The following is a 65,887-nucleotide window of genomic DNA, read 5'->3' as shown; positions in this document are numbered from 1 at the left end:
GTGTTTGCAGGTCCAAATACTGGTTGATGGGCATTGACTGAGCACCTACTGTGTGCTGGGACCTTTGGTCCCTCAAGGTATGGGATGGTGTCTGCCCCCCAAAGCTTCTTGTGGCCACCACGCCTCCCCCTTCTGCCTCTGGATGTTGGGCAGGAGGGAACCTCCTCTGGGACCTATCTTGGTGCCACCCCAACAGCCAGCGGGGCATTCTTTATATGTTGCCTGCTTGGTGGCCCTGACTTGGACCAAAGAACAGGTAGCACCAACACCCACCCACGTGCTGAGACCCACATCTGCACATGTGTAACCATGTTGCTGCCATCTTTGGAGCTCTCCTCTTGGGTCCGGTACTTACAGCATATGCACCCTACATACCTGTAGGGTCCTTTCATCCTGCCAGTGGCCACCGCCGCTGTCACTTCACGGGTGAGGACGCCTCCACTCAGGTGGTGAGAACGGGAGCTGCACTCAGGGCCTGCTCCTGCTGTCCCTGGAGCCAGGTGCTCACCTGCCAGCCTCCAGGGCCCAGACCTGTCCTCCTGCAAGTCTGTCCTCCAGCCCCTTGGGAAGTGACAGTGAGATGAGACCCTGTAGTGTGTCCCATGCCAGTGGGCAAGGGCCTTCAGAGGCACCGCCCCTGACCACTGGGGGGTGAAGCCATGGTGGTGCCAGTGTAATGGCACTGCTTTGTAAAGAAGGTAAGAAGCTGATGTCTGCGATGTGACCCAGAGCCAAAGCTTTCAGAGCAGAACCCACCACGGTCACAAGTGTGTGGTGAGGGTGCGCATCGCGGGAGGACAGAGAAAGACGGCTGTGGGTCAAATTCAGCTGGGCTGGTGCAGGTCCTGGCCTGTGGCTACAGTGGCCGTGGCCCCTGGCTTCATGGGGACCCTGGTGGCACCTCCTGGGGGCCTTCTCTGAGCAGGGCAGGGTGGCCTGTGAGGGGCTTCATCTGCATTCAGTCCCAGGGGACAGACCCCTGATCCTCCCCCTTCTGCTCACATTGGTCCCCACTGGATACACCCTCTGGGGAGGACACAGTTCACAGGAGCTGGGCCTCGCCGACATTCTAGAACAGAACTAAAGAGACTTGTCAGAACCCACAGCCTCCCTGTGCTGACCTTGAAGAGCAAAAGGTTCGCACTGCCAGCCGTGGGCCGAGCGAGTAGCCTTTGGGGCCACACAAGGGCCTGTTGTTCTGGGACCACGCAGGCCAGTTTGGGGTCACAATAGGGCCTTTCAGGGGACAAAGTGCCTCTGGCCCAGCTGAGTGTCCCTGCACATGGGCACCCACCCAGGGCATTTAAAATAACACAATTTGGAAAAACAGATTACAGCGATTTTCCTCACCCTCTGTGTGACTCAAAGGCCTTTGTGTGTCTCCACCATCCCCAGGGCGGCCACCGCTAAGAGCTGGGGTGCTGGAGGCAGAGTCTGGTGCTTCTCCGGTGGCTTTCTTCCCTCACTGTTAACCTGGGGAGTCACAGTGCCAGGCTCTACAGACAGAATGAGCCTGGTAAACGCAGGTGCTCAGCTTCCACCACTTGCTTCGGCCAACAGAGTCACCGGGCCGGAAGGGGAGACCTGTCAACGACACGGGTTCCTGGGCCGCTGGGGGTGCTTCACTCCTTCACGTAATCCTTGGGACATCATATTGCTCGGTACCATTTAGACGGGGCATCTGAGAGAGAGGCTACATGATTTACCCAAGGTCACACAGCAAGTCGGTGTGGTTCCAGTTCAAAGGGTCTGGCTCCAGAGCCCCCAAGTTCCCCGTCATTGCCACATCTCACCATGACAGAGCTCCTGTGCCTCCGGGAGCAGGGGACACAGACATGCCAAGCAAGTCCCTCGATGTCACTAGTTCCCTAACTACTAACCTACATCGAAGGTTCCAAACAGCACGAGGAGAAGCCAGCCATAGTGTCATGTGTACAACATGACTGATACGTATATACTGTGAAATGGTCAGCATAGTAAATCTAGTTAAATTTTTTCCCTTATAATGATAATTTTTAAGATATGCTCTTTTAACAACTTTCAAATACATAATCCATTATTATCAACTATAGTCCCCATGCTGTACATTAGATCCCCAAGACTTATTTATCTTAAAACTGGAAGTCTGTACCTTTTGTCCACCTTCACCCAATTCTTCCACCACCACCCCCAAACTCCCACTTCTGGCAGCTACAAATCTGATCTGTTTCTATGAGATTTTTAATGTCCACATATGAGATCACAAGTATTTATCTTTCTTTAGCTGACTCATTTCACTCAGCATAAGGAAATCATTATCCCAGAAATATCTGTACCCCATGTTCATAGCAGCATTATTCACAACTAGATGCCCAGTGCATGAAATTCATGCACTTCGGGGGGGGGGGGGTGTCCCTCAGCCTGGCCTGTGCCCTCTCACAGTCCAGGAGCCCTCAGGCCTAAGCCAGCAGTCAGACATCCCCTGGACAGTCAGACATCCTTAGTGCTGCTGCAGAGGCAGGAGAGGCTCCCACCACCACTGCCGCTGTGCTTGCCAGCCGTGAGCCTGGCTTCTGGCTGAGTGGCACTTCCCCTGTGGGAGTGCACTGACTACCAACGGGCAGCTCCTACATTGAGTGTCTGCCCCTTGGTGGTCAGTGTGCATCATAGCGACCAGTCATTCCACCATTTGGTCAATTTGTATATTGGCCTTTTATTATATAGGATGGCCATGACATGGATGTGACTTAAGTGTCCATCAGTAAACGAATGGATGAATTAGTGTACATCTACAATGGAACACTACTCTTACAAAGAGAAGGTATAGACTGCCATTTGTGAGAACACAGAGGGACCTTTGGGCAGTATGCACTCCTCTTTTAAGATACCCGGCTGCTTTCTGTGGTTGTCACTGAGGCAGAACAGAGGGGCTGAATTAGCAACCTGCACTGATGACATGGCAGGCAAGCTGAGAGCTGTCCCCAGGTGTGGGGACAGTGTTCAGGCTCATGGCCCCCCAGAGGCCTCCAGTTTCTGGGGTTAAAACTGATGATGGCCTGTGGATCACACAGGACACTCACCCGCTGGGGTGAGGCATGGCTGTTGTGGGCATCATGCGACAATCAGCCAGCACACTCTTCATACACTGTGCTACGAATGTTGGTGACGACAATGATGATGATGGTGGTGATGACCACATTGTCATCCGCTGGCCTAAACCCTGCCCAGCTGGCAGGCCACGTCCTCCATGGAGGTGCCCCCACCCCCAGCATGCGCCTGCTCCTGGGTCTCCTGGCTCTCCACCTCCCACCACCACCACCACCCACCACATCCCAGGCAGATGCCCTGACAGCTCTTTGTACAAGGTCTCCCATACCCACCTCGAAGACCAAGGCTAGGACGGTGACTTCCGCAGCTGTCGGGATGGAAAGTGGCGGTGGGAAGAGGAAGTGCATCGGCCCAGAGGGTCCCTTCTGACTCATGCTGTCACCCAGGCCAGGAAGAATGGCCAGCAGGAGAAGCGCAGGTGGACAGACAGCATATTTCCACGGACCTCTCACTTCTAAAAGCGGGCTGGGCCTCCAGTTCTGACCTGTGCCTTGCCTTGGGCAAACAATGACAGGAATGCACGCTGAGACAGCATGCCAGGGAGCTGGCCTGGGTAGCCAGATGCTCTGATAGGGCTGTCCTGCCCTTCACCCCACTTAACTAGAGTCAAACAGTTCGCTGGCCCCTGGTGCCAACATCAAAGGTATCTGACCCCTTTGGGGGCAGTCTGTCCCCAGGGTGCCCTCCTTGCCCTGGCATAGCAAGGCCTCCACAGTAATGGAAAGGGCAAGGGCTTGCAGCCTCACTAGGTATGAAGGTAGGGAATGGGGGTGATGGAGGGGAAGAAAGCTACCATGTGGTCAGCATTAGACTCTATCCTGGCCAGCACCCTCTGCTGAGCTTTGTTCCCTCAAGGGTTAAACATGAGGTCCCCAGGCACTGGTGTCATTCTTGGTATGATTACAGCTAAGAGCTCCCCACATGTTCTTTACTGCCACCTCATGACAATTCTATTAGGTAGGAGCTATTGTCATTTCTACTGTGCAGACAAGGAAGCAGGTTCCGTGACACTGAATCATGCCCAAGGGGCCCTGGAGCCAGGGCAGGCCAACCTAGAGCCCAGGCAGGCCGGAGCCATCCTGCAGAGAGGTCACATAGACAAACGCCTCCCCCCTGTTCCCTGTCCCCTCCCCCTCCCCCAAGCCTGGCTGAATGCAGGCTCTCAGCTGCCCTTCTAAGCTCTTTGGGTTTAGAAGGGCTACTTGTTTTGGAAGACCTTTGAAAATCTGCAAGGAAGGCTCTAATGGAGGTGTTTCAGACACAGGATCCCACTCTTTCCTGTCCCAAAACTCTTGTCTCAATGAGAACTCCTCCTGACGAGGGAGAACAACCTAGCTCGCAATCTTGGGGAGCAGTAAGCAAGCCCAGCTTGCTTAAGCAAGCTCTGTTCTCTTTGGGCCCAGATAAGCTGTTTCCCAGACAGTGCACTGAGGAAGAACAGAGGTGGCTGCAGTAGCCATCAGGGCCTCCGAGTGGCCAGGTGGTTGGGAGATGTGTATGGGGCAGGGATGGATAAAAAGAACCCTTCCTTTCTTGGGCACGACCACATGAGCAGATGTGGGTTTGGTGTCCTGACTTGTCTGACCTGGTTCTCTTGGGGTTTCCACAGCAACACTAGGACCAAGACATCATGCAAAGCCTTTGTGCCATCACCCGGAGGATAGACACAGAGAGCCCTTCTTCCTCAGTCTTTTTCCTGTTTAACTTTGGGTATTTCTTTTATTGCTATGTCTTCAGATTCACTTGTCTCTTTTGCAGTCTAATCTGCTGACCACATCCAGTATAATTTTCACCTCTAGAAATTTGATTTGCATAGTTTTCGTGTTCCATGCCTCTTAACATGCTGTTTCCTCTAGTCTTTGCCTCTAATCTGTTTCAATGTCCTTGTGTACTAATTCAATAATTGTGTTATTTCTGGTCAGTTTCAACTGGCTGGTGTGCCCCTCAGTATGGCTTTTATTTTCATGCTTCTTTGCACCTCTGTGATTTCTTATTAGAGGCCAGATACTGTGAATTGTACTTCGCTGGGTGTTATATTTTGTCTTCTTACAAATGTTCTTAAGCTTTTTTCTGCCAGTTACTTGCAAACAGTTGTGTTCTAATTGAGCCTTGCTTTTAAGGTTTTAAGTTGGGACAAGAGGTAGGTTTACTGTGGGGCTAATTTCTCCACTCTTAAGTCCAGAGTCCTCCCACTGCTCTTCCAATGCCACGTGAGTTACAAGGTTTTCCACTATGGCTGTTGAAGGCAGGCATTATTTTCAGCTCTAAACACCATTTCCTCTAATCCTTTTGGGTAGGTCTTCCCTGGCCAGGAGTAAGTTCCTCACAAGCACTCTTTCGCCCACAAGTATTTGATGGGTTGATGGGTCCTTCTGCAGACCTCCTCAGTGCTCTTGCTGTGCAGCTCTGTCTCCTAAAGAATTCACCTGTGTGAACTCTAGCCACCTTGACTGCCTCTGACTCTCAACTCAGGGAGACCACCTGGTGCTGACCAGAGGATCCTTCCTGGAGCCTTGCACTTTTTCCAGATAGTAAGTGGGGATAATTTTGTTTCCCATCTCCAAGGGGTCATTGTCCTTTGTTGCCTGAAGTCCATGTCTTAATATTTCTTAGATATGTAAGGAGGGTAACCTAGCAAGACAAAAAACTTGCCTACTCAAGCCAAATATCATACACAGAATGTGGCCCCATCCTCATCCGATGTCACAGGTTGGGCACTTTCACCACCATCCTGCCCACCAAGGCCTCCTCCCTGTCCCACAGTGTCACTGGGCTACCCGCCCTCAGCCCAGCAGAGAGGAGGCCTGGAGGAGCCTGAGTGGGGAACCTGGATTCCCCCACTTGATAGCAACGAGGCAGTGCTCCCCTCCCAGCCCTGTGCAGCCAAGAGGACACCTGCTACAGGAGATTTCAATAACACCCTGAATTTCATAATTTTCTGAACATGTCCAGGATATAGCCAAAACCACTTGCCCTATCAAGAAAAAGCAATTTTCAACTGGAGTGAGAAAAGACAATCAAAGGATGCCAACACTGAGATGACACAGATTCTGAAATTATACAATAAAGATTTTAAAGCAGCCATCATAAAAATATTTCAGAAATCGCCCTAGCTGGTTTTGCTCAGTGGATAGAGCATCAGCCTTTGGACTGAAGGGTCCCAGGTTTGATTCCAGTCAAGGGCACGTGCCTGGGTTGCGGGCTCGATCCCCAGTGTGGGGTGTGTAGGAGGCAGCCGATCAATGATTCTCTCTCATCATTGATGTTTCTATCTCTTTCTCCCTCCTTCTCCCTTCCTCTCTGAAATCAACAAAAATATATTTTAAAATATATATTTCAGAAATTATAAGCACGCTTGAAACAATTTAAAAAAATACCTCATCAAAGAAATAAAAGGTTTTAAAAAAAGAAGCAAATGGAAATTTTAGAACTGGAATACCTAACAGCCAAAATAAAAATTTTAAATGGATGAGCACAAAAGCAGAATGAAGAGGAAAGAAATCAATGATTCTGAAGATATAACAATAGAAATTACCCAATTTGAACAACAGAGAGTAAGCAGACTATAAAAAAAAAAAAAAAAAGTGAACAGAGCCTCAGGAATGTGTGGGACACCAAAAACGATCTAACGTTTGTGCCAAGTATGTCCTTGACAAAGTATGTGAGTGCAACTGAAAAAACATCCGAAGACGCCCTAGCTGGTTTTGCTCAGTGGATAGAGCATCAGCTTGCGAACTAAAGGGTCCTGGGGTTCAATTCCGGTCAAGGGCACATGCCTGGATTGCGGGCTCGATCCCCAGTAGGGAGTGTGCAGGAGGCAGCTGAATTGATGTTTCTCTCTCATCGATGTGTCTAACTCTCTATCCCTCTCCCTCTCCCTTCCTCTCTGTAAAAAATCAATTAAAATAAATAAAGAAAATGGACAAAGGACCTGATTACACATTTCTTCAAGGAACATAAAAATGGCCAATAAGCACATGAAAAGATGCTCAACATCATTAGCCATGAGGGATGCAAGTCAAAACCACAAGATCACTTCACAACCACTAGAACAGCTATCACCAAAAGACAAAAAATATGTTGATAAGGATGTGGAGAGAACCTCACACATGGCTGGTGGGAATGTAAAGTGGTGCAGTGTAAAGTGGTGCAGTGTTTAGTCTGGCAGTTGACTTTGGTTCCTGACAGAGTTCCTAAATCATTTGTAATTTCCTGGGTGACAGGAGTGTCTTTTGTTGAGGTAACTCTGAGAGCTTGTTTGGAGGTTCTAGCAGGGGAGCGCAGCTACTCGTATACCCTTGACCGAAGACCGGTCCTCTCCTCTGGGGGGAAGGTCGTCCTCTTCGACCGAGCGCGCAGCTTCGGGAGGGACGCACATGGATCGGTGAGGGAGGAGGGGGACACCCGCCTAGCCAGCCAGATCAGCCGAATCAACCCTGGCAATCAATGGGGTGACAGATGTCGCAGCCAGATCGCCCTCACATCCTGTTGAGGTAACTCTGGGTGGGCTCCTGGATGAAAGCTGATTACCAGAAAGACCAAGTCATGATGAGAAGCTCTGAGCTCTGGCTGGGTAGCTCAGTTGGTTAGAGCATCATCCTGATATGCCAATGTTGTGGGTTTGATCCTGGTCAGGGCACATACAAGAAACAACCAATGAATGCATAAATAAGTAAAACAACAAATTGTTGTTTCTCTCTTAAAAAAAATAAAAGGCAGCTTTGAATTTTCTAGAACCCCAAGCTCCCATCTTCTAGAGGGGAGAGGGGCTAGAAATAGGGTTAATGATTGACCAATCGTGCCTATGTGAGAAAGCCTCCAAATGTATGGGGTCTGGAGAGCTTCCTTCCGGGTTGGTGAACATGGGGAGGTGTGGGAAGAGTGATGCCTTGAGTGGGCATGGAAGTTCCACACCCTTCCCACATGCTTCTCCCTAAGCACATCTTCCCTCTGGATGCTCATCTGTGTCTCATCGCATCCTTTTATAATAAAGTGGTAAATGTAAATAAGCTATTCCCCAAGTTCTGTGATCGTTCTAGTAAATCAATGGATCCCAATGAGGATGATCCTGGGATCTTTTGATTTACAGCCGGTCACAGTTGGAAGCATAGGTGACAACCCACCATAGGTTTGGCATCTGAAATGGGGGAGGGCAGTCTGTGCGACTGAGCCCTTAGCTTGTGGGATCTGACGCTCTCTCCAGGCAAAGAGTGTCAGAATTAATTGTAGGACACCCTTCTGGTACTGCAGAGAATTGCTTGGTGGGGGAGAAATCTGCCCCCATCTGGAGTCAAAAGTGTGTATATGGTAGTAGTGATGGTAAAGGAGAAACACAGAACTGTTTTTTTCCTACTCAAAATGATTAAAGGACTCTTGGAATATCAGGAGAAAAGAAAGAGCAATTGAAAGAGTAAAACTATGGGTAAATGAGATAGGGTTTGTTTTTTTCTTCCCCTTGAGCTTTCTCTATTATGTTTGCTGCTGGAAGCAGAAAGAATAGCACTAATGTGGTTTTCAATATCCATAGAGGAAATTTTAAAACAGTTAGAAATGGGGAGAGTGAAGAGATTTAAAGGGAGGTAAGGTCTACGTGTCACTTGGCTGGTAAAAGGCAACATCAGTAGACTGGTGATAAGCGATGTATGCATAACGCAATACCTAGGGCAGTGGTCGGCAAACTCATTAGTCAACAGAGCCAAATATCAACAGTACAACGATTGAAATTTCTTTTGAGAGCCAAATTTTTTAAACTTAAACTTCTTCTAATGCCACTTCTTCAAAATAGACTCGCCCAGGCCATGGTATTTTGTGGAAGAGCCACACTCAAGGGGCCAAAGGGCCTCATGTGGCTCACGAGCTGCAGTTTGCCGACCACGGACCTAGGGCAACCACTGAAATATCTATTCAAAGAGGCTTAATAAAAATAAAATTTCTAGAGTAAAAAAGAACAAGGCTTGCCCACTTTCCTCTACCTCCCAGTTGTGTGACTACAGTCAAGTAACTACCACTTGATTGCACATTATTTCTGATTGGGTCAGACCATCTGCCTAATTCATTTATGGTTATAGTTTACATAAATATTTAAAATAGTCTTGAACAAGGATATTATGCAAAGTTCCTAACACAGTGACTAATATATACCACATGCTCAATAAGTTAAAAGTGTAAGTATTTATTATTTGTAAATAAAGAACTTGAGGTTGGTCTTTCTTCTTAAAACAAAACAAACAAAAAAAGCCATGATGTTCCAAGGTGTGAGAGCTGAGTCTCCTCCAGGTGCTGACCTGACCAACAGGTGGATGAGGCCAAGGGGAACTCAGGTGGCAGCTCTCTTTAAACCCGACCACACAGAGCGCTTCATTCCCTGGGCTATCTTCACATCCTCCCAGTCCAGTTTGGTGTCTGGAACCTCATCTTCCGGCTCTGGATCCTTTCTCACGGCTCCCTGGGGTGAGGCGACCACAATGGGCAGAGGGCCGCATTCCTCCCGGAACTCCACAACGTGGAGACTCTTTTTATCAGCCAGCTGTTGGTGGGTTTCCTGGGCAAGACCAAATGGAGAAGAGCAGTTAGGTCTGTGAGGCACATCTGTAATTCAAAGAGCAGGAACTGCCTTCAGCCAGAGGGAAGTCGGCAGTGACAACACTGTACCACTTAGGACTTAAATACCCTTTCAGTTGATTCTGGGGTGAAATGTTGTAGGTGGAATAATCTCAGCCACACCTTCCTGCCCACAATGCGGACAGAGGGAAGGCGTTGTCCTTCCAAGCCCTGCCAACCATGTGCCAGGCTGTGCCCAAAATCAATCTGAATCTCATCAAGCCCCAGTCCAGCTCCCAATTCACAGGACACAAAGGGAAAGAAAATGTGGAGGATCCACATGCAGACATGTAGTCAGCACCAGACTGGGAAACCACAGTACGAACAAGCCTGGTTTCTTCTACTAACCAAATGCAAGAAAAAAGAAGGGAACCTACACATTAAAAATGACTTAAAAGACACAGCAAAAACTTAGAATGTATTGACCCATCAGCAACCTGATTCAAACAAATTGCATAAAAAATTACTTTTAAATGGATTATTTTTAATATATATTTTTATTGATTTCAGAAAGGGAGAGGGAGAGGGAGAGAGAGATGGAAACATCAATGATGAGAATCACTGATTGGCTGCCTCCTGCATGCCCCCTACTGGTGATTGAGTTCACAACCCAGGCCATGTGCCCTTGACCAAAATCGAACCCGGATCACTCTGCCGCTCTATCCACTGAGCCAAACTGGCTAGGGCTAAATGGACATTTCTATGAGCTCCAATGAGATGTGTGATAATACTAAATTCCCGTTAATTCTTTAGGTAATAAAGTAAGTAGTATTGTGGGGTACTTTCAAATTCTTATCTTTCAGATACATATTTATGGATAAAATAAAATGATGTGGAGGTGGTCCTGCTGGCACGGCTGAGAGTGCCAGGGGATTCATAACAGAAGGTAGCCATCCAAGTCCGGAAACAGGCAAATAAAATCAGTGGATGGTTTACAGATGGTTTCTTAAAATATCCGATATGTTCAATCTCATGTTTCCAGGTTCTGTCTACCTTGTGGTATTCTCTCTAATACTACATTATGTTTGAAATTAGAAAAGAGATGAGCTGTTTCATAAAAACAAACTAATTTAAATCAGTGTCTTACAATAAGTAGCACATTACTTAAATTGGTGGCACTTTTTCTCTTGAGTAGCACATTAAATAATGCAACTTTTTTATAGCCAGTGGTATCTGGGATAGTTACATTAGAAGATTCAAAGTACTAACATAAAGCAAAAATATCATATAGGTGAATAAATGTACTTGATCATAAATATGAGCTATCTAAAACCAATCTTGCCCTAGCTGGTTTGCCTCAGTGGACAGAGCCTCTGCCTGCGGACTAAAGGGTCCTGGGATCAATTCCAGTCAAGGGCACATGCCTGGGTTGTGGGCTCGATCCCCAGTAAGTAGGGGGTGTGCAGGAGGCAGCCAATCAATGATTCTCTCTCATTGATGTTTCTATCTCATTCTTCCTCTCCCTTCCTCTCTGAAATAAAAATATTTAAAAAGTTAACAATCTTAGTCACATCAAATAATTAAACCTCTAACAATAAGTTTAAATTTAGAAGTACTTTTGAAGGATATTTTGGATAGTACACACACACACACACACACACACACACACACACACAGAGCTATTCAAAAAAGGTATTTTATTTTTTTAATTTAAATTCTTAATTGTTTAAAGTATTACGAGTCTCCTTTTTCCCCCAGCACATGCCCTCACTCCCCTACTGTCTGTGTCCATTGATTATGCTCATATGCATGCATATAAGTCCTTTGATCTCTTACCACCTCAGGGTTGGACAGTCTGTTTGATGCTTCTATGTCTCTGGTTCTATTTCTGTTCATCAGTTTATGCTGTTTGTTATATTCCACAAATGAGTGAGATCATGTGATATTTATCTTTCTCTGACTGGCTTATTTCGCTTAGCATAATGCTCTTCAGTTCCATCCATGCTGTTGCAAATGGTAAAAATTCTTTCTTTTTTATAGCAGCATAGTATTCCATTGTGTAGATGTACCAGTGTTTTAACCCACTCATCTACTGATGGGCACTTAGGCTGTTTCCAAATATTAGCTATTGTAAATTGTGCTATGAACATAGGGGTGCATATATCCTTTCTGACTGGTGTTTCTGATTTTTTGGGATATATTCCTAGAAGTGGGATTACTGGGTCAAATGGAAGTTCCATTTTTAATTTATTAAGGAAACTCCAAACTGTTTTCCACAGTGGCTACACCAGTCTCCATTCCCACCAGCAGTGCACGAGGGTTCCTTTTTCTCCACATCCTCGCCAGCATTGTCATTTGTTGATGATAGCCATTCTGACAGGTGAGAAATGGTACCTCATTGTTGTTTGGATTTGCATCTCTCAGATGATTAATGACTTTGAGCATGTTTTCATATGTCTCTTGGCCTCCTGTATGTCCTCTTTTGAAAAGTGTCTATTTAGCTCCTTTGCCCATTTTTTGAGTAGATCGTTTATCTTCCTTTTGTTAAGCTGTATGAGTTCCCTGTAAATTTCTGAGGTTAAACCCTTATTGGAGATAACATTGGCAAATATGTCAAATACAGTGGGCTTTCTTGTTGTTTTATCGATGGTTTCTTTTGCTGTGCAGAACCTTTTTATTTTGATGTAGTCCCATTTGTTTATTTTTTTCCTTAGTTTCCATTGCCGTAGGAACTGTATCAGTAAAGATATTGCTACGACATATGTCTGCTATTTTGCTGCCTATGGATTCTTCTAAGATTTTTACGGTTTCCCGTCTGTTTAAGTCCTTTATCCATTTTGAGTTTATTTTTGTATATGGTGTAAGTTGGTAGTCTAGTTTCATTTTCTTGCATGTATCTGTCCAATTTTCCCAACACCATTTATTAAAGAGACTGTCTTGACTCCATTGTATATTCTTGCCTCCTTTTTCAAATATTAATTGAGCACAATGGCTTGGGTCAATTTCTGGGTTCTCTGTTCTGTTCCGTTGGTCTATATGTCTGTTCTTGTGCCAGTACCAGGCAGTTTTGAGAACAGTGGCTTTGTAATATAGCTTGATATCTGGTATTGTGATTCCTCTAACTTTGTTCTTCTTTCTCAAGATTGCTGCAGCTATTTGGGGTCTTTTTTTATTCCAGATAAATTTTTGGAGAGTTTGTTCTAGGTCTTTGAAATATGCCATTAGTGTTTTAATGGGGATTGCACTGAATCTATAGATTGTTTTGGGTAGTATGGACATTTTAATGATGTTGATTCTACCAATCCATGAACATGGTATATTCTTCCATTTGTTTATGTCTTCCTCTATCTCTTTTTTTAGTGTCCTGTAATTTTCTGAGTACAAGTCCTGTACCTCCTTGGTTAAGTTTATTCCTAGGTATATTCCTTTTAAACAAAGCCCTTTCTTTTCATTAATTTTCCTATTTTGAACAGAGAGAGCTACAATGATTCCACAGATAACTTTGTTCAAAAACAGCCATCAAACTCTCTGTAAGGAAGCCTGTCAAAATCCTCAACAAACGGAGGCCACAGAAAGGAGTCTCTTAAACCCAGCTGTTTTATCTGCTCATGCAGCTCTGCTAAGATCTACCCCTCCTTTCAAGGGGTAGTCAGGTCTTCCTGCCCACTGGAAGCAGTGACCGTGACTGTGACCCCCCTGGACTGAGGGGGCAGGTGGCAGTAGCCCAAAGCTCCCAACTGTGTGTGACAGCCTGGTGTATTGGGGTTCATGGCTCCTCAGAGGTCAGACAGCTGCCAGAACGACCTGTGCCGGGACCATGGACACTGCTTCCCCTAAGACAGCTCTCATGAGTGGAGCAGGGGCTGAGAGGCTCACACCAGTCCCATCGGAAAGGTCTAAATTAGGAAATGGACTTTCTCTTTTTATTTTAATTCTATATTGTTGGAGATTTAGAACAAGCAAGTATTCTTTTCATAATAAAACAGAGTCTAATTAGTAACTTTTAAAAATAATTAATTTTGAAAGTTCAAAACACCCATGAAGTATTTTTTAAAGGTTAATCTTCATGAACTAACTCTTCAGTTGGATGAACTACCTGATTAGTCAGCATAAAACCCATGTCTTCAGGTGGCCCCAGGACATGGTAGTCTCAATGTACACAATTGAAATGCAAACCAGAACTTCCGTTTCAGACCCAAGGCACTGTTACCTGGCAAGAGAGCCCATGGAAGAGGCCCCGGGTGAGGTTGAGCATGTTCACGGACCCCGAGACCTTGGCATACATATCTTTGATGCCAATGAGACGGCAGATGGTGATGATGGCCCGGTGGCAGTGGAGACCGTAGCCTAGAAAAGGGAAGAATCAGTCAGTCCCTGCTGCTTTCACACAGCTCCAGGCTCTGGGTTTAGGAGACTCTGGTTCACAGTCTAGCTCATCACTTCCCAGCTGGGTGACCCTTGACAAGTTACTTAACTTCCCCGGTGATCCTTATTTAAATGTTATTTGAACCAAAGAAATAGCATAAATGTCTTGAGCACGTGGGCAAAAATACAGGGTTGTTATGAAGATGAACTGAGCTGCGTGACAGTTCCTCGCATCCTGCTAAGAACTAACCATCGAGGGACACATCTGTTGTCACCCCTTGATTGCTTGTCTGCACTGAGCAGAGGTCTACTATCTTCTCCTGGAAAGACTCCTGGGTTTGTAACACTCTCCTCTGGTGGTCTCCTGACCCATCCTTCTCACTTCCTCATAGGCCTGACCTCCAGCCACGTGCCCTATTAATGTCTACTTACAATACCTGCGCCAGGAATAGCTTTAAAAACAAACCAAATATATCTCTTCCCCTTTAAAGCCCTTACTTCCCATTATTCTCTGAATTAAAATAAAATAAAATAAAAAACCCCACCCCACCCCCAAAGCCCTCTATTACCTGACATCTCGCTGACCTCATGCAGACTCCACCCTCCTGGTGCTGGCGTTCCCACCTGGGGGACTTTGCACTTGGCATTTCCCTGCCTGTTCTCCATACGGCTACTTCTCACCTTAAATGTTTCACTTAAATCCCTCATCCTCGGGGGTCAATCTTTAACCACAAGATTGAAGGTGTCACCCTTCCTTCCCAAGGCCAGGATCTCCCTAAACCGGCATCCTGACTGCTGCTTCAGGCCCTCAGCAGAACCTGTCTATCCGATGTTCCCCTCAGGTAGAATGTGGCAAAGTCCCCCAGCACCAGGAGGGTGGAGTCTGCATGAGGTTAGTGAGATGTCAGGTCATAGAGGGCTTTGGGGGTGGGGTGGAATTCTTTATTTTATTTTATTTTAATTCTGAGAATAATGGGAAGTAAGGGCTTTAAAGGGGAAGAGATATGTTTGGTATGCAGTGAACCTGTCTATCCGATGTTCCCCTCAGGTAGAATGTGGGCTCCATGAGAGTTGGATATGGTTCACTGCTGTGTTCCCAGAGCCTAGACCAGTACCTGGCAAATGCAGGTGGGAGTGAGTGAGAGAAAAGAGCTTCAAGTTTAGATGCTAACATTCTGATTAGCCAGATGTAAAACTCAGAAACCTCCCCACTCACTTTAAGGCACAGCATTTTTCTTGCTGATTCAATATATGTGTGTAAAAACTATATTCTTACCTAGAACTGTCCTATTTGAAAGAGAAAATTAATTGTGGGCTAGCTATGCCAGATCATTTGAGAACTGAGGGCTTTAGAAGGTGGCTAAAGATAGGCTAACAATGCAGTGGTCTGTTCTTTTATGTGGAGTTATATACACACAGAATATATGCCCATGTGTGAAGGTGTATAGATACACACACACCTAGAGAGGTGCACATGCAAGAAAGTGCAAGGCACATGTTTAGAGGGGCCTCGGAGGCTCACTGGATGACCTGGGCATCATGGGCAGCACTCGAGGGAAGGTGTGCATGCTGCACAGCACCTAGACCATACGAGATGCTCCACCAATGATAGCCATTATTTTGCAGAACCTATCAACAACGTTAAGTGAAGGCTTACTATATGTACTTTGATTGTGAAGACTTCAAATGTAAAGAAAACATTTGTTTAATAAAAGCTAAATTCATGTGTGTATGGTATAGGAAAAGCTTTGTAGTGCTGTGTGAGGAAGGAGATACTGTCCTGCAGCCAAGGCAGAAGTGCCTATGTTTAAAGCTTAGGAACATGGCATTCTCGATCTCCCCAGGAGATGCACATGTACATTCACGAAGATACACAAGCATCTTTCTTACTTTCCTTAATACAGTTTTCCTATTTGGCACTCTTTTGGTTATTAATATCCTCCCACAGAAATAGTGATGCACATGCTTCAGGAAAAGCTATCTATAATGTATCATACTGCTTTAGCAGAATATTTAACCCCAATGCACAGGTAATAGGTTAAACTATATAGAAACCTGAAAAATATAGAAGACAAAGAAGATAAAAAATGCTAACCTCTATAATTAAATTAAAATTTGAGAGAGAGGGAAAGAGAGGGGGAGAGAGAGAGAGAGAGAGAGAGAGAGAGAGAGAGAGAGAGAGAGAGAGGTGTGCACTCACCCTGACCAGTAATGGAACATGACACCCCCTGGTGTATGAGGTGATACTCCAACTGAGCCACACTGGCCAGGGTGGGAGGCAGTTTCAAAAACCAATTAGGTATAAAAATTATTCAGGCTTCTTAAAAATCTAACTTAGGCTTCCTGTTTGGTATTTTCAAAATGAGCTCAAGTAAAAGTGAGCAAAGTAAAGGACATAATAGAACTACTATAACTGCACTGCTTTATCTTCAAAAAATTTTAAGAGTTTTTAAGTTACCTCTGGGTTGTTTCTTCATCTTGATATGTGTTCTTTTAAACCTTAAAGAGATATCATGGAATACTGGAGGGTAAAAACATAAAGATGAACAAGGTTAGGTATGAGCTTTAATGCCCTTGCAAATATTACACAGCAACTAATACAACCATAAGGAGCCAGCACACAGTGTCCAAGGATAACTGACAAAGTTTGATTTACCCATCACCACCTTCTCAGGAGAGAAAGTTTGCTTCTACATTTTACATGTTTATTGTAAGAATGTAGCAACAAGCACAGAAAAACAAAGTTACCATCTTATATATATACTAGAGGCCCAGTGCACAAAATTCATGCAGGGGGGGCCGGTGTCCCTCAGCCCAGCCTGCACCCTCTCCAATTTGGGACCCCTCGAGGGATGTCCGACTGCCCGATACCGGTAGGATCAGGCCTAAATGGGCAGTCGGACATCCCTCTCACAATCCAGGACTGCTGGCTCCCAACTGCTCACCTGCCTGCCTTCCTGATTGCCCCTAACCACTCCCCTGCCAGCCTGACTGCCCCTAATTGCCCTCCCCTGCAGGCCTGGTCACCCCCAACTGCCCTCCCCTGCAGGCCTGGTCCCTCCTAACTGCTCTCCCCTGCAGGCCTGGGTCCCCCCCAACTGCCCTTCCCTAGAGGCCTGGTTGCCCCCAACTCCCCTCCTCTGCCGGCCTGGTCACCCCTAACTGCCCTCCCCTGAAGGCTTGATCACCCCCAACTGCCCTCCCTTGCAGGCCTGGTCTCTCCCAACTGCCCTCCCCTGCTGGCCATCTTGTGGTGGCCATCTTGTGTTTACATGGGGGCAGACAACTTTGACCACATGGGGGCAGCCATCTTTGTGTGTTGGAGTGATGGTCAATTTGCATATTACTCTTTTATTAGATAGGATATATAAAGAGACAGGGTCTGTAATGACCGAAGGCTGAAAGGCTCAACCAAACACCAGAAGTCAGTGTTGAGTTGCCGTGGCGACCCAGCACTGATTGCAGCCGGTGCCGGGGCAGCGACCCAGCACTGACTGCGGAGGGGGCTGCAGATTAGGCCCGGAGAGAGAGGCAGGGTCTGATCTGCAGCCTCAGTGGCAGCTGTTGATCAGCCGTTGCCTCTCTTTCTCTCCGGGCTTCACCAGCAGCCACGTCTCTGTTTCTCTACAGGCCTCCACAGGGCTGCTGATCAGCCCCGCCTTTTTGATCAGGCCCAGAGATAGGCCCGGAGATGCGGACTGGCATAGAAACTGACCAATCAGAACCAAATCTGGGTGAAGTGCCAGGAGCCAATGGCTGCCTAGGAGGCGGAGCTTTTGATGCTGACTGACATAGAAACCAACCAATCAGAACCTAATCTTGGTGAACTACAAAGGCAGAACCTAATGTGGGGGCTGAGGAGGGATTTTAAGGGCAACAGTTGTTTGGTGTAAGGTGTAAGAAAGAGGTTCAATTTTTTAATGACCGGTTTGGCAGTATAGTGCATATGGCTGGCTATCAGTCCAGATATAGGGATTATGTGTTTTCTCGGCCAATAGCATCTCCTCCTGCTAAAAAAGGCTTTTCCCCCCAGTTTAAGCAATCCTATCCTATATAAGCTATCTATACTAATAAAAAACTAATATGCTAACTAGACCAGGAGATCTTCCGGACATCCTTCCAGAAAAAAACATGGTGGTGGGGTCGAGGCAGAGGTGGTTAGGGGTGATCAGGCTGGCAGGGCGGGGGGGGGGGCAGTTGGGGGCGAGCAGGCCAGCACGGGGGGCAGTTGGGGGTGAGCAGGCCAGCATAGGGGGCAGCTGGGGTCTATCAGGCCAGCGGGGGGCGGGGGGGGTGACAGTTGGGGGCGAGCTGGCTGGCGGTGGGGAGGGCAGTTGGAGGCAAGCAGGCCAGCAGAGGGTGCAGGTGGGGCAATAAGGCTGGCAGGGGAAACAGTTGGGGGCCATGAGGCCAGCCGGGGAGGGCAGTTGGGGGGCATGAGGCAAGCGGGGGGGTAGGTGGTGGTGATCAGGTCGGCAGGGAGGGGGCAGTTGGGAGCAACCATGCTGGCGGGGGGGGGGTAGTTGGGGGTGAGCAGGCCGGCAAAGGGGGGAGGGGCAGTTGGGGGCGAGCTGGCCAGCACAGGGGGCAGTTGGGGGCAAGCTGGCTGGTGAGGGGGGGGCAGCTGAGGGCAAGCAGGCCGGCAAGGGGGGGCAGGTGGTGGTGATCAGGCTGGCGGGGTGGGGCAGTTGTGGGTGAGCAGGCTGGCAGCGGGGGCAGTTGGGGGTGAGCTGGCTGGCAGGCAGAATGGTTAGGGGTGATCAGGCAGGCAGGCAGGCAGGCAGGTGAGCGGTTAGGAGCCAGCGGTCCCTGATTGTGAGAGGTCCCAGATTAGAGGCTGCAGGACGGGCTGAGGGACACCCCGCCCCCACCCCCATGCATGAATTTCGTGCACCAAATCACTAGTAGAAATATACTGCCACACAATGAGCAAGCACAGCCTTGCAAATTTTAAAAGAAAAGATTAACACTCACTTGTATGGTCTTCATATCGTTCTATATAATGCAAATAGTGAACTGCTCTGTTCTTTGCCTGAAAGATGAAAAATATTTTTCTTAAATCTACTGTTGGAATGTACCTTTTCTCAGAGAGTTCAAAAAATATCTTTTGCCCTGGTTGGTGTTGCATCAGCCCTCACACCAAAGGGTCTGGGGTTTGTTTCCCAGTCAAGGACATGTACCTGGGTTGCAGATTGGTCCAGGCCCCGGTCAGGAGGCAACCAATCTATGTGTCTTTTTCACATAGATGCTTCTCTCTCCTCTCGCCCCCCTCCCATTCCTCCCTTCCACTCTAAAAATCAATGGAAAAAATATCCTCCGGTGAGGATGAACAAAAAACCTCATAAAATACTAGAGGCCCAGTGCACAAAATTCGTGCACAGGTAGGGTCCCTAGGCCTGGCTGGTGATCAGGGTCAATCTGCGGGGCGACTGGTGAACTCACACTGGCACCCGCCTTGGCCGGCCTGGCACCGCCTGCTTGCCAGCCCCGGTCCCCGACACCACTGCTGCCGGTCACCTCCCTCTGCGGGGTGACCAACAGGGCGATTGGGGGAGGAGGGCCTGCTTGCACCCGCCTTGGCTGGCCTGGGGTCTGCGGGCTGGGGACAGCTCCTGCATTGAGCATATGCCCCCTGGTGGTCAGTGCGCATCATAGTAACTGGTCATTCAGCTGGTCGTTTCACTGTTTGGTCGATTTGCATATTAGGCTTTTATTATATAGGATTTTATTATGGAAAATTTCAAAGTTACACAACAATTTCAGTATATATTTCTAAAAGCTAAAAATTTAATAAAAAAAGAAACTTAACCACACTATCACTATCACAACCTCAAAAAATTAACAATAATTCCTTGGTGTCCTTGGACATTCTGTCAGTGTGAGACACTTTCCCAGCTGTCTCACAATTTTGGAAACAATCACAAGTCTGATGAAAATGATGTGAAAGAACATAGGTTTCAGAAACTGCTCTTTGTGAGATGTGGAAACTTGGACAGGAAGCCTCAGGAGAAGGTTATTGTAGTTTATTTTTATGTGTGGTTTCCATCATGTCTAGTACTTTGCCATTGATCTCTTACTGTCAATGAAAGAAAAACGTACGTACTTTTCTGAACGCGTCCGCCCGATCAGTGGCTTTCCCAATGGCAAAACCTTTAAAAGAAAAAGCCAAAATATGAAAAAAGGCATATATTTGGCACATCTTTGACCACATTTCAAGTTTCAGCTCCTACAATATTTCATAGCACTTCATTTCTCCTCTGCCCACAGAAAACCTGCTATACTAAATGAATGACAAAGCAGGAGGCTACAGAGATTTGCTTCTCTGTTCTGGGACATTTGGGAAACGGTACACTTTTGGGATATAAAATCCATAACATTCCCTTTTATTAATCTCTACATAAAACTAAGTTTACTCAATAAAAAATAAAACTAAACATGGTTTTGAATATTTTTGAAAACAGATTAAAATAACCAGAAAGGTTGGGAAAACATACATTGCTATAGAGTAAAACCATGATTTCACTGGAACCTTCAAATGCAATTCGGATTTCAAAGAACTAGGAGATAAAAATCAATGATTCTTGAGTTTGTGGGTACTTAACTCCATGAAGTGAGGTTTATCACAAGTTACCATAAATGCCTCCACTGTCTGCTGTCACCATTAATTATTTAAAGTAACATAAAACTGCTCCATAAGAGACACAAGACATATGAAAACCTGCGACAAATGATTCCAATTCCTAATTTAACCATACAAGTCCTACAGGAAAATATGAGTGAATTTATTTATAATCTTCAAATGAAGGTTTTCTAAGCATAAAACCAGAAATCCAGACACAAAACCAGAAGTAATAAAAGACTGATAAATTTGCTACATAAAGGTTTAAAACTTCTATGGGTTAAAATTTACAAGTGGAAAAAATAAAAAACTAAGTCAAAATATGTGATAGGCAAAGGGCCAATGTCCATAACTCACAAAGAACTATATCCTCAATGAGGAGAACAGCCAAAAAACATGCAAAACAGAAAAATGGGCAAAGCAAATGAACTGACAGACCTCAAAGAAGAAATAATAATGGCCAATAAACATGCAAAATGATGTCCAAGCTCTCATAGAGAAAAAAATGGAAATCAAAACAGAGATAGTTTTCACTATGATACTGATGATCAGTAACATTTTATTATACTCAGGGCTGGCAAGGGTGAGGGTACAGATGAACATAAATCGATGTAACCTTTTGGGAGGGTTCTGGCAATACTTATCAACATTCAAAATGCATACAATTTTGAGGCAGCAACTTCAGTGCAAGAAATTTCCCCTATTGACTTTTGTACCAAAGTATAACAAATTACATGTACAAGAAGTCATTTTGTTTTAAAAAAAAATACTACAAAATTGGGCTCAACATAAATATTCAACAAAGGGAAAAGGTAACAAAAATTACATTTATCCACACAATGGAAAACTATGCAATCAGTACAAAGAATGAGGGGGAATCTGTTTATGCTAATACAGGAAGATCTCTGGATAATGCTAACTGAGAAAAGTTAGGTACATAATTATGAGCATGTTATGATCCCTTTATGTAAATTAAAAAAAAAGATATATGAATAAAGAATTTCTGGTAAAGATACAAAAATAACTGTTAAGACTGATTTCCTTTGGCAACATACTATACATATGTATGACTTATTTTTAAAGTGTCATGTAGTTAATTAGGCAGTTTTCTTTCCCTTACACATTCAATAAACATTCACTATGGAAACTTTATAGAAAAGAAGAAAATTTAAATGAATGGCCAACCTATGAATTAGAGTAAATGTTATTAACCTTTTCAGTATATAGCCTTCCATTCTTCCCTTTGCATATAAACATCCTATATAATAAAAGGGTAATATGCTAATTGACCCTAAGGGAGGAACGACCAGTCACTATGACGTGCACTGACCACCAAGGGGCAGATGCTCAACGCAGGAGCTACCCTGGGGTGGTCAGTGCGCTTCCGCAGGGAGAGTGCCGCTCAGCCAGAAGCCAGCTCATGGTTGGCTAAGTGCAGTGGCGGTGGCGGGAACCCCTCCCGCCTCCGTGGCAGCACTAAGGATGTCTGACTGACAGCTTAGGCCCACTCCCTCCGGGAGAGTGGGCCTAAGCAGTAGGTCAGACATCACCCAAGGGGTCCCGGACTGCAAGAGGGCACAGACCAGGCTGAGGGACACCAACCGCCCGCCACCCCCCGCAAGTGCACGAATTTTCGTGCACGGGGCCTCTTGTACTTTATAAAAAATTTATTGGATGATATTGGTTAATAGGATCATATACCATAGATTTCAAGTGTGCATTCCTATGATACTTAAAAAAAACAACAACAGAGAAGTTGGAATTATATTTGGTCTTATATGAAGTTGTGCTTTTTTTACTTAGCATTATTTTTATAAGTTTCCATAATTCTTTAGTGGCCTAAGAATATTACGCTATATGGCTGTATTCTTTTTGTAACTATGTCCCTACTATTGAGCATGTAATGTAGTGGTTTCTTTCCCCCTCATTTTTCACTATTTACGTAACACAATAGTGTTTCTAAAATACCCAAAATACCCAATGGTGCCCTGGCCCATGTGGCTCAGTTGGTTGAGCATCATCCCATGCACCAAAGGTCACCGGTTTGATTCCTGGTCAGGGCACATGCCTGGGTTGTGGGCTCAATCCCCCAAAGGAGGCATACAGGAGGCAACTGATCTGTCTTTCTCTCTCTCAAACTCTCTCTCTCTTTCCCTCTCCATTCCTCTCTCTCTAAAAATCAATGAATCAATGAAAACATCCCATTGGTCCTCATAGGAAAAGGCAGATGTGGAAAATCTATTCTTTCTTTTCCCTCTAAGGAATTTCATGGGGTGACCATAAGATTTGTGAACCCAAACTCCAAAAAATTTCATTCATCAATAGAAAAAGTCTGGTCAGCAGCATGAACCCATGGACTCAGGCTGAGTAAAGGCCACACCTATCCCCACCGCTGCCACCAGCACCCCTAATGTCACTGCACCTCATTCACCTGCAGCTCCTCTGCCATTCCCCACAGCGACCAGCACACGGACTGATTTCTTTCTTCCCTCTTTTGCTGTCATATTGAAAACATTTCTTACCTAAAAGACAAAATGTTTCATAAATATTTTACCTTAAGGAAACTCTGAAGTGGGAACTGGAGCAGCAGTTCTTTTTAATATATTTTTATTGATTTCAGAGAGAGAGAGAGAGAGAAACATCAATGATGAGAATCACTAATCAGCTGCCTCCTGCACACCTACTACTGGGGATCGAGCCCATAACCCAGGCATGTACCCTTGGCCAGAATCGAACCTGGGACCGTCCAGTCCACAGGCCGACACTCTGTCCACTGAGCCAAACCAGCTAGGGCTTGTTAGCAGTTCTGAGATAACTTAAAGGGATCTGAAACTACACAACGCAATGTACCCCATTTTAACAAACGTATGCAAAGGAAAAAGGTGCTGATTAAACTTGGTCATGGTTTATAACTGGTGGCCAAAAGACACATCCCAATATCAGAGATATTGAAATACGAAAGAAATGTGTATTTAGAAATAAAACTCTGTATATAGAAAAAAAATAGCATAAAACCAGATCTCCGTGCTAAGGATTAGGCTCACCTGAAAATAGAGAATTTGGAAATACTTGCTTATTATGAACTACAGGAAAACTTGCATTTTTTTGGTGTGTGTATGATGTATATTAAAGGCCAGGAATCATGAAACTGTTAACTAAACAGTTTACATTGCAGCCGCTTTCCCATAAAATGAGGTTAAAGGAAAAGGGAGCTGAGTCCACTGCTGTGGATCATCTAACAGGAAAACACCCACATATACAAGAATTCTTCAAAGGAATTAACTTCCAATAAGTATACACTGGGACCCAAAGACATAAAATACTTGCAAACATATTTTAAGTTGTATAGACAACTGGTATTAAAGAAATGATATACAAAATTCAGGCACAAACTCAATAAATGATCATTCCACCCGGCAGTTAACACTCACAAGGCTGCAGCACCAGCTCTAAGGGCAGATGACTACCTTAGGGACTGCCCTGGAAAGTGACTGAAATTTACCTCAAGCAGGCTTGTTTCAAAGGCCTGCAGGGTGATTTCCCATCAAGAGCTGTACATCAGAGCAGCCCCACGCTTCCCAGCCCTGCCCCATGGCTCCTGCAGTCCCTGCTCCCTGAACTGAAGCCAGGTTCAGCTGGTTCATAATTCGAGCACAGATCACTAATGCTACCTTAGCTTTAGGAAGGAGGAAATCTCAACGTAATTCCCAAATTCTGTTATCAACAGACCAAAACTGCCTTGTCATGAGACCTCAATTGATTGCGCCCCCGAAAGGGCAACAGTCAGGAGAACCCGTATCAAGTGATTGAAATTCAAGTTTCATTATTTTCTTACCCAAATCAGCTCTGTGCCTTAGAAAACATCACCCATCAAGGCTTTCCTCATAGTCCTTTTAAGCTATCCCTACTCCACCACCCTGAACTTTTCCAATTTCTCCCAAGACCTAACTGGGTACTGGGTTCAGCGAGCCTACCTCAAGTATCCTGGTATCAAAATCATCGTATGTTTCTGTAGAAAGAAAAGAAACAGGCATACAGATACGTGTCAATACAATTAGTGTACAAAAGCATTTTCAACACAGGCATGATTATCGACATTTATGTGAGAAAAAAAGTGAATCTTTTGGTGCCACTTCACAGGCCATGCCCTGGTCCTCCACCACCACCAGACCACTACACCATTAAACTCATACCAGTAAACTCGGCCACCACCTCCCTGACTGCACCCTCCTACCCCTCCAGCTCTCTCACTCAATGTTTCCCTGGGCGATGGTTCTTGGTGCTCCCCAGCACCTCCAGACTCTTGACCACTGTTTTCTTTCCCTCTTACCCCTTCCCGTCTTCATAGCCTCTCCCACAGCCAACACACCACAGCCCATCTTTTTCTCCAGAGCGTGTGAATATCCTCGACTCCCTCACCTTTTTCTCTCCTCCGTATTGTCTATGCCTGAATCAATGCAGCTGTCTGGCCACACCTGGCCTGCTGGGTGCCACAGAAGAGAAGTCAAAGCATAGTACATACTTGGACCCCTAAACATTCATGGTCTCTAATTCAATCAAGAGCTCCCTGCAACCTGTCAGCCTCTTATGTCCTTTTAGTTAGGCCCCTCTCCACTCACCTCATAGCCACTTCAAACACTCTATGTTCCTTTAACTTTTTACTATAAAAAATTTCGATCATGTACAAAAACAGAATAGCTGAGTGACAGCTTATGTATTCATTAGCCAGCTTCAACAATTATCAACTCATGGTCAGTCTTCTTTTCTCTACACTGTTCAATTCCGACTCTGGATAATCTGGGAGAAAGTCCCAGATACCCTGCTTTTCATCAAAATATTCTGGTGGCCAGCCCTTGCCGGTTTGGCTCAGTGGATAGAGCATCGGCCTATGGACTAAATGGTCCTGGGTTCGATTCTGGCCAAGGGCACATGCCCGGGTTGCAGGCTCCATCCCCAGTAGGGGGCGTGCAGGAGGCAGCGATCAATGATTTTCTCTCATCATTGATGTTTCTATCTCTCTCTCCCTCTCCCTTCCTCTCTGAAATCAATAAAAATATATATATATATTTTTTTAAAGAAACAATATTCTGGTAGCCATGCTCATCGTTGCCCCATCCTCTCCTCAGCAGATGGCCTCTCCTCCTCCCAGTCCAGCTGAAGCCGCTAGACCAGTGATGGGCAACCTTTTGAGCTTGGTGTGTCAAACTTCGCAAAAAAACTGAGCATAACTCGGGTAGTGTGTCACTTTGAGGAAAAAACATTATTTCGCAAATGTTTCATCCTCGGCATGCGGCCGCCTCAGCGGCCGCGTGTCATCAGAAATGGCTACGCGTGTCAGTGCTGACACGCGTGTCATAGGTTCGCCATCACGGCACTAGACAGACATCTCTCACACACCCTGCCCCATTACCAATACAGGCTCACCTGAATCTGTCACGAGTTAGTGCACTTATCTCTACTCTGAAGCTGGGTCCTCGTTAAGGACTTGCTGATCTTTTTTCTCCTCCCAACTGAAGCCTTCTATTCAGCTCGAAGCATGCTCGCCAGTCTCTCCCTCTCAGCCTCTGCTCTTCTCTTTAAGCCAAACTTAAGAAAGCACCACACTCTTGTCTATTCTTCATCTCCTCAAGAATGGATGTTCGAGATTTTTCTCTACATATATGGCTGTTGGGGGGTGCGGAGGACTTTGGTTTCTAATTTGGCCTAAGGAGTATTTTGAACTTTTCTTTCATTTTTCTGTTTATGAGGCTTAATGACAACGATCTGGTTTATCCTGTTATGGAAACTTCCACACCATGCTGCTCCACAGACACCCCACGACCAGTTGTGTTGGAAAACTGCTGTGCAGATCCCTAACGCACATCACCACATGTAAGGCTCTGAGAAGCCACACAATAGCAGTGTCTGAACCCAGTGCTCTGCATCCTGTGTGTGGAATACTTTTGGTTACGGGCCTCTAATGTTCCATAAAATATAGCTGGATAATAATGTAAAGTTATTTCAATGATGTTCAAATCCTTTTTTTTTTTTTTTGGGGGGGGGGGGAAGCAATCTAAACAGGTAAGTAAATAAACTCATATTAAGGAACTCCAGAACTACAAGCAATCTCTCTGTTACAAAGGTAAGCAAAATCAGGACTCTGCTACCTCCATTGGGACCCGGGTCGGGGGGGCCAAGACTGACACCTCCCCACGAGTTTCCACTCCAGCCTCGCTCCCGCTTAACCTTCATCTTCCTCTTCCGGTCCCATTCTTCTCTCTGCTGGAACATGTCAGCTTCCACCTTCTCCTGCTCTTCCTTGCTTCTCTGGGCAATGGTCTGCACAGCTCCATCCTTCATCAGAGGGACATTCAGACCAGGCCATAGGAAGCCACTGTGCCCTGAAAGTTTAAAAACATGCATGAGTAAGAATTTCTTTAAAGCATTCATTGGAGTGTTAAAATGCCAGGCAATGGGTGTACAGATGATACTGCTGGTAGGAGTTTAAACTAACATAATCACTTGGCAGGCCACTTGGCACATCATTAAAATTTTCAGCTAATAATTCCACTTCATGGTATTAGGCTAGAGAAATTAGGCAAAGGCAAAAAATGGAAACAATGTGTTACATGTCCAGCACTACTGAAGGATTGAGCAAACCATGGCACAGCCAACATATGAAATCTGCACTAAACTGAAATAATGAGATAGTTCTGTGGGTTCTGATGTGGAACATTACCCAAGATCTGAGTGAAAAAAAAAAAAAAAAGGTAAATTATAAGACAGAGTTATGTGTAGCACATGATACAGTTTAATTATTTTTTTAAAAGAAAATATATATTTCTTTTAAGGTTTTTATGTATATACTAGAGGCCTGATGCATGAAATTCATGCAAGAGTAGGCCTTCCTTCCCCCAGCTGCCGACACCGGCTTCCCTCCGGCACCTGGGCCTCTGACTTCGCTCCAGCAGCCGGCAGGCACCTGGGACCTGGGCTTCCTTCACAGCCCTGGCTTCGTCCAGAAGGACATCTGTTGTAATTAGCATATTACGCTTTTATTATTATAGATGAGCATTTAAAAAATGCCAGAAGGGCCCTAACTGGTTTGGCTCAGTGGATAGAGCGTCGGCCTGCAGACTGAAGGGTCCCAGGTTCGATTCCAGTCAAGGGCATGTACCTTGGTTGTGGGCACATCCCCAGTAGGAGGTGTGCAGGAGGCAGCTGATCAATATTTCTCTCTCCTCGATGTTTCTAACTCTCTATCCCTCTCCCTTCCTCCCTGTAAGAAATCAATAATATCTACACTAATAAAAGAGAAATATGTAAATTGACCGTACCTCCATGATGCCTACCAGCCAACCAGGAGAGAATATGCAAATTAGCAGGACAAAGATGGCAGCGGCCCCATCCCCCAGCTGCTCCAGGCGTGGAGCGGCCAGGCGGGGCAGGACACCTGCTATGAGGGGGAGAGTGGAGGCGCAGAGAGAGCTACAGGAGCGGTGCTCTGGCCGGAGCAAAGCAAAGACTCCGGCCGGAGTCAGCAAGAAGCCTGCAGACTCGCCAGAGTCAGCGAGGAGCCTGCAGGCTCTGGCTGGAGTCAGTGAAGACTCCGGCTTGAGCAAAGGCGGAAGGCGGCAGCCAGAGTGAAGGCCTGGGTTCCAGGTGCTGGAAGAAAACCAGTGCTGGCAGCCAGGTGAAGGAAGGCCTATTGCACGAATCTTCGTGCAATGGGCCTCTAGTATATATATATTTTAAAATGCCAGAAGGAAACACACCAAAATGAGATCAGATGTTTCCAAGTACCCCATACTATTTTTATTCTTCAAGGCAACTGAGAAGGAGGGTATGGAAAGGGCACCAGGAGGACTTAGGTTTCTCCTATGGTCTGAAGTTTTTACTGAGAAGTGTGTATATATATATATCTGTGTGTGTGTGTGTGTGTGTGTGTGTGTGTGTGTGTGTGTATATATATACACACACACACACATATGATGGTTATAATTTTTTAAATGTTAACAAAAAAAATAAAATACAGTCCTAGCCAGTTTTGCTCAGTGGATAGAGCGTCAGCCTGCAGATTGAAGGGTCCCGGGTTCGATTCTGGTCAAGGGCACATGCTCAGGTTTCGGGCTCCATCCTAGTAGGGGATGTGCAGGAGGCAGCTGATCAATGATTCTCTCTCATCATTGATGCTTGTAACTCTCTCTCTCCCTCTCCCTCCCTCTCTGAAATAAAAAATATATTTAAAAAAAATGAATAAATAAGTAAAATACAAGGTAAGGCAGAGAAAAATATCCAAGTAGATATGCAGTAACTAGAACAGTGAAGGTGTTTATGTCATGCCTGAAAGGCTATTACTATCCCATATAATAAAAAGGTAATATGCAAATTGACCCAAAGGGCAGAACGACCAGAAATGACCAGTAGCTATGACGCACACTGACCACCAGGGGGCCGACACTCAATGCAAGAGCTGCCCCCTGATGGTCAGTGTGCTTCCACAGGGGGAGCGCCACTTAGCCAAAAGCTGGCTCATGGCTGGCCAGCGCAGGTCAGTGACGGGAGCCTCTCCCACCTCTGTGGCAGCGCTAAGGATGTCCAACAAATGGCTTAGGCCCACTCCCTGCAGGAGAGTGGGCCTAAGCCGTCAGTCAGACATCCCCCGAGGGGCCCCGGGCTGCGAGAGGGCACAGGCTAGGCTGAGGGATACCCTCCCCCACCCCCTGCCCCGACCCAGTGCATGAATTTTCATGCACTGGGCCTCTAGTCAACAATAATTTATCAGCAACCACAACGAAATGCCAATTCAAGAACACCATACTATTTTTATTCTTCAAAAAAACACAAGAATAAACAATCATGTGTTCCCAGGGTTGGTAAACCTAAGGGCCACAGGCCAAATCCAGCCCACCACTTGTTTCTATAAATAAAGTTTTATTGGAACAAGCTATGCTAATTTGATTATGTATTGTCAATGACTATTTTGTGCCCCTGGTTGTAACAGAGACCATGTAGCTCACAAAGCTGAAACTATTTACTACCTAGCCCTTTGCAGAGAGAGTTTGCCAACTCGCCATTTATTCCATCTTTTATCCTGAATCATATGCTACACTGATACCGAAGGTTTGTGAAGGAATGAATGAATAATCCCTTTCTACAAAATTTTCCTCCCCCAGAATCCTGGGGTAAGCAGCAGATCCTCATGTCCTTCAAGAGAAATGTTTTAATACTTGTAGATTGTAAAAATATCTATAAAATTTGGGGGAGAAACCTTAAAAAGCACATTAGCTATTTTTTTAAGCTTACCTTCACCGATGATCTGACCCCTGTTCAGATCCTTCCTTCTCTTTCTCTTAGTTCTCTTGCCTCTTCCTTTTCTTGCTCCAGCACCAGTCTCTGCTAAAGCACCTTTCCATAGCTCATCTGCTGTCACTGTAATGAGAGAGGATTTTATTTATTTATCTTAGTTTTAAGCAATGATCTATGGTCTCCCATTGAATAGAAAAGAACAGAAGACGCCAGCTTCACTTGCACCATTGCAGACATGAAAGTAAAATTAAACCATTCTTTGCACATTTCTAATAATTACATTTGGAAAACCCAAAAGGAACCAATTCTACTACTTTCAAATATGGCCTTCCTCCACAAAAGACAGCCAACATTTAAATCCCTCTCTCCAACAAGTTTGTTTCCCAGACATTTTATCAACTATTTACAGATCCTCTTGCCTCCATTAAAACCAGAGATAATCAATAACTATCCTTCTTAAATACAGACTTTTTAGCCTAAACAAGAACCGACATGTCAATCTGATCCATAATAAGTCTTAATAAGTTGGATGTTGTGCTTTATTCTTCTGTGAATGACCTAAACATCTCCTTCAAAATAAAATGCCCAAATTCACCTTAAACGCTGATTAAAGGCCAATCAATCAATACACAGGAAAGAACGAGTGAGTAGGGGTCTGAGAGTTAATATTTGCAAGTGAGTGTGTGTCTTTCCTAAACCATGCTTGTTTTTTACTTTGCGTATAGACCTGACACTGCTGATTTCCACTGGTGAATTTCAAGGATCCCAAAATCTTTTTCTACCATACATTTCAATCAGTATTTTCCAGTTTGTGCTTGTGGAATGTATAGATTATTTACTTCTGAATTTTACTGGAGAATTTAATTGTGAATAAATACTAAAATAATTCTGAATTTTATTGGTGTAGAATCTAAATCATTAATTAGATTTAAATTCTCTCTTCCCAAGGACTTCCAGCCTTTCACAGTATCACCAATTGGTTTTACAAACACAGGTTCTGTTCCATTATCAATTTACTTAACCCTACCAGACCTGAGGCCCTGAACCTAACTGTCCCCTATACCTGGGCTCCTGAGCATTAAAGAGAAAAAATCAACATGATATAGAAAAATGTTAGTTAGATGCAAACAAGTGGTTAGAATAAGATGGAACTTGGAGACATTGTAGAAAATAGGCCTACCTTTCATCTAGCGCCAATATTCCACCTCAGAGTCTGAATCAACCAAAGTATCCATCACCTGTTGGACTGTGATAAGCCTAGACCTACTTCACTTTCCTGTTGAAGTGCTTGGTTCTTCAGCCGCTCGTTTCATTGTGAATTTTCAGAATTTTTTCACGTCAAACCACACAAAGTCAATTCAAACACACGGGGGCAGACATTTGCAATGGCTAACCATGAGGTTTGACCATGATTGGTTGGTTAGTTTTAGTTTGTGACGCATTTTTTCCACGTACTAGGCAAAGTACCGAAAATTAGATACAGCGGTATAGCGGCAGATTCGGAAATTACCGAAAAATCGGTAAAGCAGTCTGGTAGGGTTAATAAAGAATCAGAGCCACACAAATGTTGTACTAGTCAAAAATCTAAACTACATATAGCTGCCTGCCTGACGTACTAAAAATATCTACAACACAAGTATTTTCATCCTCCCTTAGGGTTTAAAAGTTCTACCTGCTTGCTTCCTGAAAAGCCTTATCTTGACCCTCAGGGTAGATAACACGAAAGGGAAAAATGTTTTGGATTTATAATACTTTTAAATGCTTTTACCTGCACAGTATACTGTTGGTTGTTTTTTTAAAAAACACACACACATATTAGTACAGTTGATCTCCATTAACTGAAGGTCAAAAAAGTAAGTGAGACTCCACATCACATAGTGCTGTTTACCCCTGATCAGAGCAAAGGGTTTAGATTGAGCTCAAACTTGAGCATACTGATTCACTTGAAAGCAGCACAGGTTCAAAATAAAATAACCAATCGCAGACTAAACTCTAAACGGTTGATTTTCTTTCCTGACTGCTTAAAAATTATGGTGCCTACAAATGCCATCCAAACCTGAAAGTTCCCAATGAGAGCATTTCCAAAGGAGGCATATTAAGAGGTAAATCAATTACAGAGTTTTTAATCACTTAGAAGCAGAATGAGCAAATCACTCATTAAGACTAAAAGGGGTTCTATTTGCAAAAGAACTTGATATTGAGACAAGGAAATGAAAGACTAAAGCATTTAATTCATCTTTTTTACATAAAAGGAAAATAAAATTTCTAACTACATTTGAAAAAGACAAGCCACATGTCAACTTTTGAATGGCATTACGCTTTTTTAAATGGTTGTAAACTTTTTTAAAGATTATAACAGAAATGGTTATTATATATATATATATATATATATATATATATATATATATATATATTATTGATTTTTTACAGAGAGGAAGGGAGAGGGATAGAGTTAGAAACATCGATGAGAGAGAAACATCGATCAGCTGCCTCCTGCACACCCCCTACTGGGGATATGCCTGCAACCAAGGTACATGCCCTTGACCAGAATCGAGCCCGGGACCCTTCAGTCCACAGGCCGAGGTTCTATCCACTGAGCCAAACCGGTTAGGGCTGGTTATTTTTTTAAATCCAGAAAATATAGACAGTATGAAGAATATAAAAAATATTCAGAATCCCATCACCACTGTTAGATCAGAATGTATATCCTATTTTTTAATTCATACATGCATACTTAAGTGTATACATATTTTTGTTTTAGACAAAGTTGGAATTATAACATTTGTATTTTTTTTATTATATTGTGAGCCTTATCTCATATTCTTAGTTAATACTAAGAAAATTTTTTAAAAGCTACAAGTTGAATTGAGTTGTTTTGACAGATTTTACTATTTTAACTGGTCTAAGATTCTAATTAACCTAAATTGCTATTTAGAATAGATATACTATTATTTCAACTCTGTCAAAGAAACAGCAAAAACTAGCCCCATGCTAATTTCAACTGAGAACACGCCCTTGAAGCTAATCTCAATATGACTTGGGAACCAATAAACTCATAAGGGTACAGAGTCCCATAACTAAGAACACAGGCTAATGCCGAGTCTGAGGCTGGTGGGACAGCAGTGCAGGGACAGGGCCTGAGAGGGCAAAAGGCACCTCTAGAATAACAGGAGTTAAGAAAAAAGGCCTTTTAGGACAAGGCAAAGACTATTTTAAAAAATTCCCAAGGCCTCTGAGTCTGATACAGTCCCTAAGACTCCAACTCCATCCACCTCTCTTTTTGCGCCCAATCTGCAGATACAACAAAGCCTATGCTACTTGCTACGTCCCTACCACCAAGCCCTCTTTCCTGCATTGCTACACAATGACCTAGTTATAGGAGACCTCCACATTACAGTGAACTGCAGCCACACAATGGAACACTCAGCTGTCATAACACTGCACAGCAAGAGCCTGTGAACTAACGTGGAAATGTATAATATATCGCTGCATGAAAAGATGGCAAAACCAGGATTTCAGGCAGTAGGGTTATAGGTGCTTTTATTTTTTGATTCTGTATTTACCAAATAGTTTAAAATAAACTGGCTTTATAATTCTAGTTTTTAAAAATTTGCCTAATGTTGAGTTGTAATTTCAATCTCCATTTATATCAGTTCAGATTGAACTCTTTCAAATTCTATCACAAGTAGGAGTCGTGTTAACAAAATATCTACTTAAATAAACTTTTCCTGATTAGATATCCTACCTCAACTAAAGCACAACTGGAAACAGACTCTGAGTATCTTCTTGGTGTGAATCTAAATCAGCCTCAGGGGCCCCAAAGAAGAGCATTAAAGTAAATGAGTGGTTCCCAAAGTATAATACAAATATGACTGGTAGCATGTGAGATAATTCTACAAGGTACATGAAGGAACATTTTTATTTTAATAGTATATCACATACTAATCACTGAAGTGACAATTCATTTAAGGAAGTAAAAATAAAGAAAAATTAAGATACAAAAGCATCTTTCATTGTCCTGTTTCATGAAATGGGAAGTTTGCGGCCAGTCTACGTACATTTAGTGAAGAAACTATAGGATCTATACTGTTGGCCCATCAAGTTGCTGGGAGAAGAAATGCAGCATTGTGTCTGTAGCGCACAGGTCAAGCCGCTGAAATGACAATTGTCTCTGGTTCCTGGAGATGACAAAGGGCCTGTAGGTAGATGGGAAAAAACTTTGAATTAGATGCTCTATGGCTGTGAAAAAACATTGCCAGCACCAAATAATTAATTGTTCCTAATAAAATTAAGTCACAAAAATCCTGAACTTTTTTTTAAATTGATTTCAGAGAGGAAGGGAGAGGGAAAGAGAGATAGAGATAGAAACATCAATGATGAGAAGGAATCACTGATCAGCCAACTCCTGGACGCCCGCCACTGGGGATCGAGCCTGCAACCTCCTAGGCATGTGCCCTTGACCGGAATCGAACCTGGTACCCTTCAGTCCGCAGGCTGTAGCTCTATCCACTGAGCCAAATCGGCTAGGGCCAAAAAAATCCTGAACTTTTAAGAATCATATTCTGAGGACAGTGTTTCTTTTGGTTAGAAAAATAAAGTACAGAACAGTGCTAGAGCATCCATCCTACCCGTTATTTAAAAAATAAAGGAGGGTCAGGGTGTGAATTTATTTTACAGACTAACTCCAAACAGAAACATGTACAAGAAATTGTTAACAGTGGTTGCCTCACATACATCTGAGGTTGGAGATGAGAGACTGGCTTTTTTTGTGGGGTTTTTTGGAATTCTTTTTAACCATATATATGTATCACTTTAAAAGGTGTTTTTAAATAGCCATGTCTTAGAGGCAGGCATTTTTATCAATGCCATGGATGGCGGTGTCCTGTGAGGAAGATGGCAGGGGTAAGAGGAACCATTGGACTCAAGGAAATAAAAATATTGATTGGAAAAGTGTACATGCTTAAGCTTTTGCATTTCAGTGGAGAACCTAGTGACTATAAGAGAAGTGAGAAGGGAAGTGAGTTCTCGAGAGAAAAAGGTCATTTAAGGTTACTGGGCTTGACAAACAGGAAGCCAATGAGAAGTTTATTAAGAAGTATATGGTGCCGAAACCGGTTTGGCTCAGTGGATAGAGCGTCGGTCTGTGGACTGAAAGGTCCCAGGTTCGATTCCGGTCAAGGGCATGTACATTTGTTGTGGGCACATCCCCCGGTGGGGGGTGTGCAGGAGGCAGCTGGTTGATGTCTCTCTCTCATCGATGTTTCTAGCTCTCTATCCCTCTCCCTTCCTCTCTGTGAAAAATCAATAAAATATATTAAAAAAAAAAAAAAGAAGAAGAAGAAGAAGAAGTATACGGTAACAATTGCTTCATCCTAGAGGGCCAAACACCAGAAATGATCTCAGTGGCAACAAAAAAGAACCTGGTTGAGTATATGAGGAAAACTGATATTAAGTGACTGCAGCCGGGCCGGTGTGGCTCAGTGGATAGAGCGTCGGCCTGCGGACTGAAAGGTCCCAGGTTCGATTCCGGTCAAGGGCATGTACCTTGGTATCGGGCACATCCCCAGTAGGAGGTGTGCAGGAGGCAGCTGATCGATGTTTCTCTCTCATCGATATTTCTAACTCTCTATCCCTCTCCCTTTCTCTGTGTAAAAAATCAATAAAAAAAATTAAGTGACTGCAATAAGATGCCAAAATATCTCCATTGTAAATAGATACTGAAAAAAAATAAAGAAATAATCTCTATCAATAATTAAAAATCATTTCATCCAACCCCTTCATTTCACAAGATACTTAGGTCTACAAGGTTAGGGATTTGCCAAAAGTCATGGGACAAGTTAGTAGATGAGAGTTAAACATCATTTTTTTTTAAATATATTTTTATTGATTTCAGAGAGGATAGAGAGATAGAAACATCCATGATGAGAGAGAATCACTGATCAGCTGCCTCCCGCACGCCCTGGGGATCGAGCCCGCAACCCAGGCATATGCCCTTGGCCAGAATGGAATCTTCAACCCTTCAGACCACAGGCCGACGCTCTAGCCACAGAGCCAAACCGGCCAGGGCTAAACATCAATTTTAATCCCAGATGAATTACTCAGTGGCATGAGGGTGGAAACTGACTTAGATGACTGGCTTAGATGAATTCACTTAGCGAATTACTCAATAAGAAATAAAAAATATTGGCTTTTCATTCTAAATAAATCCAGGGCTTCAATGATCATTCCAAACCCCATTTGTTGGGACACATTTTAGCTTTTCTTGTAACCTCCTCCATCTACAACAAAATATCAACTGCACATAAATTTTATCTTGCACCATTTAGCATTGCACTCTCTGATATACTTGATATACTTTGAGTGTAAAAATCGCTACCATCAGATTTACTAGAATTCTTTCATCTTTTTTTCCAAAAGATCCAAATATTATTATAGCTAATAATGTATTTAGGCTAAAAAGGTCCAATTGTCAAAAGTGAAAAGAAGTCCATTTTAGAGCTTAGAAATAATCTCTTTAAAAGAGATTGGGTGGACCTCTTCAAAGACAAAGACTCTGTCCCTGAAGGTCTCACTTCATCATCTAATAGTTTTCACCATGAAGAATTCTTCCTTCTAATTCTCTTCTATTAAATCAAACTGGTTAATTAGTGACTTTTGAGAGATTTTAGAAAAATTATGGCTATATTTCTGACCAATCTGTTGCAGCATTTAGAAAAATATTGCAATAGGTACAAAGAAAACAGAGCAACTTTTAAAAATTAAGGCAAAAATTAACTCTAGGGGAGAGAAAATGTTGAAGAAAATGTAATGACAGAATACTAACTAGCTTGGCTGTAATAATAACATACACTTAGCCTTAATAATGAAAACACCACCCAAAGAGTCCATCAAAATTGTACATACAACTACATTGGGGGAAAACGGGGATGGAGGCGTAAGAGAGCTCTTCAATTAGCATAACAATGTTAACAGAGACAAAAACAATACACACGATCTGTTTAGAAATATAACCAGAAGGAACTGGTTTTGAGATATAAACCTTTTAGTATTCTGTAGAAATATAGTATTTTAAGAACTAATACAACAATCTTCAAAGCAGGAACTATTAACCCTATTTTATAGATGCGGAAACCTGAGGGTCTGAGGGGTGACATTTGCCCATGTTTGAAGAGGCAGAAAGTGGTGGAGCAGAGAATTGTGCCGTCCTTCTGCCAGTCACCATTCTTCCCCAGCCAGGGCCTTCCGCAGGGCTATCCCTCAGCCAAGAGCACTCCTCTCTGGCCTACCTCTCATCAGCACAGGGCAGGGACACTGCCTGGCTGATAAAAGGCAGAGTAAGTAGCTTATGAATCAATGAATCACCGAACCAACAAGTGAATACATAAAGGGAAGAGCCCAGGCCCACCAGATTCCTCTGCTAGACCTCTCAAGCAAGGTGTACAGGCATCTCAACAGGCGGGGTTAACAACAAAAGAAAATACACTGCAAGGAAAGCCCAGCACACAGAGTTCCAGAAGCTCAAGGACACAATGAGATTTCAATTCTGCCTAAGCATAGTCCATGTGGAAAGGCAGGGTTTAACTGACCACAGGCACAACATGGGCTCAGCAGGGCTTCGCTTCCTCCCCTCCTGGAGGGTGACTGAAGAGGGAGCCTGCACTGTGTCAGGGTGGGAGCAGAGGCTCCAAAAGACTGTTGGGGGGCATCAGGGTATCCAGACAGCTCAGGACCCAGTCTGTGTGACCTTTACTCTCTGTGTGGCCCTGTCCAAGTCACTCAGCCTCTCAGAGAATTACTTCATCATCTGTAAAATGGGAATAACAACTTCCTTGGTGTGAGGATTCACCAAGATTACATGTTATAAGCCTGACACACAGTAGGGTTGAGGGGGAGAAACTGAGCAAAAAAGAAAAAGAAAAAAGACAGAACTCATGGATGTGGACTACAGTGTGGTGATTGGACTGGGGGTTAGAAGTGTAGAAGGCGTAGAGGAGAAAAATGATGATGGAAAAAATAAAGGAAGAAAGAAAGAATAAGAAATAATACTCTTTAGACCCTATGCATTTCCATTACAAAGAATGTGCTTTGTTCATTTACATTTCTAAAAACCACATAAAGTACTCTAGCATTAGATCTTATAAGAGAAGGTAGTTAAATAAACAAATCTCACCATTACTAGGAACAGTCTTCAATGCCAAAGTGGAAGCTGTTGGAAAAGTGTGTAGGTAAAGCTGCCTGGACCATAAGTGACCTGTAAAGTAAAAAAAATAAATAAAAATTTAAGATACATTTTTCCATGAAAAAGCACTTTAAAAACAATCAAGCCCATATTAACATTAATATTAATATCTATAGAATAAAAGAACCAAGACAAGCCCTGACTGATTTGGCTCAGTGGATGGAGCCTTGGCCTGCGGACTGAGGGGTCCCTGGTTCAATTCCGCGGGCTCGGGATCCCCAGCAGGGGGCGTGCAGGAGGCAGCTGATCAATGATTCTCATCATTGATGTTTCTATCCCTCTCCCTTCCTCTTTGAAATCAATGAAAATGTATGTCAAAAAAGACAGCCCAATTTAAAAATAGGAAAAGATTTTAAAAGACAGTCTCCAAAAACACCATATACAAATGGCCAATAAGCAATAAGAAAATATGCTCATTAGCCATAAAAAATGCAAATCAAAATCAGATACCACTTCACTAAGATGACTATAATGAAAAGGGCTGACAACAAACGTTGTCAAGGATGTAGAGAAATAACCCTCATGTGCTGCCAGAACTAGGTGATGGCAGCTAACAGCCAACGGGTAAACTGACCTTCGAAACACCCCTTTTCGGTAAGGGTACTGACCAGCCCGGAACCTAACACGTCGCACTCCCACGCGACTCAAGCTGTAGGACAGCCTCTCTCCCTTCAGCCTTGCTGCCCGCCATCCCCCTCGAACCCCGCGTCGACATCACCAAAAGAACCCGTGGGTCGCGCCGCCAGTACGGCGACACTGGCTTGCGATTCCCGGCCCCTCTCTGCCCAGCGCACAGGATAGGAACAATCTGGAGAACTGGAAGGGGCCTCGGACCTCAGGCTACTGACTGATCTTGGAACCCAGAGAGGGCGAGGGCGCGCGCAAGGTCACACAGCGGATCTGGGTGGGACGGAGCCCGGCGTGAGGGGCCCAGGATCTGCGCGCGGCTCCATGCTCCTCTTCGCCCGGACGAGCTCCCGGCCCCCTCCCCGCTCGTAGCCCCCGCTCCGCCCAAGGCCCCCACTCCGTGTCCCTGCTCTCACCCACGGGCACGCGGCAGAGCGCAGGGAGGGAGCCCGCTGCGCGCACCGCCGCCGCCATGCTGGAGTCCCCGCAGCGCCTCGTCCAGGCAGCCCTCCCCACCGCCCGCCCACACTGCAGACAGAGCCGGCCTCTGCTCCCCGGGCCTTAATTCCCGATACCAGATGGCAGTGCTGCAGCGCAGCCCGGCGTGGGAAACTGTCCCGACTTGCACCGAAAGAAATGAGTCCGGCGCGGCTGCGAACAGCCTCGCAGGGTCCTCACGTGAGGACCCGAGGGCGGGGTTTGGGCTGGTCGCCGAGGATGGAGGGCGGGGCTAGGGCTAACAGCGTTCTCTCGCGAGATGTGGCGGGGCCGGGCGGATTTCCGAGGCGACGGGCGCGCGTCTTTGACCTCCTTATCTCGCCCACAGGCGCTGGGCCTGGGGACTTAGCATCGAGGTGGGCCGCACACACACATCAGGGAATGGGTCTGAGCGGAGGTCCACGCGGTAAGGCAGACAAGGAGTATGGCGCAAGTCGTTCATACCCACTCCAGTAGCGCTCTGGAGTCCATCAGCTTTTTTCTGATTCTAAGGTTTGGCCACACACTGTGTACCAAGTCTGGGCTACAGTTTTTATTCACCTGGGCATGTCTTGATCTGGGCCTGCTCTGATGACCCAAGTATGCAGAAGGGGAAATACATGGACATCTTGTAGGAAGCTAGGAATCCAGCTCAGACAAACCTCCGATTTTCAAAGTTAATATAAATTTTTTCAAATACAGAAAAGCAAAACCTGTGACAAGCTTAGAGCGCGAGATTATCAAAATAGTTGCTTCAACTACTACTATTTTTTTCTTTGCTGAACTAAACAACGGGTTTCACTCCTGCCTCTTTTATAATGCATCCCATTTAAATAGATTTTTGCCCTGACCGGTTTGGCGCGTAGGCCTGCGGACTGAAGGGTACCAGGTTTGATTCCTGTCAAGGGCATGTACCTTGGTTGTGGGCACATCCCCAGTAGGGGGCGTGCAGGAGGCAGCTGATGAATGTTTCTCTCATCCATGTTTCTGCCTCTACCTCTCTCCCTTCTCTGTAAAAAATCAATAATATATATATATTTTTAATAGACTTTTAACATCAAATTGGACCATTTAAAGGAAAGAGGTTGATCACGCTCAGTACTGGCAGGGGTTTGGGAAACTGGCACAGTGATTGATTGGGGAGGGAGAATTGCTGATTAATTAAATAATTCGTGTATGGTAGGGTACCTGCAAAGATGGCTCCCCATTACGTCCTTCTCTTCATGTACTTGCAATCCTTTGCCTGGTTGTGGAGTTCATGTCACCTCCTTTGAATCCAGGCTGACCTACCACTGCTTTGATCAACTGATAGTGGTACAGGGCTTCCTTAGGAAGTAGAAGAGAGTAACCTTGAAGGTAGATCAATATTGTCAAGGGATGGACGTGGGCACCAATTCAGTCCTAACAGGAATCCTCATTTTGGGGGTGTGGTGAAGAAGGGAATTTTATTTAGCAAAAAACAAAAACAAAAACAGCTCAAATGTGATGCAGCATCGCTGTGAGCCAGCCCTGGGGCCAGGCCCCTCACCGGCTAGACAGCTTTGCTCTGCTCCTCAATGGCCTGCTCTGCTCTAGTGAGACATCTCCATGTTTCAGCTCAGCCAGGGAGACACAAACCCTCTTTCTTTGGTGGAAAGGACAAGGGCCTGCTTAGAGCCTGAGAGGAGCTGGTTTATGGAGACAGAAGGTCCCACCCTTGATCCCTCATTGGTCTGTTCCCATGTAAATCCAAATCCTCTGTTTGATTGATCCAAAAGGCACTGACATGATTGATCAGAATAGATGCTGCTTGGAGCTATGCAGTTCCAATTGGATAGGGAAAGACTCAGTCTACTGGTTGCAATAAGATTCCAGGAACTCCATTATGAGATGGCAGAAACAGTGCAGGAGGCAATTCAGGAAGAGGCAGGCTTCTTTCTGAAGTGCAGTTTGTGTGTAAGTGGCTGCTAAGCTCCACTGTAATAGTTACCCCTAAGTTTACTGGCTCTCAAGTTCATATCATGTTGCCTCTGTAATTTAGGTTGCAAACAGGAGCTATCACAGATCAGAGTCATCTTGACTAAAAAGAGTTAGCTTGGACTAGGACAGTCCCTCAAACATTTAAAGTCCAGATGAGGAGGCTAAGCCCAGAATTCAGGGAACCAGTTTAAAGTGGATCCATGCAGACAGGCAGGATCTATGGGTCCAAGAGTTTGTGCAAGGCAGAGGGGAGCAGGCAGGTGGGATGCACAGGAGCCACCTGGACAGCTGAGATCAGGATGCCAGTCTAGAAGGCTAAAAATCGTGTTTCTTCCCAGATAGCCAAGGTTCACAGGAGCAGAAATAGCAAATATTTTACATTAGTTTAATGTGCTCAATCTCACCTTTTCCCCAATGCCCTTCTGTCACCCCCACCCGTCACTTTATATACCTGGATGCCTGCAACAACTTTGTTGCTAGTCTCAGCCTAAAATTGGTCCCTTCCTCTAGTGTATATCTGCTGTATTAACCATTCTTGTGCACCTACTGGTGCCACTGAAACTTCATTCTGCCTACAGGATAAAATTTCACCCCTCAGTTTGGTGTTTAATGCCCTCTCCAGTCTGCCCTAACCTCCTGCTGCTCCTGACAAGAACCCCTCCTTCAAACAAAGGAGCTTGCTTACCATACCTCAGTCTCTCCATACTTCCAAGCCTTTAGAGTCTAAAGGTTACATAACGTATAATCCTGTTTATATGACACTGGAAAAAGCAAAACTAAAGGTACAGAACAAAACAGTGGTCACAAGGGGTTGTGACAATGCCTTGCCTATGGTTGTTTGTTTGTTTGTTTGTTTAAAAGGGGAGACTTGTTCCTGAAATAGGATTTTATCATATTCTTTGATCAGTCTTCCCTGAAGCTCTAGCTCAGTGGCTCCTAGTTTTAGCTGCTCATTTAAATCACCTGGAAATCTTTTGAAACTCTCACTCATCAGAGTGGGCCCCAAACAATATATATATCTCTACAGCCCTTCAGGTGATTCTGTTATCAGGAAATCCCCAGTTGGGCTCTGGCTGCCTGTCACTGTCCAATATGAAGGCAGGGCTGAATCATGTTATGCGTTTATTGAGAAGGCTAGCCAACCAAGAAGACAGGGTGCTACAAGCACCAAATCCTGTCTTCCAGCAGGTGCAGGGTTATAAAGGGGAAGGGGCTAGGGTGAGGCAGCCCCGGAGTCCGCAGACGTCAGCTGTTGTCTTTAGTCATCAGGCGATGAGACGATGTTTTGACTCCTGGTTGGTCAGTGTGACCCTACTTTTCGGTTCTGCTGGGGTTCTGCTGGCTGGATTCACACCTGAGTCACCTCCTCAATGGTTTCGCACAGACCTTGAGAAGGAAACTTAAGAAAAACCTAACCCCTTATTCACATATGTATATGTGTCCTAAGATTTAAAATAATATTACTTTTCAGATTAATTCAGGTGCTCTATCTGAATATACGCCCCCCTATCAATTCCCTTGCAGCAAAGGTTGAGAATCCCTGAGACATCTCCACCAGGGCCCTTTCCAGCGGCACCAAGGAAGCCAGGCTGGTGTGCCCGCAAGCTATTGGCCAGTGGGGCAGCTCCCCGGTTAAATACACTCATGTCCTCGGCTTTTCTCTTCTTCCGCGCAAGAATGTGCACATACCCTGCCTCAGACCCAGCCCCGTCCTCGGAACCAGATTCTATGTCTCTCTAGCTCACATCTCAGAACCAAATTCCTGACCGTGGACAAGCTGAAGCAGAAACAAGCCCCTTCCGAGCGCCAGAAGACTCCTGTCCCGGGCGGTGAAAACCAGAGGTAGGGACAGCACCAAGCATCGGACTGGAGGAATGTGACGCCACGCGTGGTCAGCACTGCCAGGGTGACCACAAGCCTAGGCAGCCACACCCGGAGCTTCTCGTTGCGGCTACAGCAGTCACGCCTCAGGGTCGCCAATCCCTTTCAGAGGCGCAGGCCTACGCAGATTTTCATACGTCATACTTAAGCGCGCCGGCCGCTGAGACTTCTGGGGAATGCAGTCCGTGCGAAGGCCGAGCTTTGTGCGTGCAGGCGTTCGAGCCCTTTGCGCAGACTCATTGCTTTCCGGACCTGAAGAAGCGCCGTCTTCCTGGGTCCTCAGCGCTGAGTCCCAGAGGTGAGGGCTGTAGAGACGTGACTTTGATGAGAAGTGAGCGCCGGGCCGTGAGAAGGGCACACTGAGATCCTGGGGGAGGTGGCGTGGGAGTAGAATTGGGTGACACGGCGGAGCCTGCGTGTGTGTGTGTGTGTTCGTGTTCTTTCAGATACACCTGATACACTATACACTATATGTCTGTCACCTGCCAACTTTCAGGTTGGAAGTTGGGAGTCTTCTGTCAACGAAAACTTCAGGAAACCTTTTTGAGAGACTAAAGACAGTTTTGTTCAGCAATGGTTTGCAGACCAGGGAGACGGCCTCCAGGATGAACTGCAGGGGAGGCAGAGTTTTTAAAAGCAAAAAAAAACACAAAACCCACAAGAAGCTGACCGGTAAGGGGATTGGTTGCTACGGGGAGCAAAGCCATAAGTATACACTATACATAGAGCAACCGGTCTTTCTAGTTTCCGTTAATCCGTGGTCAGCAGGTAGAGGTAGGAGATATGGCCAACGCTTGTAGTCATGAGACATGGGCAGCAGGGGTATCACAAGATTATGAACATTGCCTCAGTTTCCCTTGGAGCTCATAAAACAAACTTGTCAAACAGGCAATGATTAAACAGACAATACAGGGAGTGCACTTTGTCAAGTAGACAGAGTCAGAGTTCAAACTGCAGAGCTACTTCGTCACTCAAGCAGAGCCAGAGACCAAATTGCAAAAAGTTACAGATACTTGACCATAAAGTCATAATATTAAAATACTCAACTCCTCTCGCCCCTTCTTCCCATTATGGGTGCTTACTAAAGGTAGGTGGAACTGACACACGTGTAGTGTGCCTCTCATTTCAGTCCTTCTTTCCCAGAAACTACCTCAGATTGACCGTTTAGTCCCTACCTTGACCTCCACGAGTGATAACGATGAGGGGTAGCTTCATGGAGGAGGTCGCATAGAGGATCAGGACAAGACATACAGGCAAGGTGATTGTATGGGTCTGATCCAGGGACTGACAGGAATAAACTGTTTTGGGACAGCTGTTCTAGAGGTCACATCCAGAACTAGAGAGAGGAAGGGACTAGTGGCAGGGAGCCAGTTAGGAATGGTTAGTGGTAGTCATCCTGAAGCAAGCTGTTATGGACTCCAATTATGACGGTGTCAGTGGTAGGAAGAATACAAATGGCATTGCAAAGGAAGAGTCAGAAGAAACTGGTGACTAGTTAGACTTAGGAAGAAAGAGATGACTAATTAGATTTAGGAAGAACAAGAGCGCAGTAAGAACTTGAATGTGGGGCACCTGGAAGGATACTAGAACATCTGATTGAAATGTAAAACAGGGAGAGAAGTTGATGTAGGGCAGTGGTCGGCAAACTCATTAGTCAACAGAGCCAAATATCAACAGTACAACGATTGAAATTTCTTTTGAGAACCGAAAACCGACTTCTGCGCATGGGCCACAAAGTTTCGATCACACTGTATGTGCGCGCCCGCATGTGGTATTTTGTGGAAGAGCCACACTCAAGGGGCCAAAGAGCCACATGTGGCTCGCGAGCCACAGTTTGCCGACCACTGATGTAGGGCATTGCAGAGGGGAAGATTGTTTTGAGGTCCTGGCAGAAAACCTAAATCAAAATTGACAGTCATTTGGAAATGCGAGGTGAGTTTGGAAGAGGTGTTGGGACTACACTGGGAACCAACTCTTAGAGTGGAAAATGGAGTGCCAGGTGTGAATGGATTTTCTGAGGGTTAGCAAGAAGAACATTGTACAAAGGCTGATCCTTGCTCAGCATCCCTGTTCCCAGGGTAAGATTGGGAAAAAGAGTTACAGAAAGATGCAGAGTTAGTGGGAGGAGGAAAGTCAGGGTAGTGCAGTATCAGAGCAGCTACAGCAACTTAGAGAAGTAGAAACTTGTCAAAACAATCAAAAGCTGCAGAGAAATAGATAAAGAGAGAAGGATTATTGGAATTAGAGCTCAGAAAGACATTGTTAATTTTCAAGCGTGCAGTTTCAGGTGTGTGAAGGGTGGCACGAGCAGAATAAGGATTCAGGAAGAATAGGTGTCCTGGCTGATGTGGCTAAGTAGTTGCAGTGTCATCCCGTGCACCCAAGGGCCTCGGGTTCAATTCCTGGTCAAGGGCACATACCTGGGTTGCAGGTTCAATCCCTGACCCCAGTCAGGCACGTACGGGAGGCAATCAATAGATGTGTCTCTTCCTTTTCTCCCTCTACTTCTCTTTCCCCTTCTCTCCCTCCCTTCCACTCTAAGAAAAATCTATGGGAAAAAAAAAAAATCCTCTGGTGAGGATTAACCAAAAGAAAAAGAAAGAAAAGAAGAAGAAGAATAGGTGGTGGTGATGTGTCGTAGGTAGGGATATATTACTCATCCAAGAAGTTTGGTCATGAAAGGAAAACCTAAATGAGAATTATTTTGCTAGAAGGAGGCCATGAGATTCAGTGAAGATAGTTTCAGATAGAGGAGGACTGTATCTGTTTGAACATATGGGAAGAAGGTACTGGAGAGATGGGAGATGTTGGAGAAAGAAAAACGGGTAATGCAGGGAGCTGATTCTGCGCAAGAACAATCGTGGAAAAGAACATAGGACACAGTTGTGAGATACTAAGGTAAAGTCCTAGAGACACAGACATTTCTGTTTTGTTGACCTCACTCCCCTTCTGCCTAGTGCATAATATTCATTGAATGGTAGGATGAATGGGTTTGTATTGGGCAGTAGAAAGGAAAGGAGCTTTCATTAATTGAACAAGCTGTAAGATAAATGCTTTACATTAATTATCTCACTATTTACAACTACTCCATGAAGTAAGCATTAAACAACTGGGTTCAGCTGTTAGCATAAGTAATCAATAATAATTCCAGGTCTGTGGTTGCTTTCTACCTCATGGTTCTGCCTCCCTTGGCATTCACTCTTGTGAAGCTCAGTATAGTAAAAGACAGTGTTCTGCTAAAATTGAAGGTTTGGAGTAGCTATGGAGCTAGGACAAGAACAGTAAAAGCTTTTTGGCAAGGGCTCATTTGAAGATACAGAATAAGAATTTGAAGAGTGTTTTCTCTAGAAACACTGAAATCCAGGAATGGCACTGTACTAAATACTCTTTATGATGATAGTTTAATTCCATCCTCATAACTCAATAAGGTAGGTACTCTGTTGCAGTTTAGGAAATTTAGGCTTTGTAAAAGGCTAAGGTAAAATTTGAACCCAGGTCTGTCTAGCAGTTTTTTCTGTAAAGAAAAAGACTTATTTTCGTTAAAAGATAGCACAGTACCTGGTCAGTAGCAAATGCAAATGCTAAAAAAAATGCTAGTTATTAATATGGCTAGAGGCCTGGTGCACGAAATTCGTGCAGGGGGGGGTGGGGGGCCCACAGCGCAGCCTGCACCCTCTTCAATCTGGGACCCCTTGGGGATTGTCTGACTGCTGGTTTAGGCCTGATCCTAGGGCAGTCAGACATCTCTCTCACAATCCTGGATGGCTGGCTCCTAATCGCTCAGCTGCCTGGTTGCCCCTAACTGCATCTGCATGCCAGACTGATCACCCCTAACTGCCCCTAACTGCCCCCCCTGCCAGCCTGGTCACCCTCAACTGCCCCCCTCCCTGCCAGCCTGGTCGCCCCTCACACCCCCACGCCCACCTGGTTGCCCCACGTAGCCTGTTGTTCAGTCGTTTGGTCGTCCCTTAATAACCCCCCTGCCGGCCTGGTCATAGTCAGCCATCTTGTGAGGGTATGAGGGTTAATTTGCATATTACCTCTTTATTATATAGGATATAGGATGTTTAATGGTGTGCCACTGTATAGATGAGCTGGATTATAAATTAAACAAATTTCCTATTTAGAAATTTAGGATATTTCAAATTTTTTCTGTATTATTTTAAGGATTAAATGCTTAGAAGGTTTCCACACATAGCACTCAATAAAGGTTAGTATAATCAATGGTTAAGACAAAACTTTGCATATATCCTTACTTATTTCCTTAGGATAAACTGGGGAAGAATTGCTGGATCAAAGAATATGTGTATTTCCAGGCCCTTGATACAAATTGCAATGATTTTTCTAAAATCTAATGATGACGCTTCCATGCTTAAATCCTTCAGTGATCCCCATGCCATGTATAGAAAAGGGACCATACAAAGCTCTCCTGGGTCCAGCTGGCTGCTGCCTGCTTCTCCATCCTCATCCTTTTTCACAGCTCTGCTTGCAGCTAGACATCTGCCATTCTAAAGAAGTTACAGTTGTCAATCCTTTCCATGTAAAGACCTTCCTCCTTGTTTTTGAAAACTAGGTGTTTTTCCTGCCTAGAATTTTCTCCCACAAATCACAGCTTATCTTAGATCCCATTTCTGCCCAGAAACCTATCCTGTTCCTCCCTCCCTCCATCTGGGTTAGGCAAACCTCATGTGCTCTCATAGTTTGCTGTGCGTATCTGTTTACAGCACTTAGCCATTCTGCAGTGAAATATTATTTTGGTTACTTGTTTGTCCTGTGTGCTAGGCTATAAGCTTTTAGAGGACAAGGAAGGTGTCATATGGTATTGGGGCTTGGTAATCAATAATTAGGGCTGAATACATGTTTGGATGAATGAAAAATAAGGATCAGTTAATATACTTCCTTGACTGCAGGAGAGCAGTCAGCAAGCCATACCTCTTCCTCCTCCTCCGCAGGATCACAGTCTCTCCCATCCCATTCTTAAATTCCAGCAATGTTTGATTTCACTGTTGTAATTAGACTTTTGATTGTAAGAAATTGAGACGTACTTAGCTAAAGAGAGTAGTGGTAAGGGTTCACACAAAGCATAAGAGGGTTGGGGTCTTATGGACATCCAAGAATAAATAAGGCTGGACTCTATGCAAATTGGAGCCCAGGGGTGGTACTTCGGAGCTAGGAATTCTTGGGTCTTTGCTTCAGTGCTTTATCACTAATGTGACTGAGCTGTTCTTCCTCCTGACTGTCTAGTCCTACCTCCAACACACTCATGGATTCTGCTTTTTGATAACTTAGGCTCCCCTTACCTCCCACATATTCATGGGTTCTGCTTCCTGATAACTTTGGCTCCCCTAATCCTCATAGCTACTTCTGTCCATCACATCCTTTCAGTTCAGCACCCACTTGTCCTGACATTTCTTAGTTTACATTCATGAGGAAGGATGTCATCTCTTCAAGTCAGATCACATTTCTGTCTGCTAGTCAGCCTGTGCGTAGTCCATCTGGGGCCTGCTCAACGTGGCTGCCCACATCCTTGAGCACAGGGTTGTAAATAGGGTATTTTTCCCTTGAAGAGGCTTTGGGTATTTACTTGACGTATGTTATCCATGTAGTCATTTATAAAATTTCATATGCTTTTTATCCAGTAACCATTCAGGGTGTGTGTGTGTGTGTGTGTGTGTGTGTGTGTGTGTGTATTGATTGATTGGTTGATTTCAGCGAGGAAGGGAGAGGGTGAGAGAAATAGAAACATCAATGATGAGAATCATTGACCGGCTGCTTCGTGGCATGCCCCCTACTTGGAATCGCACCCACAACCCTGGCATGTGCCCGACCTGGAATCAAACCATGACCTCCTGATTCATAGGCAGACACACAACCAGGCACCAGCCAGGCACCATTCCAGGCAATATTGAATGTGAATTTATAAGTACAGTATGAGCCTTAATCTGTTTTTGACACAGAGAAACAAAATTCTGCCTCTAGGATTATGGTCAAACAAGAACCATATTGTGTTCTAAATAGCTGTATCTATGCTTTTTGCTCTGGTTCTGGGGCATGGTGGGCTTGCCCCTGGCCTTGCTTTCCTTCCCTTTGTGTAGGGTATTAAGTTGAGGATGAATATATAATTTACTGGTATATGGAGATTTCTTGCTTCCTGGCTCAGAAAACTACAAATAAGATGGTCTTTCTCATACTTTCTTTCTCACCCCACACCTTTACTTCGTTAGGACTCTGCCCTTTCCTAATGGAGAGCACCCAGGAGGGAATGGCTGCTGTGGCTCCAACTGCCAGATGCCAGGTGATGTAGACTTTTCTGTTTGTGAAATACTTTATTTGTCTCCAGAATGTAACCCCTTTTCTTTCTCTGTCCTGGAGCTTTTCTTTATCAGACCCACCAGGTGGATGAAGGATTCCATGAGGAGTGCTTCCTTCCCATTTGACTTGTGGTGTCCTTCAGTGACCTTTTCTTGCCTTGAATGCGTGCTGTGCTCCCATTAGCCTGTCATCAGACACACAGCCCCCGTGGCCTTCGCTCGAGTGATTTTGCTTAAAAAATGAATGTACGGGTCTGATTGGAAGGTTTGGGGAACAATGGGCCAGTTTAGTCCTGACTTCTCTTTGTATGGACTAAAAGCAGGCCCCAAACAGTCCAGGGTGTGCTGGGGTAGGCTGCGGAGTGAGAGCACCTCAGTGAGGTCATGAGTCCTGAGGAGCGTGTGGTGGGCACAGTCATGTGCTTGCCCCTTCTCACGCAAAGGCGTAGGGTCTTGAATTACATGCTCTGGCTCAAAACTTTTGCAGACACACTGAAGACTCATCTGGGGTTTTAGGATGTGGGGTAAAGATGCAATCTAATAGAATCACAGAACATTAGAGTAAAATGAGAGGGATCCTAAAGATGATCTAATCAACATCACTGTTTTAAGGATTTGTAAAAAAAAAAAAAAAAAAGACCATGGATGAAGTTTGAACAAAGTTGTAGATTAGATAATAGTAAAATGTCAATGCTATTTTGTTGATTTTTATAATTATACTGTGATTATAAAAGCAAATACCCTTGCTTTTACAAAATATATATACTAAGATATTAATGAGTAAAGGGACATCATGTTTGCAAGTTACTCTTAAGAAGTTCAGGCAGAATATAGGAATATATTCTCCAGAGAGACAGGAAGATAAAGCAAATATGGAAGATATTAACATTTGGGTAAGCTGGGTGAAGGGCCCGTGGGAATTCTTTGTTTCTTTCTTGCAAGTTTTCTATAAGTCTCACAAAGAGCCTTGATACCTGATACTCAGAGCTCAGCTGTGACTATGGTGGTGTGGGATTATGACCAAGAGGAATGATGCTACTTTCCCAAGTGTGCCAAAGCCCTGTTTTGTCAGAACCATTTCCTTCCCCAGCCTTCATAACCTCCAGGGCTGTCTTTATGACACTTTTATCTGGTCCATGTAAAATGAAGGGTTATGAGTAAGGGAGAATGTGATTGTGTTTCCAGGAGTCAGTGACATTCATGGATGTGGCCGTGATTTTCACAGATGAAGAGTGGAGGCATCTGATCCCCATGCAGAGGGACCTCTACAAAGAGGTGATGCTGGAGAACTATCAGAGCATCATCTCTCTGGGTAAGGAGAGCTTCCCATAAGTAGCTGGTCTCTGTACGGTGCTAAAATGGATTGAGAGGCTAATAAATTGATACCTCTTCTTCCACCTGAGTTCTGAACCACTGAGAGACAAGATAGAAGAGTAGAAGGATGTGGCTTAGGTGTACAATGACAGTGGACTTCCTAATCCTGAACCCCAGCTCCTTGAACCGTAAGCAGGGACCACCACAGGCTCCCTCGCTCAGCAGCCTGGCCCTGCAGCACAAAGAGCCCCAAGGAGCAGAGCAGACGTGTATCTGCTACAGGGAGCTGGCTCTCCAGAAGGGCAAACAAGAGGCCGAGTTATTTATGCCTAGCTCTTCCCCCAGCTCATCAGTCAGGTAACTTACTCAGCTCCATCCAGAGTAAGGGTGGGGCGAGGAGCCAGCTTGTTGAAGGAAAAGTTCTCCTTAGAGAAGCAAAGGAGAGACATGTTTCACTTTAAAAGGGGGTCGGGTGGGGTGGGAATACAAGGTTGTGCCTTAGAGTAGGTCACTAGAAATGTGTTTGATTTTGAATATTTGTCTTAAGTGCATTTTAGATGCCCATAGATGGGACTCTGCAATTAGAGACTTTCATGACAAAGGGAAAGTTAAGAATTACTGCTGATGTCAGATACTCTTGAGAAGTAAAGTTTGACTCTTGCAGGTGATGAGAACATCTCAGGAGCTTCTAGAATAAGAGGCTGAGAGATGCACAGATTCAGAACCAGGCTTACAATCAACAGCAGGTGCTAATAAGAGGAGTCAGATTGCAGGTTTCATGCAAGGCAGCTCAAAAAAGCAAGTGTAACACCCCCTGGGTTAGCTTAAACAGGCTAAATATGGAAAACAGAATAGTGTTAATGAAGTATTAAGAGGGACTGCTAAGCCTTTATCAGAGGCTTTGGTGGGATGAAATTCTCAGGAATATAGAATTCATCAGATCAGAAGCCACAGGGAGGTGATGGATGTGGCCTCTTTGTCAGCAGAGAATCAACATACAACTGGATACATGATCCTAGGGTCAAGTAAGAAAGTGCTTCTCTTTCCCAAGTTGGGGGTCCAATGCAAAGGAAGTTTAGACCTCAAGACTATTTCTAGGAGTGGAATCTATATAACCAAAAATGGATAAGTTCAGCCCTGCCTGGAGCATCGGCCCACAGACCGAACTGTTATGGGTTCGATTCTCCATCAAGGGCAGGTGCCTTGTTCAGAACAGGAAAAAAAAAAAAAAGCAGTTACCTAGGTTGCAGGTTCCCCAGCTCCTATAGGGGCAAGTGTGGGAGGCAACCAATTGATGTGTCATTCTCACAGTGATTTTTCTCTCTCGCTCCTCCCTCCTGACCATCTCTCTCTTCCCCTCCTCCCTCCCTTCCACTCTCTCTAGAAATCAATGGAAAAATATCAGTGAATGAGGATTAAACAACAACAACAACAAGAACAAAAATGGATAGGTTCACTTCTAGAAATTTGTCCCAAGGAAATAATAGGATTAGCAGCCCATGCTGTACATACATGTTCATCATATTGTGTTTTTTTAATAGAAAAAAACATTAAAAACAGTCTGAAATATCTGTCAGCAGGAGATTAAATAATTATATTATTCCATACAATATAGTATCAGGTAGCCATTAAAATGGTGAGGTAGCCCTGGCCGGTTTGGCTCAGTGGATGGAGCATCGGCCTGCAGACTGAGGGGTCCCAGGTTCGATTCCAGTCAGGGGCATATGCCTTGGTTGTGGGCACATCCCCAGTGGGAGGTGTGCAGGAGGCAGCTGATTGATGTTTCTCTCTCATTGATGTTTATAATTATCTATTCCTTTCTGTAAAAAAAAAAAAAATTAAAAAAAATGGTGAAGTAGATCTGTGCTTAATTGAAATAAAATAATTTTTAAATTTATTGTTATGTGAAAATACCAAGTTTACAAATCAACATTATTTCATTATGCAGTTTTTAACAGAGTATATCTGTACTGAAATGAATAGAAATTTTAAAACAAGAATACAAAGTACATACCTCTAATTTTCCTACAGTGAACATGACTGATTTAAATAAAAGCATATCACTAAAGGATAAATAAAAATTCACTTTCATTACACATTTTTACTCAAGATGATCTTTTTTCATCCTTATCTTCCCTGAGCCATGGACTGTTCCCACCCATCCTACAAGTGCTAAAGCCCATTTACTTCTGAAGAAAGAATAAACACATTCATTCAAGGGGATTTTATCGACTTCTTGACCAAGTGCAACTTGATCCTTTTTAGAACCTTACTAGTAGTGTTGACCTCTATCCAGATGTGCCTGCATTCTCTGCATTACTTTGTATTCTGTATTCTTGCTGCACATGGTCTGCCTTCTGTGTTTTCTCTGAAAGTCCTAGAGGCTGGGATGAAGTTTTGGAGTGGTTGTGTATATTTGTCACATACCTGGCTTCTTCCTTTCTCCATGAGCAGGACTTCCAGTTCCTCAACCTGATGCGATTTTCCAGTTGAAGAGAGAGGATAAACCTTGGATAATTGATCTTCATGGACCTGATGAAGGAAGATGGCCAGAGAACATTTCTCTAGGTAACTGCATAAGAGCAGGGTAGGGCAGTTTGTTTTGTTTTGTGGTTATTTGGAGGTTTGTGGGAGGGAGCATTGGCTATCACCTTTTTCTCAAATTTAGATCTTCTGCTTTCGTGCTATTCTCTCGTTTTAAAAATAATTTTTTTTATTGATTTTCAGAGAGGAAGGGAGATAGAAACATCATCAGTGATAAGAGAATCATTGATGGGCTGCCTCCTGCACGCTCTCGTACTGAGGATTGAGTCCACAACCCAGGCATGGGAATCAAACTATGACCCCTGGTTCATAGGTTGGTGCTCAACTACTGAGCCACACTGGTCAGGCTAGTGCTATTCTCTATCGCCTACCAGGTTTCAGTTTTTTGACATCTAAAGCTATTATTCATCTTTTTTTAAAAAAATCCTCACCTGAGGATATGTTTACTGATTTTAGAGAGAGAGAAAGGGAGAAGGGGAGAGAGAGAAAGAAATACTGATGTGAGAGAGAGACATTAATCAGTTGTCTCCCATACGTGCCCTGACCGGGGATCGAACCTGCAACCTAGGTATGTGTCCTGACCAGAATTGAACCTGCAACCTTTTTGATGCACAGGATAACACTCCAAACAACTGAGCCACTTGGTTGGGGCTGGTATTATTCATCTTTTTTCACCAAATGCTACCCTCAGATCTGTCATGTTGCCTATTCACAATTTGATATTCCTATTTCTCACCATCCTTTCCATTTGCATACTCTCATAATTACCTTGGGCATGCTCCCATGGAAATTCTTTTCTGAGATGTCAAACATCAGTTCTATTCCCTGCCTTCTTCTTTATTACCAAATCTCAGTCTTTACCTAAACTGTGTGGCTATTTGCGGAGCAAGCAATGTAGTGACCATATTACTTTTCAGATTTATCATAGTACCTCTTCTTTCTGCTGTAATATTTTCTATCCCAGGAAAGAAACTGCATCTCTGTTTTCTGTCCATTACAGACTGGGAGACGAAGCCTGAGATTCAGGATGCGATTCAAAGTGATTCAGAAGAAAAGTCAGAAGAAATTTCAGTGGAAAAGCTTGGAAGAAAAAGTCCTCTGTGTATTAAATTGGAAGTTCATGCACTAGAAGGTGGGTTGGAAACAGAGAAGGAAAGTCCTACAGTGGAGACTTGTAAGAAATCCCTTTCCCAGGAGGAAAGCTTGCAGCAAGGGTTAACCCGTCCCAAGAAAATTCTCACTAAAGACAGAGACCAGGAATGCAGTGATTGTGGGAAGACCTTTTTTGACCACTCATCCCTTATCCGCCATCAGAAGACTCACACGGGAGAGAAGCCCTATGACTGTCATGAGTGTGGGAAAGCTTTTTACAACCGTTCAGCTCTAACTGTACATCAGCGAGTTCACACTGGAGAGAAGCCCTTTAAATGCCGTGAGTGTGGGAAAGCTTTCAGTCGTAGGTGCAGTCTCAGCAGACATTTGATGTCTCACACTGGGGAGAGCCCCTACGAATGCAGCACATGTGGAAAAGCCTTTTTTGACCGTTCATCCCTAACTGTACATCAGCGAATTCACACTGGAGAGAAACCATTTAAATGCAGCGAGTGTGGGAAAGCCTTCTTTGACCGTTCATCCCTCACTCGACACCAGAGAATTCATACTGGAGAAACTCCTTATGAATGTAGTCAGTGTGGGAAAGCCTTCAGCCAGAAAAGCATTCTTACTAGACACCAACTCATCCATACTGGCCGGAAGCCTTATGAATGTACTGAGTGTGGGAAAGCCTTCTATGGTATCTCATCACTGAACAGACATCAAAAAGCTCATGCTGGAGACCCTCACTACCAGTGCAGTGAGTGTGGAAAAGCGTTCTTTGACCGCTCATCCCTTACACAGCATCAGAAGATTCACACTGGAGACAAGCCCTATGAATGCAGTGAATGTGGGAAAGCCTTTAGCCAGAGAAGCCGGCTTACACGACATCAGAGGGTTCATACAGGAGAGAAACCCTTTGAATGCAGTGTATGTGGGAAAGTGTTTAGTTCTAAATCATCAGTTATTCAACATCAACGGCGCTATGCCAAACAGGGAATAGACTGAACTGAGTGAAAGTTTTAGTCAAAAGACCTCCATGAAAACTTAAAATAGGTCTTCCTCATCTTAAATTGATCAATTAATCATTCTACCTATTCTGGCTACTGCTCTCCTTACCTGCCTCTGCTACCACAGTGTTTTGAATAAAAACTATATACCATGTTATAGAACAGATGTGGGATGCTGGAAATTAGGGTGCAATTGTAAAGAGTCAACATTTTGCAGAAGTTTCTCAGACAACAGGATAAATGTTAGGAGGTGATCCTCAGACACACCTCTTATCTGAGGCCCCTGGTATCACTGCACTTTAAATAACTGGAGGTTATAACAGGAAGGGAAAGACAAAATTATATCAGAGCAGGACTGTTGTTACTCAAATAGTTCTTTTTGTAACTGTTGGTCCCTCTCTGAGCTTTTTTGCACACTGATCTTTTTGGGTGTCCCAACTTTTAGATCTCTTTAATACTGATACTACTAATAGCTAGCACTTATTGAGCACTTATTATGGGGTAAACACTCAACTGCAAGTTTTGCAAGGAGATTATTTGGTCTTCTCAAATAATCCTATCTGGTGTGACTCAGTGGGTGAGCCTTGACCTATGAACCAGGAGGTCCTGGTTAGATTCCTGGTCAGGGTACATGCCTGGGTTGTGGGCTCAATCCCCAGTAGGGGGCGTGCAGGAAGCAGCCAAACAATGATTCTCATCCTTGATGTTTCCATCTCTCTGAAATCAATAAAAACATATTTTTTTTAAAAACCCTATTAAGTAGGTACTCTTACTACCTGAATTTTGCAGGTGAGCAAACTGGAGTTTAGAGGGGTTAAATAAGTTGCCCAAGGTGACAGCTAGTGAGGCCAGTTCTTGAATACAGGTCTATCTTCAAAATCTATTCCTTTCACCATTATGCTGTAAAGTTGGTTTTATAATTTATGTACATGTATTATATACTTAACTAAATTGTAAGCACTTTGTAGCTCTCACAGTGCCTTGCAAATAATAGGTGCCCAATAAATATTTATATGAATGAATGATTTTCTTCTTACCCAGTTCCATTTAAAACACCTAATAGATTCACATCCTTTCTTTGAATTCTTTCAATCTAGCCTACACCTTTATCATCAAAGGGTCCCATTACTGCAGTAGTCAGTCACTTTCTGATTCCAGTTCTTCCCTCTTCACCATTGAAGAGAGTTATGCTCTGATGTCATCACAAGTAAACCCCCCAATAAACAAAGATTCATTTCTTACATAAAACCTGATGTGAGTCAGTCTGTCTACTCCAAAGTCATCATGGAAGAGAAAGCTGGAGGTTTTGTAGAATATTTTTAATGGCCATCACTTCTGTCCACATCTCATAAACCAGAACCCACCACCGAGAGGCTAGAAAAGTAAACAAGCACCTCAATATTTGGTTAACATCAATAGCTGTTGGTTATATTTTGAATATTACTGTTAGGCCATTCTTTCCAAGTGACTCTTCTGCCCATCTTTGTCTTATGCAGGATGCAAAATTTCTCCTCAATTTAAGCATCCCTGAATAATGTGATCCCACATTGCTGAACTTTTAAGTCCTGACTCCAAAATCTATTCCCTAGGTCCAGCCCAATATTTTTATTTTATCAAGTAAAATAACTTTGACTCTAGGCATTTGTTTAAGGTGAACCTCAACTTACTAATGTCCCTGTTGATCTTGGCCCACCTTTCTTCGAGCAGATGAGTGGCAGGGAAGACTTTTCATGTGTGGACTTTTGCAGCAACATGAAAAACACTACAGAATCTATTGAAGTAAATAATATCTGATAATATTTAATGTTACATAGAAAATAAAAGGGATTATTGATAACCTTTTGGCTGGTGACTGTCTCTCAGAGTTCTAAATCTTTCATTTACTGCTTTGTTAAATGTAAATTGAGGATCAAATATTTCCCTAAGATATTCTGGCAATGTCAGCAAGATGAGACTAGAATTCAAAATTTTAAAAGATTTTTGAGTACAGAGGTAAACTAAGTGGAAGCATCAATATAATAGTTCTTTGTTTCCTTTTTAAATTTGGTATTCAGAGGATTTGTTCTATAATTTTGCCTCTTACATCTTTTTTTTTAAAGTTGATATTTAGAGAGAGAGGAAGATAGAGAAACATCACCTGCAACAGGACACATGCCCTGACCAGGAATCAAACGGGCAGGTGCATGTGATGACACCCAATTAACTGAGCCTCACCAGCAAAGGGATTTTTTTTTAAATGTGAAATACTGTTCCAATTCCTGCTTAAAGTTCTGAAGAAAGGGCTTTTTTACCTTTTAATTGGTATCTCACAATAGGGCATGTAGTAGTGGAGGTCTTAAATTTTTAGGTTTTAATTTCACCTAACGGCCATTAGTAGGACCCAATCTTGGAATCAGAAATTGGCCAAATTAGAAGTATGCCAACATTCTTAAGACAAAAGGTGGAATACTTTGTATTGTTTGTAGTGATTTAGCCTAAGACTTTGAAATTAGTTTCCAGGAAATGAATAATCTCTCTGGTGCTTAAATAAGCCCTATCCTATCTAATAATAGAGTAACATGTAAATTACCATCACTCCGCTACACCCACGATTGGGCGGCGGGAGGCTGGGGGGAGGGACTCAGGGTGGCCTATCCGGCCATTGAGAGGCACGGATCCGCTGCCACTGAGGGGGGCTACCCTGCTGTTGAGAGGCACAGACCTACATCCGCAGACCTACATCCGCTGAGGGGGCCTGCCGCGGACACCCAGCTGCGCCTCTCAACGGCAGGGTAGCCAGGTGTCCGCGGCAGCCCCCCTCAGCAGCCGTTGAGAGGCGCAGGGGGCCTCCCGCCCCCTGCGCCTCTCAACAGCAGGGTAGCCCCCCTCAGTGGCTGCGGACCATCAAAAGTGGGGGAGCTGGATGCCTGTCTGCTTTGGCACCAGGCCTTTCAGAAGCCTCCGCCGAGCCGGAGGCTTCTGAAAGGCCTGGTGTACCAGCGGACAGGCACCCAGCTCCACCGCAAAAAGCGAAAGCGTGTAGGGGACCCTACACGTGCATGATTCAATCATGCACTGGGCCTCTAGTCTAAATTATAAAAGAATTGAATACTTACCACACATATTAACAGTACTCCACAAATCAACTCTTCAAAGGAAAAGTTCTGCAATGCTAGGGAACTTTGAAGTGAAGAGAGTATGGTAGAGAAAATCTGAGCACTGAATTAACAAATACCCATCTAGTCATGAGAACTTCAGTCCCAAACCAAATGCACTTTCTATAATTAGGAAAATAAACATCAAGCTAATATTGATTTAGGACTGCAAATACTTTACACTGTTGTGCTAATAGCTCTTAGTTCACTCTACATGGAGTTCTGATTTGGGTTATAAATTATTGTTCTTCACTTCAGCTCCAAAAGACTCTTAGGCTCCCTGACCTTTGACTCTTCTCCCTCTAACCTGACCTCTAGTGGACCAACCTATCACCCAACTGTTCTTGTTTCTAGGATGCTGGTTGTTTTATCTTTGCTTTAATCGTATTGATGACTACGATTCCTTGGTCTGGCCCTGATATTCCACTGATACCATGGACACGCTGCCTTCCTTTCTCATCTCATAGTCACTCATAGCTGCTGAAGAAAAAATATTCATACCAAATATTCAAAGTCCAGTTGCAACAGTCAGTTTCAACCTGTGCAGCTAGAGGAGGATGGGCCCCAGGCTTAAGAAGTCAGCTACAATGAACCAGGAGATGGGGCTATGTCTAATCTCAAATACCACCAAGTGAAAGTCAACTCTAGACATAGCTCATCTGAGTAATCAGTACCAGTACAAAAGCAGAATAGATGAGAATATAATTGAAATCCAGGCCACCAAGTCCTATTAGACATGATGTCCTCAACATCAACATCTGTGAAACCAAATGCAGACTCCTAATGAGAATTCCTGCTTAGTAATAAAGCAGTTTGAGGGAGGGAGGGAGACCGCGAGTGAGCTGAGAGAGCATGAGCACCAAGATAAGGACAGAATCCTCATGTCTAGGTATGTTTCTTAAGAAGCACAATTACTTTAATTTTTTGGTGCCATGTCAGCACCCCAGTGGATGAAGGATGGAGACTTAACATGGCATTCTCTTCTTTAATCTTGTTAATAAGCAGGGATCTGGGATTTTAGGAGGACAAATGGACTGATGGTGAAGCCCAGTTGCAGAGGCCACAAAAATCAGTCCCCGTGATGATCAAATATCTGGCCCCTGGTATAGTGCCCAGCTTGTTGAACATCCCAGAGGTACTGTGTAAGGATATAGATTTCTTTCCATCATTCATGTGTATTAAGCCTGTGCAAAGTCTGTAGAAGAGGCAAATGATTAATTATTCTAGGATTAGCTGTTCAACGTATTGAGCCATTTTATAGAACCTCATAATAAAGTAACTTTCAATAGCTAAAGTGCTGATAATGGGCATTGAGTAATGCTTACTATGGCAGAGGCTGTTAGTTGCCTAACTTGTAGTCGTTATTCTTCTCTTCTTTAATAATAGGAACTCTGAGTCTGTTCTGAGCAGCAGAATGCCCAACATTTCTCAGCCTCTCTTGCAGGACAATGAATTGCTGCTATATCAAATATCAGTCCAATGGTATATGAATATATTAAATACCAAGCCAATGTATGTATGTATGTATGTATGTATGTATGTATGTATCTAAAAGACTAATATGCTAAGTGTCCATCCAGGTAATGACATCATGTAGCAGCGCCCAGCTTCCTCTCCCTAGCTACTAGCCTCCTTGGAGTTTCTTCAGCCCAGGAACACGACTTGCTTTATAATCAGGTGGAAACATTTCACACTTTAACCAAATATCTGTGAAGTATTTTCCTGTGCCTCATCTCATTTGATCCTCACAGAAGTCCTGGAGTAGGTAGATAGGAGACTTGGTGGAATCCTATTTTCATTAGCCAGAAAACGGAGATTTAGAAAGCTTAAAACTTGACCTGACTGAAAAGAAATGGTGAACCTTGAAATGACTTTAAGTTTTCTCACTGCGCAGAATATAGTCAAACACTGCTGCAGTTAAATATTTTACCCTTTGTTCTCCCTGCATGATCTACAATAATTTGCTTTGTGTTGATATTTATTGCTGTGTTGCTGACAATTACCTGAAAGAGAAGTTGGGGTGCTTCACTGGGCTAGAAAAAGTTTAGCTAAATCAGAAAGCAGGTCTAATTAAGCAAGTTTATTCTATATCTATAAAAGACTAACTTGACTTGCACATGCGCAATACATAAACTGTAAAGCTCTCACTGGCACCAATCGCATGTGTGTGTTTCATTCTGTCATTGTCGATCGTGAATTTAGTTGACAGTTCTATTATAGAATTTCCTTCCAATGTGCATGAATTCATGCACCGGGCCACTAGTATTGATATATTTGGAATTTGTTGGACATAACTTCCAGCAAGGCACCCGTCAGGTGCAAGCTCCTCAGCTACGGACTTAACCCTCCTGGGTGACAGGAATCAGAACACACATGTGCAAGCAGGCAAATGGGACATGCTTTATTCCACACAAAAGCAGCCACAGCAGGCTGGTCAATAGCAGCTTACATACATGCTCAAACAAAAGCGGCGCTTTGCCAAATGGTAACATCAGTATTTTGGCTACAGAAAGGCACGTCTTCGCAGTTTAATTAGGATTCCCAGGCTGAGTCCTGAACAGTCTGATTATGAGTTCCAGGCTCAGAGCAGCCTTGACCATCCAGTGCACTTTAAACAGGGACCCCACAGCACCTTAAAAGACTGAGGGACAGCTAAAAACTCCCTTTTGCTCTTGTCCTTCCCTTCTTTCTACCTGGAATGTGAATTTAATGGTTGAAAATAAAAATTGACAGTTGACCACATTTGGATGGCATAAGTTTCCCCTACTATTCATTGAGCCCTTGGACATTCCAACATTTAGTTGGTTCCCAAATGAGCACCTTCAGTATCACTTGGGTACTTCTTAGAAATGCAAATCCTCAGGCCCTACCCCATCCTGATACGGGTGTTTTCAGCACAGTGTTCAACGAGCCATCCAAGTGATTCTGATCATGTAACAGACAATTTGAGAAACACTGATTTAGAGGCTGGGGAGAGGAGGAACTACTTAAAGAGACTAAGGAGTGACCAGTCAAGGAGGGAATAATCAGTTTTATCAACTACTGTTGGTAGGTAGTGAGAGGACGGAGAACTGACCATTGATTTGATAACAAAAGACGGGATTTCTGTGATGGGGATGGTTAATAAAAATTAGGGTATTTCCTGGTGTTCCAGACATGTCAGCTGGTGGGACCTTACATACACACCATTTTTAAAAAAGAAATTGCCCATTGCTGCTGATGGAAGAGGGTGGGGACTCCCTTCCCGGTTCTTTGAGTCAACAGCATTGTATTCTCCATATGTCCCCTCTCCTCCAGGCCTAGCCGATTAGGCCAAAAGCAGACAACCTAGAGACCAGTTAGGAGGTAAGTGTGGCTATCTGTGCAGCAGAAACCAAATATTATAGGGGTTTATACAAAATCCCAGTTTACACCTCACTCATGTTAAAAAGCACAAGATCTGTTCCACCAACTGTCAGGGGCACTTCTTTCTGCTCTTTTGGTTCGCCATTCCTAGGGTGTTAACCTTGTCCACATGCTCCGTGTTCCAGCCAGCACGTAGGCGCTTTCCTCTTCACTGTAAAAACCACTTTTCCTTTCATCCCCCTGGCAGGAGGCGGGGGTGAAATGTAATCTACTCTGGGGAGCCTAAGGCCTCGCTAAAAATGCGGACTCTATTAGAGAAAGGCCAAACGGACCTTGTGGCTTGTAGCGAAACACGGACAGTCTTGCTAATTTGATTTTCTTTCTTGGGATTTGATCTGGGTGGAAAATTAGTTACTTTATAGTGGGAAGATAAGCAAGAGCATGCACTAGCCTGGAGAGCCACCGACTCCCTGCTGGAAGCTCCTAGAGCTCCTGGGGAGTCTGGAGGAGTTGCAGGTTCCAGTCTCTTTGAGGTCTGCGGGACCTGTGGGGACCTGGCTTTTTCTGGGTTGAAGTAATTTCCGGGGCTGAGATCCTACTTTCCCTTATTCCGAGGTGCAGCCCGGAATAAACATCCCGGATTACTTGGGGTGATCTCTGTCCCCACAAGGGGCCTAAAGCCGGGGAGACGCAGTAAAGGGGACGCGATGCAGGCGCCTCCTCTCCCAAAGAGCTCAGCAGCCGAGGCGGGAATCCTGTGGTTGGGGGCGCGGTCCTCCGCGGGGTCCAGTTGCAGGGAGTGAGGGTCCCGAGCGAGGTGCGGTTTGGCGCGGCCAGAGCCCAGAGACGGCCTAAAAGAAGGGGTAACCTCTCTTGTGCCTGGAAGGCGATTTCCGAGCGGCCGAGCACTCCCGAGGGTCTGCATTCGGTGGCGGGGTACAAGGCTATGACAACAGAAGGCTGCCTGCCTGGAGTGCCGGGGAGCCTCTGGGAAGCAGCGTCCGGTGACGTGATACATCGCGCAGAGGGTTCTGGGAGTTGTAGTTCGACCTTGTTTTCGGGCTTGCGAGTCTTGGCCCCGCTGGCTCGTAGATGCCTCTGTCTCTGGCCCGGCTTCCTCGGTGTTTAGAGTGAGATCGAGCGTGGGGTGGAGGAGGGCTGAGCGCGGGTCCTCTAAACCCGAGTGGCTGGAGGGAGGGCGCAGGGAGGCCGCCGGATAGGCGCCCGGCGGCCCGGTGAGGGTCGCGCGCGTCCCCGGGCCTCTGGGTGGACAGAGCGGTGGACCCTGGACTCGCGGTGGGGGTCTCCTGCACGGCCCAGGGAGGGAGTCGCCGTTCAGCCTGTGGGCAGAGGTGAGGATTTCGGAGGAATACGCGGTGCCTGCTGTAGAGATGAAAGGAGAAAGGCTGCCCTCTGGCTGGGGCCGGCTCAGGAATGGGCAGCATCCGACTTCTCTGGGAGAGCCCTTTCCCGGAGGGAGAGCTGCTACCTGCATTGCCTGCTTGCCTGTAGGGTGCGCATGCCTCCTTGCCCCCAAACCTACAGATCTATTTGACTTTTGATAACGACTAACTCTTGTCCTCACAAGAGGACGACACTATTGGGAAGGAGACTAAGATGAGGAAAGTGAGGATTTGAGAAGTCACAAGATTTGTCTAATACCCTTGATATTTCCTTTTAAGACCCATCGCTTTACTGCGAAAGCAAGTACTGTATCCGAAAAACCAGTTTTCAAAAAGAATTTAGTCTTCCTTCATCTAGTGAGCCTGGAATAGAGTCGGAGTGAATCCTTAAGGGAGATACGGATTGACACAGATTCTTTGATTATTATTTTGACTAACGCTCAGCAGATGACAGAAATATGTGTTTAGCTTACGTATCTAGAGGAGTTCTGTTGAAGTTTAAGGAAGAGGAGGATAGGAGGAGCCTGAGGCAGCCATGGTCATGGCCGTCTTGATTCAGAGAAGTTGTGGGATTATCCCTTGGTTCCCTGGGTTGTTCTTTTAGGTGACAAGTAGATGTGTGTGGCAGTTTTTGCGAGTTTACTGCAAGGCAAGAGTAATCATCCTGGTTCCTTTCTCCACTTCTAGGGTCACTTTTTGAGGACTGAGACCTCTCCATGCTGGGAACCCAGAAGAAAAGGGCGTGCTCACTGTGCTGCTGATCCCTGCAGCCCAGGTGGGTCTAGGTTACTTCTTTTTCCCCTTCTGTTCTCAGATCATGGATATGGTTTCTTCCATTGTTATGGAATTGCTCAGCTCTGAGTCCTAGACCACTGTGTTTACTCTGATAAACTGAGGAGAGATGAACTTCATGACAAATGTTCCTCACTGTGCAGAACTTTCCCTCCTGGCATGACTTCTCCCCTACCCACTTAGTGCTTAATGCACACTTAGTAGCTCTGCAGGAATGTAATTGGCCTCATGGTGAAAGGCAAAGTAATAAAAGCCACTTGCTCCTATCTCATGAAATTTACCGAGGAGGTAAGATATAGATAAGTAAAATAGTTCAATAGCAAGAAGAAATATATATATATTTAAATGCAAAAATGACTGGCAGGGACAAGTCATAATAGAACCTGGAAGAGGTTTGCCATCCTCTAGAATATTGGGGCGGGGCGGGGGGGAGTGGGGGGAGAGAGACTGGGATAAAAAGCTGCACTTTCAAAAACAAGAGAGAGTATGGAGTTGGAGAGTAGAATACAGGAATGTTCCAAGAGAGAATAGCTTTGGCAAAGAAAAATCTCTAAGTGATGAGAGAATTGGAGGTGTTTAAGGGGTGTGTGTGTGTCTCTGTGGAGTGAGCAGGAGTGTGGTGAGGGAAGCTGGGGTATGTCCTCTTTCCAAAAGTGTCTATTTAGGTCCTTTGCCCATTTTTTTTTATTGGATTGTTTATCTTCCTTTTGTTAAGGTGTATGAGTTCCCTGTAAATTTTCGAGTTTAAACCCTTATCGGAGATAACATGTTCTCCCATGCAGTGGGCTTTCTTATTGTTTTGTTGATGGTTTCTTTTGCAGTTCAGAAGCTTTTTATTTTGATGTAGTCCCATTTGTTTATTTTCTCTTTAGTTTCCATTGTTCTAGAAGCTGTATTGATAAAGATATTGCTACAACATATGTCTGCTATTTTGCTGCCTATGGATTTGTCTAACATTTTTATGGTTTCCCATCTTATGTTTAAGTCCCTTATCCATTTTGAGTTTATTTTTGTGTATGGTGTAAGTTGGTGGTCTAGTTTCATTTTTTTACATGTATCTGTCCAACTTCCAGCACCCTTCATTGAAAAGACTATCTTAACTCCACTGTATGCTCTTGCCTCCTTTGTCAAATATTAATTGAGCACAATGGCTTGGGTCGATTTCTGGGTTCTCTGTTCTGTTCCATTGGTCTATATGTCTGTTCTTCTGCAAATACCAGGCAGTTTTGAGAACAGCAGCCTTGGAATATAGATTGATATCTGGTATTGTGATCTCTCCAACTTTGTTCTTCTTTCTCAGGATTGCTACAGCTATTCAGGGTCTTCTTCCATTCCAGATGAACTTTTGGAGAGTTTGTTGTAGGTCTGTGAAATATTCTGTTGGTATCATAATGGGGATTGCATTGAATCTATAGATTGGCTTGAGTAGTATGGACATTTTAATGATGTTGATTCTACCAATCCATGAACATGGGTATGTTCTTCCATTTGTTTATGTCTTTTTTCAGTTTCCTGAGTATAGGTCTTTTACCTCCTTAGTTAAGTTTATTACTAGGTATCTTAATTTTTTTCAGTGCAATGGTAAATGGGATTGTTTTTTTAGTTTCTCTTTCTGTGAGTTCATTATTGGTGTATAAAAAAGCCATAGATTTTTGGGTGTTAATTTTGTATTCTGCTACATTGCTGAATTCACTTATTAAGTCTAGTAGTGTTTTGATGGAGTCTTTGGAGTTTTCAATGTACAATATCATGTCATCTGTGAATAATAACAGTTTGACTTCTTCTTTTCCAATTTGGATGTCTTTTATTTCTTCTTCTTGTCTGATCGTTATGGCTAGCATTTCCAGTACTATGTCGAAC

General features: G+C 44.3%; 3 protein-coding genes across 7 annotated transcripts in view; 2 read left to right on the top strand and 1 right to left on the bottom strand.

Annotated features, from left to right (window-relative positions):
- Nucleotides 1-9,245: 9,245 nt before the first annotated feature.
- Nucleotides 9,246-39,429, bottom strand: MRPS5 (mitochondrial ribosomal protein S5). 4 transcript variants are annotated; one of them, XM_079792802.1, is made up of 12 exons: nt 39,341-39,429; nt 38,070-38,150; nt 33,958-34,095; nt 29,897-30,022; nt 26,758-26,991; nt 24,586-24,620; nt 23,043-23,133; nt 20,096-20,142; nt 18,967-19,024; nt 16,451-16,513; nt 13,838-13,974; nt 9,246-9,628 (listed from the first exon to the last, which is right to left on the bottom strand). In XM_079792802.1, exons 3-12 carry the CDS (start codon nt 33,995-33,997, stop codon nt 9,404-9,406), a joined length of 1,056 nt encoding a protein of 351 aa, XP_079648928.1. In that variant the 5' UTR covers nt 33,998-34,095; nt 38,070-38,150; nt 39,341-39,429; the 3' UTR covers nt 9,246-9,403. The 4 variants fall into 4 exon arrangements, with proteins under 4 accessions (XP_079648928.1, XP_079648925.1, XP_079648926.1 ...); XM_079792799.1 differs by lacking the exon at nt 39,341-39,429 and adding an exon at nt 39,182-39,330; XM_079792800.1 differs by lacking the exon at nt 39,341-39,429 and adding an exon at nt 38,973-39,107.
- Nucleotides 39,430-43,287: 3,858 nt separating this feature from the next.
- Nucleotides 43,288-57,037, top strand: ZNF2 (zinc finger protein 2). Its single transcript, XM_079792212.1, has 6 exons — nt 43,288-43,380; nt 43,579-43,754; nt 49,307-49,377; nt 50,579-50,705; nt 53,162-53,275; nt 54,252-57,037. Exons 2-6 carry the CDS (start codon nt 43,688-43,690, stop codon nt 55,349-55,351), a joined length of 1,479 nt encoding a protein of 492 aa, XP_079648338.1. The 5' UTR covers nt 43,288-43,380; nt 43,579-43,687; the 3' UTR covers nt 55,352-57,037.
- A 5,870-nt stretch (nt 57,038-62,907) lies between these two features.
- ZNF892 (zinc finger protein 892) overlaps nt 62,908-65,887 on the top strand; it is a 17,606-nt gene continuing 14,626 nt past the window's right edge. Inside the window, exons 1-2 of one of the 2 annotated variants that reach the window (XM_079792578.1) lie at nt 62,908-63,184; nt 63,923-64,010. The gene's annotated coding sequence lies outside the window, so the exon portion shown is untranslated. The remainder of the gene's footprint in view (nt 63,185-63,922; nt 64,011-65,887) is intronic. The other variant, XM_079792579.1, reaches the window with a different exon arrangement.

The sequence above is a fragment of the Cnephaeus nilssonii genome (genome assembly GCF_951640355.1).
Source record: "Cnephaeus nilssonii genome assembly, chromosome: 15".
In the NCBI taxonomy this organism is placed as follows: domain Eukaryota; kingdom Metazoa; phylum Chordata; class Mammalia; order Chiroptera; family Vespertilionidae; genus Cnephaeus; species Cnephaeus nilssonii.
This window is presented reverse-complemented; position numbering and strand designations above follow the sequence as displayed.

Coding starts and splice junctions, on each gene's coding strand:
- MRPS5 (XM_079792799.1), bottom strand. CDS start 39,239: ATGGCGGCGGCGGTGCGCGCAGCGGGCTCCCTCCCTGCGCTCTGCCGC. Junction 30,023..33,957: donor CTATAGTTTCTTCACTAAAT/GTACGTAGACTG, acceptor CTCTCATTACAG/TGACAGCAGATGAGCTATGG. Junction 20,143..23,042: donor GAATGGCAGAGGAGCTGCAG/GTGAATGAGGTG, acceptor TTTCTTTTAAAG/GTTTTGCCATTGGGAAAGCC.
- ZNF2 (XM_079792212.1), top strand. CDS start 43,688: ATGAACTGCAGGGGAGGCAGAGTTTTTAAAAGCAAAAAAAAACACAAA. Junction 49,378..50,578: donor CTCCAACTGCCAGATGCCAG/GTGATGTAGACT, acceptor TTGTGTTTCCAG/GAGTCAGTGACATTCATGGA. Junction 50,706..53,161: donor TCAGAGCATCATCTCTCTGG/GTAAGGAGAGCT, acceptor CTCCATGAGCAG/GACTTCCAGTTCCTCAACCT.